The sequence below is a fragment of the Monodelphis domestica genome, chromosome 5, assembly GCF_027887165.1.
Source record: "Monodelphis domestica isolate mMonDom1 chromosome 5, mMonDom1.pri, whole genome shotgun sequence".
Lineage (NCBI taxonomy): Eukaryota > Metazoa > Chordata > Mammalia > Didelphimorphia > Didelphidae > Monodelphis > Monodelphis domestica.
Genome location: NC_077231.1, coordinates 226,809,144 through 226,873,089, shown reverse-complemented (window position 1 = coordinate 226,873,089; position 63,946 = coordinate 226,809,144). Strand labels below are relative to the sequence as shown.

At 39.5% G+C, this 63,946-nt stretch overlaps 1 protein-coding gene across 5 annotated transcripts; it reads left to right on the top strand.

Annotated features, from left to right (window-relative positions):
* Positions 1 to 4,987: 4,987 nt before the first annotated feature.
* On the top strand, positions 4,988 to 53,667 carry LOC100016561 (uncharacterized). 5 transcript variants are annotated; one of them, XM_056799873.1, is made up of 5 exons: positions 4,988 to 5,291; positions 30,707 to 31,290; positions 32,701 to 32,825; positions 34,903 to 36,942; positions 51,475 to 53,667. In XM_056799873.1, the coding sequence occupies exons 3-5, from the start codon at positions 32,732 to 32,734 to the stop codon at positions 52,368 to 52,370; spliced, it is 3,030 nt and encodes a 1,009-aa protein (XP_056655851.1). In that variant the 5' UTR covers positions 4,988 to 5,291; positions 30,707 to 31,290; positions 32,701 to 32,731; the 3' UTR covers positions 52,371 to 53,667. The 5 variants fall into 5 exon arrangements, with proteins under 5 accessions (XP_056655851.1, XP_056655850.1, XP_056655847.1 ...); XM_056799872.1 differs by lacking the exon at positions 30,707 to 31,290; XM_056799869.1 differs by lacking the exons at positions 4,988 to 5,291; positions 30,707 to 31,290 and adding an exon at positions 22,846 to 25,379.
* Positions 53,668 to 63,946: the final 10,279 nt, after the last annotated feature.

The window sequence follows — 63,946 nt, the reverse complement described above, 5'->3', positions numbered from 1 at the left end:
CTTACATTGCTCTTCTCTTGTCACTTTGCTCTCGAGGGGTCTTCCTGTTCCACAAAGTGATGTCTAGAATGGGACAGAGATATCAGGGAGTAAATGGCAGATTTCAGAGAGACGGCAGTCTGTCATCTTAGGGTGTTCTTTCCAGCAGGAATAGCTGGGCTTAAGAGGCATTACCTGGAAGGAGAGTAAGAAGGGCAAGAAGTACAGATGCCCAGAGGTGGAAAAAATCCCACCTCCTGAGCTGGAAAAAAGATTATCCCCACTTTACAAATAAGGAACCTGAGGCAAAGGCAAAATGACTTGCCCAGGGTCTCACAGCTAAAAAGTAACTGAAATTGAATTAAAGTTTTCCTGATTCCAAGTCCAGTGTTCTATCCATTGAGCCACCAGCTGCCTCTCTTCTAGATAGTGGTAAAGATCAGAAGCCAATGTATATTCAAACAAACTGCAACCCTTACCCTTATCAAGAGAAAGTGTGGAACCACCTGCTCTTTTGCTTTTTCCCAGTCCCTCATTCTGATACATTGAGTCTTTTTTTTTGTCCTTCAAGGCCACCCTTGAATCAGATTAGTAGATATGCACAAACACATTGGATTATATGTGACAATCTGCATTTCCCTTCTTCCTGACAGTGTGTATGATCACTCAGGCTTCTTTTTGTTAGAGTTTACAAATGTTTCTTCTTATTTTGACTTTCTCCCATCAAGGGTAACAGACCACCCTCCTTATCCCACTCTCTCCAGACAACCCTCATCACTCCTGGCTTGGCTTTGCCATCACAGAGTGTCTTCAATCACAGTAAAGTGATCTAGTTGGGTTCTAAATGGGAGGGGGAAAAAGGTAAGACATGCTCATCATTGCGACTCTCTAAACTTGATTTGTTTACACTAATCCCTTTCTGACACTCTCCTCCCCTCCATCTGGAACAACACTTTGCATTCAAGAGAGTAATTACCAAGGATGGAGGTGTCTGAGCAACAGCTGTACAATGTCCCCAGATATAAGGGCCGGCCAGGAGCTGGAATCTTCATTTCTGTCTCCAAGGTCATGTTGGCTGGATGTCCTTTCCCTGGCATGGAATCTAGGACAGTTATCAGGGAACTCACTTTCTAGCATGCTCCAACAGAGAAATGCTTCATTCCTTAGTGGCCAAGTTCTCCTGATCTCTGTTAGTAAGAAAACTTCCAGAATGATGGTGACTGTTTGGGGATGGAAAGACACAAAGGAGTCAAACACCATGGAATGTGTGTTCAGTTTAGAGAATCATAGGAAAGAGCTAGGTCAGAGGGTAGAGGCAAACTTAGAGAGTGACCAGAAGGACTAGCCTGACTGTTTGTGGGAAATAAGCATTTATATACCACTGTAAGGTTTGCAAAAAACTTTACAAATATTATCTCATTTGATCCTCACAACAACCCTGGGAAGTAGATGTTCTTATAATTCCCATTTTGCAATTAAGGAAACTGAGGCAAGATATTAGGTGATTTGCCTAGAATCATACTAGGTAGTTGTTAAGGTTGAATTTGAACTCAGGTCTTTGTGACTCTTAGGTCAATCCTCTGTCCTCATGCTCCTGGTATGATAGGATACTATCTGTTTTACAGAGGCTGAGTTAGGTTCCTCTTGGGAGGTCAAGGAGGCTAAGTTAAGGATTTGGCTGATTTAGTGAAATTGGCCTTGAACCCTTGGCCATGGCTTTTGCTTGAGACATCAAGATCCCAGTCTATAGGGACCTGGCAGAGAGAGTAAAAGTATGGCAAGATCAGGTATTCTTTACATCTTAGTAATGGTTTTTGAAAAGCTGACCATCAGCATATAAGGAAAATGAAAATATATTGTGCATTCAGCAATTAAAGACACAAGTAAATGTTCTTTTGGTTGATAAGGATTGTGCCTTTAAGGCACAGGATTACTTAATGATTTAGTAACAACACTGAAGGGTGTTGCTGATGGGCACATGGATCAGTAAGTCTCAGGGGGAGGCCTGGCCTCAGTCTCAGAGGTGCTACTGGACAATGGATTGAATCCAGCAGAGATCAAAGACAGAAGGAAAGAGAATGGCAGAGGAAATGAGGATGCTGACAATTACAGGTGAAAAGAGATCCTCCCCTCTTGTCCTTTTACCACCAACCTAAGAGGTTATTTGCTCCAATGGGAAATCTGAAGGTGAATAGTCTTTCCCCACAACTCCAGACACTGCCTGAGAAGTTTAAACAACATCCTAAAGCTTCAGTCGAACAATAGTTAATGAAGAGGTGTCTAAGGGGCACAGCATGAGCTCTTCTTGCCTGTTGAGTTCTGTTGGCTTGGGAAGCTCACTGATCTACTTTTGCAAAGCCAATTAAACCAGATAGAGGTGCTTATTAAATAGGAACTGTCCTTTCCCCTTTTTAGGTGACTTAAACAGGGAATTCTGCATATCTGGCCTCATAAAGATGAATTCCTTTTATAGTCATTTCCCCAGTGGAAGTCAGCAAGAAAGGGAGGGAGGAATTTTTTTTTAATTTGATAAAATTTACTTAATTAATTTAGAATATTTTCCCATGGTTACATTATTCATGTTCTTTCTCTCCCCTCCTCCTACACCCCCCTCCTATAACCAAGGAGCAGTTCCACTGGGTTTTACATGTGTCTTTGATCAAAACCTATTTCCATATTGTTAATGTTTGCACTAAGGTGATAGTTTAGAGTCTACATCCCCAGTCATATCCCCATCTAACCATGTGATTAAGCAGTTTTTCTTCTGTGTTTCTACTCCCACAGTTCTTCCTCTGAATGTGGATAGTGTTCTTTCTCATAAGTCCCTCCGGGTTGTTCAGGATCTGTAAACCTCAAAATTCCTTAGACTTATAAATGTTGGAAATTTCACCATTGGGAAATCTCATACTTGAAAAATTCCCTATTGATAGTGAGTCTTGGCTATTGGAATGTGAACCCCATTGGCATGGGAGGTTCCTCCTCTTCCCTTCTTAAGATTATTTTAGGACAGAAACCTTTTGCTGAACAATGGAAAGGACTTTGACCTATGCTTAAGCATAGAACAGGAATTTCTTTGAGTCATGATTGATTTTAGAATTGATACAATGGAGATACTTGGAATCAATCTCCACCCTATTCAGTCCTAACAGGATTGAGTAAGGGCTGCAGCCTAGATCAAAATTTAATTATTCCAATCTCTACCCTACTCAGGTTAACAGGATTTAGAAAGGGCTGTAGCAAAGGATCAAAGATTTAATTATTTGAAAATATGACCTTCAACAGACATGTGCAAAAGCCAGAGACCTCTGGGCGGTCCTGGGTTAAGCTAGAGCCTCCATTGGCACAGGGAAATTGATGGACAGGTGATTGGGAGATGTGAGGACTGATGGGAGGGAACTTGGATGGTTTCCTGAAGGAGAGGAGGGTCTGAAGATGGGGGTGGTTGGTAGGAGTTGGTCAGAGTGGTGGCAGTGTGCTCTGAGAAGCTTGCGCTGAAGGAAGCTGAAGGTGGGGGCCCCGGAGACTGTTTCTCCATTTTTGGTCATGTGAGTAATAGGGACTGATCTCTTTTCATTGCCCCAGCTATCTAAGGGCTTGGGCCTTTTGGCCCAGCCTAAACAGAAGGGGTATTTAAGCCCTATTCCCTTCTCTCCCCTTTCTCTCTCCCTCTATCTCTCTATCTCTAATTCCTTTCTTCCTCCTGTTTGTAATTAAAACTCCATAAAAGGTTGATGGCTGACTTGAGTTTTCATTAAGGAATTACATAGCTGAATTCCTTGGCGACCTTAAATTAATATATATCAGTCTTTTAAAAGTGATTTCCTTGTCACAGATCGCTGCATTGACATTAATGGAGAAATCCATTACATTCGATTGTACCACAGTGTATCAGTCTCTGTGTACAATGTTTTCTTGGTTCTGCTTCTCTCACTCTGCATCAATTCCTGGAGGTTGTTCCAGTCCCCATGGAATTCCTCCACTTTATTATTCCTTTGAGAACAATAGTATTCCATCACCAACATATACCACAATTTGTTCAGCCATTCCCCAATTGAAGGGCATCCCCTCATTTTCCAATTTTTGGCCACCACAAAGAGTGCAGCTATGAATATTCTTGTACAAGTCTTTTTCCTTATGATCTCTTTAGGGTACAAACCCAGCAGTGCTATGGCTAGATCAAAGGGCAGACAGTCTTTTATCAGAGGGAAATTCTTAAAAGAGGTAGGTTTGTGACCTGGACCTGTATGACTCATCACTCCCTCCCCTCACTCTCTTCTATCACTGTCTCTGACTGGTCTGGAGCAGGACATTCTGGGTTCAGCCCAGTAGGAATGGATCAAGTGTTAGCTATGGACCTCCTATGATGCTCCACTACATGAACCCTGGTAGACTGACTAGTGTAGTTTGAGCTGAAAATTGGGCCAGTCCCAGAAGTTGTCCAGAAAATTATATTGACTCACAGAGTCATTCTTGGACTGGTGAGTGACACCCTTTCCACTAAGGAGCTTTGGATGTGGCTCTTGAGATGCTGAATTGAAAAGATGGACGAGCAGCAAACTGGGGGCATTAGGAAAACTTCATCTCTATAACAAATATCTTGATATTAGAGATTAAGGCAGCAAGGGTCCTTTTGCCCATCTTGAGTTCAGGTTATTCCCAAGTGATCCCAAACCCCCATTTTTGTTTTACGGTTTGTTTGTTTGTTCCAAACCAAATCTTTGCCTCTAGTCTGGGGAGCCATGATTTCTCAGGTGTCCTTCTAGAATGAAAGCCAAGATCCCCTCAGGCTCAAGCTTAGCCCTGAGAGTTTCAATACACAAGCCAGGGCAGTTTGTGGAGGGGAACAGAGCAATAAATAGATATGGGGTTGGTAAACATCCCAATTAGAACACATGCCTTGGCACCATCACTGTGATCTGATCCCATGTGATTATGAAACTGTTTTGGACTGGCAAATCGATGACCTTGGCCTTCTCCTGTCAGGGCAAGAGATTTGTCCTAACAGCAATTGATTCTTATTCAGAAAATGGGCTGCTGAGGGCAGTGAAAAGTCCAGCTGAGACAGTCACCATCAAAGCCCTGACAACAGAGTCTTCTTTCCTGTAGGTCTTGCTGTAGCATTACAGGCCACTAGTTTGATTACAAAATGGGTTTGAGATTGGGCCTCCTTTCATCATAATCTCTGGGTTCTGCCTCTCCTGTCTTGCTTTGGGCAGCTGGCACTGTTGAATCCTGGGATGAACTCTTAGGAAACATCAACCCCTGCCCCCCAACTAGAATCAAATTGAGTGAGAGACAACAAGAATAAGCCTGTAAGTAATTTTTATTCCTTATTTATTCTAAGCTATTATTCTAGGATATTTATTCTTCTCAGCAGAATGGCATGCACGTGGAGCTTCTTTCCTAAGAGAGAAGCCCAACAGTTGCACAGGCTTGCTAGTTTTTTGTTTGTTTGTTTGTTTGTTTTTGCTCAAAACCATATAGTTGAGGAAGAAAGGTAGGCCGATCAGCTCTACAAATTACCCATGGGTCAGTGATGAAACAGTTCCTAGAATAGGGCTTATGGACTTCCCACAGTAAGCAGAAACAGGCTGCAGTTGGTTATATTGGTAGACCAGTTGCTTCATCTGGAAAGTTCCTACTCTGGGTTCATCTGACAATTGCTGTTCCCAAGTTTAGCTATAGGAGCAAAACAGTGTTGCTCTGTGAAGTGCATAGCATCAGGGACCTCTGGTAGCAAGAGAAGTTCAAGCAAGAGCAAATAGTTAGTGTGGGTATTGTTCATTTCATTTGTTAGATTTCATTTTCTGATATGGGATTATTTAAGAATTCTATTTCTTCTTCTGTTAGTCTAGTCAGTTTGTATTTTTGTATATATTCATCCTTATCACCTAAATTGGTGTATTTATTGCCATATAATTGGGCAAAGTAATTTTTAATGATTGCCTTAATTTCCTCTTCATCGGAAGTGCTGTCCCCCTTTTCATCTTTAATGCTGTGAATTTGCTTTTCTTCCTTCCTTTTTTTAATTAGATTGACCAGTACTTTGTCTATTTTGTTTGTTTTTTCAAAGTACTGAAAGGGAACTAGGCCAACGAACCTGGTGTAGATAAGCACCCTTCCTAGGCCAACGAACCCTGGGGGATATCCACATTGACCCCTCCACCCTGAATGATAGCCACATTGACCACTCCACCCCGTGTGATAACCATATGGACCCTCGGTGAGCTCCAAGGGTATATAAGCCTGCCTTAAAGTTTGCTGGGGGGGGGGAACCCCCTTTGGGCTCCTCCCCACGTGTGTGAAGTGAGTTACAATAAACCACCTCTCTGTGCTGATTGCAGCGTCTGTTCTGTTCCTTTGGCCCCTAAACGGACCCTAACATATGGGGGCTTGTCCCAAGGGAGTCCAGGAACCACAGACGGAGAGCAGGAGACCTACGCTGAGCATGTAAGCCTCCGGGACCCCTATTGGCTTTTTTTGAAACCGAAACTGCGGGGTTCTGGGCTTGAGTGTGTGAGTGAATGAGAGAGCGTGGCATACCTTATGGCTGGAGGGAAACCCCGTGAAACGCATACAGGCAAAGGGTGGCACATTGTGCTCCAGGTCGGGGTTTATACGACACACCTGTCCTAAGCGTCACGGGTCCATCCCATTCCGGGGTGAGGGCTTGCCCGCGACTCGGTCGAACTCCAGACCTGTTTCTGAGTGTGGACTTGGCTGTACCTCGGTTCTGTCTCCCCAGCAGGGGCCCAGCCGGGAAACCAAGGAAGCGAATGCCATCCCATTCACCCCTCCCGCCACCCCCTCCCAACCCTACCCGCTAGTTTCGGTTTCTACCAAATCTAGGTTCGAGTCCTTTCGTTGTGTCCTGAGTTCAAGTCTCAGCTCGACACTACGATAAACAGGGTGTTGGATACGGGAAGAGGCGCCCTTCCCTTCCCCAACGCATACCCCACAAAATCCTGCAGGTACTGGCCCCAGGTTCGAGTCCTGAGGCCATAGTCTTTCAGTGGGTTGAAGTCCCACTTGTTGTTCATGGCCCCAGGTTCGAGTCCTGAGGCCACAGTCTTTTGTTGTTCGGTGGGTTTGAGTCCCGCCCGGCGCATCGACTGAGGGACGCCTCACTCGGCCGCCGGCACATGGGAAGGCCCAAATTTAACCTTAAGTTGTTTGGGCTATCCCCCGTCGAAGGAACACCAACTCGGCTGACGGTCCCCTTGATTTCTTTCTCACCACGGGTGGCCTTATATCTCTTACCTTCCTTTCTCTCCTTATCTGCCTTCCCATTTTTCTTACTACTTTCACTAAACAAGAATAGGAAACTCTCAAAGCCAGCCTACCGACCTGGTCCTCCAGCATTTTGGGGATTTTAAAAAGAGGCAGGCAGGCATGGGATTAGAAGTCACTCACCCTAGACCAACGAGCCCCCGCCACCGCTGGGGGCAAACAGCCGGACCCCTCGGCACCCCCTGTCCTCCCATGCCTCTGCCTGCTAGTACAATGCTGTGCTGAGGCCTAATCTCCGGAGGTTAAGAAACACCTGAGGAGTGGTCTGAGGGGGAGGGGAAGGAAAAAGAAAATTTGACCTAGCAAAACCCTCACTAGGGGCGATTGAGAAATCTCAATCTGAAAAGAAAAAGCAGGAGTTAAGATTTCATCAGGAAAGTGCAAAGTCAAATTTTCCGTCTCCTAAGACAAAAGCTCGGAGAGCCAGGCTGCTATTCATAGGCAAAAACAGTCAGTTTAGCCCTAGTGGGAAAGGCTAACAGACAAGAAGCAAGGAGCAAGCTAATCTTCACAGGCAGATGCCTGGGATGCATTTGAAAGGCTTATCAGGAAGTAATTGCTTTGACTCAAAGCAGGGCACTTATAGGATCAGAATCACTTGAAAAGATGAAAAAAAACAAAAAAACTTTTTCTAATAAACACGTAGGTCTCAGCAAAATTAATGAATCAAGGTAATAATCCTGAATTAGGTTAAATTCAGAACAGCCTAAGTTGTAAAAAGATATATTGCCATTCTGTAACCAAAGGCAGAAGATTTTTTTAAAAAAAGACAAGCCTCTGCACTCGGTTAGCATTTGAAAAAGGTCCTAGGAACTCTTTTGTTTGAGGTCCAGCAAGGTAAAGGCAGGCTTTACCTGGGTGATTGCAAATGATAAGAAGCACAGTGAGATGAGATCTGGGAATTTGAATCGTTTTAATTTAGGTTGGATACAGGCAAAATTATAAAGGAATGTTTGCTTATATTTTTGATAAAGGAAGTTAAAAAAGAGAATTAAAAATCTTTCTCTGACTTTTGTTATATGCCACAGAATATCAGGACTAGAAATGTTTTATCTGTAGAGAAATTTTGGTATATATCTCAAGGTAATTAAAGTGCAAACAGAAAATTTTTAAGGTTTGGGCTTAAATCTGAAGCAGCTTGAAAATTTTTTTCTCTACTGGCCACGTGGTTTGAGCCACGTGGAAGATAGCATCAGAGCAACTGAGGTTGCAAGTTTTATCACTAAGGCTGTAATTGGCTAGAAGAACAATTTAATACTAAGATATAATAAGCATGAATTGGAATATGATTTAAAGGAATTTATAAGGCTTTCTAATTTTAACCATGGAGGAATTATTAACACTTTTCTAAACAGGACATAAAGCAACAGGATGAATCTTGAGCAGAGCTTATTCAAACAGCCTGTATGCAGTTCAGAAACTTTTTACTGGGCATATTACTATACCTGTATCCAGTAAGCAAATGATTTATAACTAGAATAGCTTTTACTATGGAAAATTAAGACACATGCTCAGCAGAGTAAAAGCATGGTTAGAAGGATTCAATATGTTTACCAGTGGTTAATTATTAAAGTTATCAAGGAATCTGTTACTCGGTACAGTGATATATTGAGGATTTGAAAGAGGCAATACTATTATTTATTCAAATTGCAGATATTGAAGCTGATCATGATATTGAAAAGAGACCTATGATAATGATGCAAATTCAAAGGTTACTGGCAAAATTTGATTTATTTCTGCAGGGAAGATTTGCAGAATTAGCAGATGAAAGTAATGATTTTAGTCACAGTATTAAGATCTTTTCAGTTATGAAGTCAATTGCAGTAGTTCAGAAATAACAACTACTATGCAACTGTTTGATAATTCTGTGCATATTTTTCCAGCATAAGACAATGCTATAATTTTAATAACTGCACAAAGTGAAATTTTTCAAAAAGCAAAAATTGTGTGCAGGCAAACAAAGGCTTAAGATCCCAGCACACATGGGTCAAATCATAAGTGATTTATAGTATGATATTTTTATGATTATGGGTTTGAAAAAGCAAATATTTAAGCATCTATATATGCTGCTTTGCAAAGTCTATTGTACATCTATACCCTGAACAAGCAGGTGATATTGCTTATCAATGCAAACTGTTGTGGGTTAATTTCACCTCTGATAGATATCCACTGTATATTTTGGAGCAAAAGGTGCATTTCAGCATGCTCCTGGCACAAAGGTTGAACTGTGAAAAGTAATGGGAGATACTTACTCTCCTGGTTTAGGGTTCAAGCTCAAATGAAGAAGTAAGCAAAGTGATTACAGATAACGGTGCACTACTATCTATTCCACACAGCTTGGAATAGCAGGGCTTTTAACAGCAATGCAAGGGCTAAATTGCATAGCTCATGGCTTACATGCAAGCTATGGTAAATAGAGATCAAAGGAATTCATGAGCCCCAAGGTTCAAAAACTGAAAGTATAGATGTTCTGTCACTTTCTAACTCTCTGAGACCCAATGAGGCTTTCATTTGGGGTCGAGGTTTTCTGTTTACTTTCTCAGATACTTGAAGTCATGGACAGATATTCTGTTCTATGAATATATGGGTATTTGGTAAGAGATCTAAGTATTACATGCCTGAAAATTTTGAATGGTATTGGTACAATATGTAACTTGAAATCATTTTATTGGAATTGTTCCATGTTAGCCAAATTTGATCAAATATCAAAAGGGTATAATTGGGAATGTTATGACAGTATAAGGAATGCTGTCCACCTGCAGCACAAATGGGTATTACTATCCAACATGTAATTATGATTATTGTCTTAAAGGGTACATTATATTTGCAAACAACATGTTTTTATTAGAATCAGACTTATCTAGAAGTCAATTTTGTTTAGCTGTGACTGTTCCACTTTCATAAGGAAAGAGGTGGATATGGTATCACTAATCATCTATCTCTTCTATACCCCAGAAGGAATATAAGTTAAAGCTTTGTAATAATCAATATTGAATGTAATGATAAAGATCACATTGTGTGAGATGCCTGAATTGGGTTGAATATCATCGAGATATTAAGACTATAAGGGACCCAAGGGGATGATAATGTTGGGCCGAGGTCTTGTTTGTATGTTCACAGATGATGAAAACATCTGGTCACCCACGTCATGCTTCATGCCAGCTGATACAGACCAGGAAGAGAAGCAGATGGAAGGTGATGGCATCAGCTATCTGCATGCCAGCCACAATCCAGGCACGCTGGAGGGACACTTCTTTTGGTAACTAATATCACTCCAGAACAATGACATTACACTATTAGAGATGTTTGCTATTAGACCACTGATGGACACTTGTCATGCTGGCATCCATTGAGATGTCATACCCAGAGCAACATCGAGTATGCTAACTCAGAAGGACTGAAAGACACACTCATTTCTGTACAAGACACCAGATGTGTCCCACACTCCAAAGACTTTGCTATGGGATTGAGATGAATTAGCTACAAATTGTCTAGCTACTAATGTATACCCTGTATTTTGTATATGATACTGTCAAAAGGAATGTATATTGTATGCATTGTAAGTCTACCACTTGTATTGTAAGAAATGCTGTTATCCAACAAGGGTATAGACCTTGGTATGACTCTCCAAAGAGTAGAAGATAGAAAACTTTCATTCATAGCATAGATCTGATACTTCTGACAACAAAAATGAGGTGCTAAGCAGAAAATGCTGCACAGACATGGTTAATGGACAGATGGCACTGATGTTACTCTCAAGAAAGGATGAGAGATCAGGGAAAAGACACTAGGAAATCTTTAATCAGGAACCTGAGTTATTGTCACATTGAATATTATACACTAACAACTAGGTATGAAAAAGTTATGTCAAATTCTATAGGTACAAGAAACTGTAGAAATTGTTTCTACATGGAAAACAACTTAAGCTTCTATTTACCCAAACATTGGTTTGGTGGAATGAATTTTGCAAATATTGGTAATGGTATAGGCTTGGTTATCATATTGATGGGTTTATTTATACAAGCAGAGATTTAAATAAGGATGACATAAGGAATATGCAGTCAGAACTTGAAATATTACTTCATTATCACCATCCTGGTTATTCAAGCTACAATTGAGAATGTAAAGTGTATGGGAATATTGGTATTTGTTAAAAATTTGCACTGTGATTGTTGTATTAATGTTTTGCAAAGCCTGTAATGGTGCAAAATTATGTTCATATACAAGGCGAATTTAGATCAGGAATTAGAAATCACTGGGAATATAAGTTCTGATATTTTACATTGGCTCAGTTTCAAAGATACAACATAGACAGTGAGCCAAGAGAATTTTGTATTAATTTTGGGATCGGGTTCCCAGGATCAATTTTCTAAGATCATTTGACATGTGATAACATGATCCTCCAGAATTGTTCAGAGAGGATGTTTTTCTTTGAAGGTATCTCTCCCAACACACAAACAAAAAGAAAAGGGAGAGGAATCATATAGAGATCAGTATGTTCATTTTAGAGAACACTTTTGATTCAACTTTGATTTTTCTGTTGCACAATTATTGCCAGACCTTTTAAGTACAAGAAAGTACTGTTAATGCTCTGATCCAGAATTATGAAGGTGCAAAGATTTCTAGAATTACAGTCACCTGACAGTCGGTGAACATGAGAACATGACAGCAATTGTTAATTTTCAGATAACCATTCTGGAGAGTGATGTCTGATTGCATGTAAGGGGAATCATAATGAAGCTTTCATTATGGACCAGACAGCCTCAGCCACGATTACACACTTTCCATATGAAATGGATGTTTGGGGTTGGGAAATGCAGAGACATGGCGTACTGACACCCTCAGTTGCTGAATGTCCTGGCATCGAGCTACCAACCAGTTTCCTATGTGGCAGGCATTTGGCAGTGAACACAGAAAGATCCCCAAGATGCAGTATCAGTATGAGAGAAAGGAAGGACTTATCCTTCATCTCCAGAGGTAGTATTTTGCTAACTGTTGAAAAGACTGACAACTTCTGATGGTCCAGACTGTGAAAGGTGGCGTGTTTGATTATTGCACCTGTCATGTGAACCATAGAATTCTACCTCATTAGACCAGGATCAGTAGCGTGGAAATTATTTTCTTAACATTTTTATATCTACTAAGACTGTTGCATTGATCCTGAAATGCAGACAGGCAGATAGAAAGATCAGTTGGGGATTTTTAAGATTGATCACTGAATCAGTTTATGCTGAGGTTCACTCTTGATTGGTACATCTAAGTTATACAATCAGGGTGGGTTTTTCATTTCTGTATCAGAATATGATTATGCACCAGAGTGTTTGTATTTATTAATGCTGTGATGTTGCTACACTATTCATTTGTGTGTCAAACAAAAAGGGGAGATGTAGCAGTCCACGCCTAGCTATGGGCAAGGGGAACAGTTGGTATGTGCAGATTGCCTTGGAGGAGAGCATGCTCAGTCTTGAGCATGCTCGGTACTGCTCATGGCTGGGGGGGCCTCTGACCTTTGACCCCAGTCATGATAATCACCCAACAACCACGGACCCCAGGGACTTCAAGCCGCTGAAAAAAAAAAGTGGGGAATGAAAGGGAACTAGGCCAACGAACCTGGTGTAGATAAGCACCCTTCCTAGGCCAACGAACCCTGGGGGATATCCACATTGACCTCTCCACCCTGAATGATAGCCACATTGACCACTCCACCCCGTGTGATAACCATATGGACCCTCGGTGAGCTCCAAGGGTATATAAGCCTGCCTTAAAGTTTGCTGGGGGGGGGAACCCCCTTTGGGCTCCTCCCCACGCGTGTGAAGTGAGTTACAATAAACCACCTCTCTGTGCTGATTGCAGCGTCTGTTCTGTTCCTTTGGCCCCTAAACGGACCCTAACAGTACCAGCTTCTTGTCTTATTTATTAAATCAATAGTTCTATCACTTTCGATTTTATTAATTTCTCCCTTAATTTTTAGGATTTCTAATTTGGTTTTCTGCTGGTGGGTTTTAATTTGATTGCTTTCGAGTTTTTTCATTTGCATTTCCAATTGATTGATCTCTGCTCTCCCTTGTTTGTTAATATAAGCATTCAGGGATATGAATTTACCTCTGATTACTGCTTTGGCTGCATCCCAAAAGGTTTGAAAGGATGTTTCGCCATTGTCATTTTCCTCGATGAAATTATTAATTGTTTCTATGATATCTTCTTTAACTAAAAGGTTTTGGAGTATCATATTGTTTAATTTCCAATTGGTTTTAGATTTGGTTTTCCATGTACCATTACTAATCATTATTTTTATTGCCTTGTGATCTGAGAAGGCTGCATTCATTATTTCTGCTTTTTTGCATTTGTGTGCTATGTTTCTATGACCTAATGTATGGTCAATTTTTGTGAATGTGCCATGTGGTGTTGAGAAGAAGGTGTATTCCTTTTTATCCCTATTTATTTTTCTCCATATGTCTATTAATTCTAATTTTTCTAAGATTTCATTCACTTCTTTTACCTCTTTCTTATTTATTTTTTGATTTGATTTATCTAAATTTGATAATGGTTGGTTTAAGTCTCCCACTAGTATGGTTTTATTGTCTATTTCTTCCTTCAATTCTCCTAGTTTCTCCATTAGAAATTTGGGTACTATGTTATTTGGTGCATACATGTTGATTAATGATATTTCCTCATTGTCTAGAGTCCCTTTTAACAAAATATAATTACCTTCCCTATCCCTTTTGATCAGGTCTATTTTTGCATTGGCTTTATCAGATATCATGATTGCCACTCCTGCCTTCTTTCTATCAGTTGAGGCCCAGAAGGTCTTACTCCATCCTTTAATTCTGACCTTGTGGGTGTCAACCCGCCTCATGTGTGTTTCTTGAAGACAACATATGATAGGGTTTTGGATTCTAATCCATTCTGCTATTCATCTACGTTTTATGGGTGAGTTCATCCCATTCACGTTCAAAGTTATGATTGTCATTTGTGGACTCCCTGGCATTTTGATTGCCTTCCCTAATTCTAACCTTTTCTTCTTCGGCTCTAACTTTTAGTCCAGTGATTTACTTTGAATCAGTCCCCCTTGTCCCCTCCCTTGATGTTTCCCTTTTTTAGTCCCTCCCTTTTTGTTACCTCCCCCTACCCCCTCTCTTTCCCTCCCTTTTTGTTCTCCCTCTCCCCCTCCCCCCCTTGGTTTTCCCTTCTCCTTACCCTTGTTGGGTAAGATAGAATTCAAGATCCCAATGGATCTGGATGTTTTTCCCTCTCAGAGTTGATTTCCCTGAGATTGAGGTTTAAGTAAACCACCCCCCCCTCTCTTCCTCTCCTTCTTATAGGAGTTTTCTTCCCCTCCCCTTCCCATGTGAATCTTTGTGTGAGAATGATTATTCTATTTGGTCTTTCTTTACCCCCTATTTATACATTACATTTTCCCCACATATTAGTATACAAAGATTGATATAAATGTAGTCCTTATAGAAGAGAGTTTGAGTAAAAGAAGAAGATAACATTTTCCCCCTTTCCTTAATATTTACCTTTTCAGGTATTCCTTGCTCTTTGATTTTCGGTATCAAACTTTCCACAGAGCTCTGGTCTTTTCTTTGCAAAAAGTTGGAAGTCTTCTATTTTGTTGAATGCCCATACTTTCCCTTGGAAGTATCTAGTCAGTTTTGCTGGGTAGCTGATTCTTGGTTGGAGACCCAGCTCTCTTGCCTTTCTGAAGATCATGTTCCATGCCTTACGATCATTCAGAGTAGAACTTGCAAGGTCTTGCGTGACCCTGATTGGCATTCCTTTATATCTAAATTGTCTTTTTCTGGCTTCCTGTAGGATTTTTTCTTTTGTTTGATAGCTTTGGAATTTGGCAATTACATTCCTGGGAGTTGTCTTTTGGGGGTTTAGTGTAGAAGGTGTTCTGTGAGCTCTGTCAGTGGTTGTATTGCCCCCTTGTTCTAGAATCCCTGGGCAATTTTCTTTGATTATATCTTGTATCACCATGTCCAGTTTGGTGTTTATTTCTGGCTTTTCTGGGAGTCCAATTATTCTTAAATTCTCTCTTCTCCCTCTATTTTCCAGATCTATCACCTTGTCGCTGAGATATTTTATGTTCTCTTCTAATTTCTTGGTGTTTTGGCTTTGCTTTATTAGTTCTTGCTTTAAAGCCTGGTTTTCTTTTACAGTTTGGTCAAACTGGTTTTGTAGATGCATGAATTTCTTTTGCATTATTTCCCACTTTTCCTCCCAGAAGGCTTCCATCTTTTTGGTCATTTCTGATTCAAATTCTTCATGGGTTTGTGGAGAGTTTCCATTTCCTTTGGAAGATTTTGGAGCATTTTCTTGTATGTCTTCTTCTATCTGCTCTGTATTTTGTATTTTGGCTCCATAGAATGTGTCCAAAGTCGCCCCTTTCTTCTTATTTTTCTTGGTATTTTGGGGCTTCTGTGCTTCTGTGGAGTTTGCCATCTCTGAATGTGGAGGATTAGCTTTTCTTATCTCTGTCTGGTGTTCAGAGGCTTTAGTCCTGGGCAAATTGTCGGTTCTATGAGCTTTCCCTGGGTTAAACTGAATATGCCTCACTGGAACTGGAATGGAAGGGTCGGACCACGTTGCTTTCTGGAAGTTGCCTTCAGAATCGCTGGCCGTGAGGCTGTTTCGTCGGCCTGTGGGGGGGATGGGCTGCAGCTTCCCCAAACTCCGAGGGCAGGGACTTTCACTGAGACTTGGATAGCAGGATCCAGCCAGTGAAGCTGTCTTGCTCCAGGCAGTGACTTTCACTGGGACTCGGATGGAAGGCCCTGAGGGTTGTTGTTCCGAGGACCCTGCTCTCTGAGCCGGGCTGGGCTGCGGCTTCCCGGAGCCTTGGACTCTGCGCTCCTACCCCTTAGGTCCAAGTGATCTTGGGTTCTGGCTTTTGAGGGGAGCCATACCTTTTGATCCGGGTCCAGGTCCAGGAGGAGGGTTCCCAGGGTCTGTGCTGTTGATCGTTTTGAATTTCGGCGCCTTAGGAGCTTATAGTTTGAGATCGGTGGGGAAGGGTTTTCCGGAGATCTGAACTTTAGCTTTCTCTAAGCCGCCATCTTAACCGAAAGTCGGCTAGAAAATTTTAAATGGACTCAATTATGTTTTCAGGGAGTCTTTCTTCATTGGGGACCTAGTTACCCCCAAATCTAGATGATATATTGGCCTTATGCCTCCAAATGCCCCAGAGAGTTCTTTACAGTTTTTTTAAAGGTCATAATCCTTTCAAAGTCTTAACAAAAGGCAAAAGTAGTTAGATGACTTGAGGCCTGGGAGTGCATCAGAAAGTGGCCTGTTTCAGCCTGACCTTGGAAGGCCAAAGGAATTTAGGGAAAATGGAATGATTTCCCATAGAAATATTACTAATAAATAATACAATTCAACATTGATTTTCCTCATATAAAAAGCATCTTATTGCTTATAGATGATGCAGTGAAAAGACAGAGTAGTCTCAAATAATCAAGTTTGCTCGATTTATATAACATTTAAGGAATGATGTGATTATGAATCTGTCTTCTGTTTAAGATGGGCCTTTTGGCCTGAGAGGAAGTACAAGACTGCAAAATGTAAAAGAATTCTTTTTCTACCACTCTGATGTAATGTTGCCCATAAGAAGTCTTGTTAGAGTCCTAATTGAGGTTCAGGTATTCTTTGAGGTCTGGACCTCTGCTTAAACATAATAATAAATCCTGGGTTTTTACCTCTCTAATTTCTGCACTGTGATAAGTCAGCTGTTACCCACTCTGTGACTCCAGACAGGAGATATTTCTCCCAGAATACATCCCAATCCTATTAAAACTTGGGGACTTTTAAAGTACAATTTGCAATGCCCATATTCTGACTTTGGAGTTTGGGAGAGTAAAGTTTTATGAGTGTGCAAAGTTAGGCCGTGTGACTTCATGTTTCCATCTTGCTTGACCTTTGGGTAGGTGCGCAACCTGAGGAAATGGTCTGGAAATTATCCTTGGGCATGCAGACTTAGACCCGAGGAACAGGGAGGCATAAAACCCATTTTCTCATTCGTGTACCCAAGAATCATTTTTTGCCCTTATATGTCAATCATTTACTTCTTTCTCTAAAAGCTGTGGCCCTTTGTCATCTGTGATGCTGGCTGAATTGGGGTGCTAAGAAAACTAGTTTTTTGGATTCTCACAAGTTTGCCTCATTGACCAGAGTGAGGCTAGAACCTGGATTCCGCTTGACAATGAGCCCCAAAATATTGTACTAAAGCCTTACTTGAATGCACACATATCACTTTCTACTTTAGTCATGAATAACTTTGGTGTTCTCACCTGGTACTACTGGTTGGAGGAGGTAGTTCACCTGGGAAAAGAAACAAAAACAACAGTAGCTCGGAGTCAAAAATCTTACATCTCTCCACCCTGGTTATTGACTCCTTAATGTCTTCACTTCTCCATTTAGTTGGGATGGGATAATGGGAAAAAGTAAATACATAAAGGCATCTTTAGATTTTAAACAGGTATCTGGCCATAATGTGGGCATCACTACATGTTACCATTACTACAACTGAATATGCAATCTCTGCAATATGAAACTGTCAACATTTATTTTCATGTCTCTGAAATAAAGTTTGGGGGTGATTTTTAAGAGTCAGATTTTTTTTAGTGTCAAAGTATGTTTCAGTATATACTAAAAATGTTTTCATCAGCCTAAAATCCTTTGACTGGAGGCCAAAGAAACCCAGTTGCTAAGGAGCCATTACATGCAAATTTGAAGTTACAAATCCCTTCTTTCTTTCAATAAAAGGATTATTTCCTTTATTAAGGAAGTAGAAAATCCAATCCTTTTCAACTGGGAGAAAGAGATGATGCAACTTCACCAAGTGCAGCAGCAATACTCTTTGAACTGAATGCAGCCTTCAAGAACCTCTCATCCAGTTTTATGGTGACCAACGGATTACATTCATATGGCATGAATGGCGACACTTGAATGATAACTTTGGACACTTAAAATAGAATATAAACATAACTGTGTATGTTTCCATTAAAATAATGTAGAAGGATTATTAGAAATGAATGACATCTCTGCTAATTTCATCAGCAGAAGCCCAGGACTTCTGATCCAGAAGAACTCATGACCAATCCCAGACAATTCCCAACCAGATATCCCTATTAGATATTCTAATATAAAGTATTCTGAAGTATCTAGGACATTCTCCTTTGAACATTTGGTGTCGATTTGCAAATGAGCCAATCCTACAGTATCTGGTCCAAGGGTCCTGATGTCCAGGCTCAATTCATGTTAAATGTGTTTGGAGATAAAAATCCCAAATTGGCCTTATATAGGAAGAAGTGCTTTGTAACCAGAAGTAGGCTTTGTACCTTTAGTAAGATCTCTTCTTTCTTGCTTATTTTCTTGCTGTATTCTTATCTTAAATAAATTTGGGGTTTCTGTAACATTCCTGGTGAAGGTTCTGGACTTTAACAGTGACTTTCTTGCTCGTTTGGCTTTTGTCCTAAAAATAGAGAGAGCAAGATAGGTTTGATAGTTGGGCTTCCTTTACAAATATAAAGATCCATGCAAAAAAAAAAAGAGAGAGAGATTTAAAGAAGGCAATAGGTTCAGCTTCTAGAAGCCTCTCTACTACCATCCCTTACAAAGGCTAGTTTTGGAGCCAAAGGAAAGAACTAAACAGGAAATGCAACAACTTCACTCAAATGAAAACTAAAACTACTAAAAGGAAATAGATGGATCCCTCATTTTGAGTGCCAGCCATTCAGTTTAACACTTATTGTGCCAAAATGGTAGAAGTGGGAACTAGGAGTTGAAGGAATTGACTTATGTGAAACCAAAGATTGGTCTATTCCAGTACTGGAATGGGAGTCAGAGCAGATGGCCTTAGGCAGAACAGAGTTTCCCCAATTCCAGAGCTCCCATCAGTCTCTGGGGGAAGGGTAGGAACAGGTGATTTAAACTATCTCCTAAATACCTTCAAACCAGAAAGGGTCAGGCCATCCAGGGAGGTTCTCATTCATAAACACAGCAGATTTCTAGCTACATTACATATTAGGATCTAAAAGACACCAAGCACACCTCTTCTCCTAAAATGTCTCCCCAATTCTTCCTGAAATTTTATCCCTAGTGGGTCTTTCTTTTGGGTAAAGCATGGCCTCCTTTAGAGGACAAATATTTTATGAGCAGGATGATAATACATTGAAACAGTAATAATTGTATATGAGTTACCTTTGAGTTTTTCTCTGACAGAAGAAATGAGGCAGCATTAGGACCCTGGAGATGCTTTCCCCTCCAAAGCTGAAAAAAAAAAGAAAGAATGAGGAGGCTGAGGTGATCACAGATAAGTGCTCAGATGTCAGTTTTACTGGGATGGCCACCCTGCTGTGGAGATGACACTGTAGAATCACAGAACTCCAGAGAGAGGACCTAAAAGAACTAAAAAATTTCTCCACTTAAAGAGAGCAAGAAAGGGGAGTAAGAAAGGCCTCCAACTTCAGTGTAAAGAGAAGAGTCAGCTCTGGCTCCCCATTCTTCCTCCCACCTTCCTGTTAGGCGCCCTGCTTTTCCTCCCTACTCCTTCCCCACCCTGACTCCATACACACATTTCTTAGGTTGGAGAAATGTAGATATCCAAACCAGCATAACTGCTTCTGTAGGGCCCTGTAAGCACTATGAGAAACTCTTCCCCTATTATTTAAAATTGTGCTAAATAAAAGTACTCAAAACAATAGATCTCCACAGTGATCAAGTCCAACAATGTATGTATCTTTTTTGTTGTTGTTGTTTTTCTTTTTTTTTTTGTTTGTTTTTTTTTTAAGTTTATTTTTAACATTCATTTAAAGTTTGGATTCAAAATTCTTTCTCCCTCTAGCCCCTACCCTTCCTAGTGAGAAAGCAGGCAATATGATCCTCATTATTCAGTAATGTGCATCTCTTTCTACACCTTTTTGTCATCTCTCTGGCAAGAGGGGGGGAACAGGTTTCTTTGTGGGTCCTCTAAAAACTTGTTGGATGATCATTTTTAACAGAATTCTTAAGTCTTTCAGATTGCTTTTCTTGATGATGTTTTTCTTATATGAATCATTTTCTGCTCACTTTATTCTGCATGCATTAGTTTTGTGGATTCTCTGCAATCATCTTTTGTGATTTTTTATGGCACAATAATATTCAATTACATACACAATGCCAAAATTTGCTCAGTCATTCCCCAATTGATATATTCCTCTTTATATTTTTGTTCTTTTCTTATTTCTCTCCTTTTAATTATCTCTTCAGAATCTCAGAGTCTGCTTTGTTTGGAGATGCAATTCCCTTGCTGGTATTCTTCCTTTTTTTCACCCCTTCTTAAAACCCTTACCTTCTGTCTTAGAATCAATACAAATATCTGTTCCAAGGCAGTGGAGTGGTAAGGGTTAGGCAATGGGGGTTAAGTGACTTCCCCAGGGTCACACAGCCAGAAAGTGTCTGAGGTCCCATTTGAACCCAGGTCCTCCTGGCACTCTATCCCCTAAACCACCTGTTGCCTCTGTCTTTCCTCTTAATGTGCTATTTTCCCAACTCATATCTATTTGAGTTTAACATGTTTCCCTTTTCTACATTAGTGTAGAATTTTTTTTCTTGTTTTCAAATATCTTTATAAATGGCAATTGAACTATGTGGTTTTAATTAGTCAGCATGGTTAATTTTTCCAATCTTTCATTATCTGTTTGAACAATATATCCTCTGGAATCCCATGATGATGGCAGAAGGGAAGGCCAAGCAACCTTAGGTAGAGACTCAATTTGAGCATAGTATAAGTCTATGGCCATTGCATGCAATAAAGCAAGTTACTTGTGATTGGTTGAAAAGGCCAAATTATATTTCTTAGGTAGGGTATAAAAATGTAAGCCCACCAATCCTGGAAGAAATTTTCTTCAATTCTGATTCCTTTTATTTTGCCTCCCCACCCTGCCTTTAAAGCCTCAAACAGAAACAATTCACACCAACGTCCTCTGTTTTTCTTATTTAACTCCCTCTATACCCTTTGAAGATGTTAAGATGCTGGGGGGGACATTAGTTTTTCTGAAACCATCCTGTCTATCATTTCTTATAGCACAATGGTTGATTGGTTACTGTCCTTCCTATTCAAAAGAAGACCAAAATGACATCACTTTGTTAGGGTCAATGTATACTTTGTCCAACTGGCTGATCAGACCTATAAGAACATGGAAGGCTCTGTCACAGGTTGGGCACAAATAACTCATACAGCACAAAAGTATTCCATCAAAGCCATATGCCACAATTTGTTCAGCCATTCCCCAATTGATGGTCAGCCCCCCAATTTCTAAATCTTTGCCATCACAAAAAAGCTGCCATATATATATTTGCATTTATGTCCTTTTCCTTTGATCTCTTTGGAATACAGATTCCGTAGTGGCACTAGGTTAAAGATTATGCCAAATTTTGTAGACTTTTAGGCATAATAGTTCCAAATTGTTCTCCAGAATGGTTGGACTGTCACAACTCCACCAATAGTGGACACATTAGTGTCCCAATTTTTTCCACATCCCCCCAGTATTTTTCTTTTTTTCTGCCATAGTAGCCAGTCTGATAATGTGAGATGGTACCTCAGAGTTGTTTAATTTACATTTCTTTAATCAATCGTGATTTAGAGCATTTTATTACATGGCTATTGATAACTTTGATATCTTCATTTGAAAACTGTTGAGATCTCTTGACTAGCAACTGTACTATGATTCTTATTTTTATATTTTGGTTCAGTTTCCTTTATACTTGAGGAATGAGGCCTTTATCAGAGAAACTTGCTATACATTTCTGTCAGGAATTCTTATATATACATACCTCAAACCATTTTTCTGTTTTCATTCTAATTTTGGCTACATTGGTTTTGTTGGTGCAAAACTTTTCCATTTCATATCATCAAAATTATATTTTCTGCTATCATCTTAATCTCTTGTTTGGTCATACATTCTTCCATTATCCATAGATCTGAGATGTAAATTTTTCCAGACTTCCCTTGCTTATGAAATTAGGAAAGTAAGTGAATGGAAGCTGGGATTCTAATTAGAAGAGTGGCAAAAGTTCAAGTCAGAGATGAAGAAAGCCTGAATGGGGGGGGGGGGGGAAGAGAAGGGGAAGGATTCTGTACGAATAAAAATAAGAGATAAGGGAAGAGACACAGTCCTATTGTAGAGATAGAATTGTCAAGATTTGATTAAGCCAGCAATATGATTTTCCTAAAGCTAGGGTACCACCATGTCACTTCCTTCCTTATTTAAGAATAGTCAATAATCAGGAAAAACTATCTTAAATGTTTTCTATCAACTAGATTGCACTAGGTGCTATCTTTGATGTGCCTACCTTACTTTTGTGTGTTATTTCTGAACTGTTATTTTCTTTTCCCTTATAAATAAATACATATGCTGGCTTAAAACCAATGTAGGTGGAATACAGCAAGGGAAAGAGGATATGGATACTAGAAGAAGAAAAAATCTCTTTGGAATAAGAAAGAAAGAAAGAAAGAAAGAAAGAAAGAAAGAAAGAAAGAAAGAAAGAAAGAAAGAAAGAAAGAAAGAAAGAAAGAAAGAAAGAAAGAAAGAAAGAAAGAAAGAAAGAAAGAAAGAAAGAAAGAAAGAAAGAAAGAAAGAAAGAAAGAAAGAAAGAAAGAAAGAAAGAAAGAAAGAATATTCAACTAACCTTGATTTCACTCTAGAACCAAGGCTTTGAACATTTTTTGTTGGCATCTAAATAATTCCATATCACCTTCCACCAGCTGTTTGTTAAATCAGTGAACCCATTTTCTCACAGGCTGGGTAGTATTAAATTTTGCATAGGCTGGTACTTCAGAGTTGTTTTCGTTTTCATGTGTATTTCTCCCCTTCTTTGGGACTGTAAGAGACTACTAATGAGAAATACCACATGTACCCTCAAACCCAGGTGACATATTAACCTATATGTTCTCTGAGCTGCTTTCTGCGCTTTCATTTCTACTTTTTCTTATAAGGGCTATTCTTCTAAGAAAGAGCAGGGAGAGAGATATTTGGAAGGAAGGGTGAGAAAAACAGCAGATATCAAGTAAAATGGAAGACTTTTAAAAAGCAGAAAGGTACTTGTTCACATCCTAGTCAATTGAGGAATGATTCTTATTCCTATCAAATGGTGTCAGTTCCCTATAGATTGTCATAGTTGTCAAGGCAACAAGCATGAGCTAAGCACTTAACTATGTACCAGACACTAGGCTAAGATCTGGGGGTATCAAGAAAAGCCAGTACAGTCTCTGCCCTCAAGGAGCTCATATTCTAATGGGGGAGACATGCAAACAACTCTAGATCTACAGGGTATGTTCAGGGTAAACTGGAAGACATCTCAGAGAGAGCACCAGTACTGAGGTGGCAGGAGAGAGTTATACCAAGAGAGGCCTCTTACAGAAGGCTGGATTAGAACAGTGTTTTGGAGGAAGCCATGGAAGTTAGTAGGCTGAGAAGAGGAGGAAGAGTATTCTAGGCAAGAGAGATAGCCAATGCACCTGAAATTTTGTCTATTAGGGCCTTAGTTATTCCTTGGAGCTTATGCTGTTTTTTGCTTTTTTCTTGCTTCTAAAAAAGTTTTAATTGATTTCTTTTGTTTCTGCCATCCCCATAGTTTTCCCCAGGATCCTGCCTCCACCTATCTCAAAGAGCCTTCAATTTTTTTAAGACAAAAAAAAAGAAAGAAAAGGAAAGAAATATGTCCTAACTTATTAATACACTAGAAAGCATGTACAATGTACAACACTCATGGGCCTCCTACCTCTGCAAAAGGGTGAGGTGATTGTGTCTAGACTCTATATTCTTTCAAAACAAATTCCACCCCCCACCCCCCAGCTGCCCTATTATATGATTCATGGTGGTTAGTTGGGGAGTGGCCCATGCCCACAGTCCCCTCTTCTTCTGGAGAGGACAGAGGCAGTGAGTCCAGGAGTTCTGAGCTGGTCAGGCGTCACACTAAATTCAGCATTATTAGAGACCCCTGAAAAGTAGAGGGATACCTGAGGACGGACAAATGGGCCCAGATCAGAAGTTAAAGCTTTGGTGCTGATCAGGTGAGCTGCACTTCTAGCCTGGGCGAGATTTAGAGTCCAAATCTCAGAAGAAAAAAAAAAAAGATTCATAGTTAAATTGAACTACAGAAATAATCTCAGCCTGCTGTCAGTGGTTAAAGTCCAAAGAGGAACACATTGCCTCCTTACCTGTGTAAGTCACTTTATTCCAGGGAATACAAGGGAAAATGAGGCTGGCTTCCCTGAATCTGCTTCATGTTTCTGGGAAGTCTAACAGGAAATGTTAAAAATGTGCCTTGCTTGAAATAGGGCCAGGAAAAAAACATCTAAAAGCGAAACTAACTGTTTTGGTTAACACCCTTCTCCTTGTGGGAGAACTTTCTGTCATTGCAAAAAAAAATATTGCCTGTTTAAAGGTTATAGATGATCAGAAGTGCATTGCTTTCATATCAGATAAGATTTTCTTAGAAGAGACCTTCTGGCGGGACAGTCCAGAATATTTCAAGGCTGGAAAGGATCTGAAGGAATTTTTTCCTCCCTAGGAATACCAGTATTCCCTTTCTGCATGGTGAACATTCACAATTGCTTTTTTTTTTTTGCAAAAGTCCATGTTAGAAAGATACAATGGGAATAAGAAGATGCTTGTTGGATTCAAATGCTACTTAACCCTCAAGACTAGTCAAGGAGAGAAAATAGTACAAGAAGAACCAAGCATAGGACCCAGAACACCAGGGTTCAAATCCTGACTCTGGCATTTTCTCCCTAAGTGATCTTGGACAAGTCATTTAACTCTTCTGGAGTTTGGTTTCTTTACTGGTGCACTGAAGAGGCTCAACCAAATGATCTGTAAGGTCCCATTGCCACTTTAAATCTGTTATCTTGTGACCATCAGAACCAGGAAGCTGGAAAGTTCACTTTCTTTTATTGAACAGAGAAATTTCTCTTGAGATCTATCTGGATAAAACTGAAGAAGACAGCTTGGAACAGGGTGAGAGTTGCTTTCAAAGAAGGTGGCTACAATGAAATGCATTTTGTAGGTCTTTCTTCCTCTCTCAGTTTGATGGGGACTTGCTTCTCTGAAGATAAAGCAAAGGTAAGCTGAACTATTTTCTTCCTTAGGAACAAATATAGATTAAATAGATTATTGATTGATAAGCTTACAGAATGATATCTCCCAGAGGTCATGGATTCCAAAGTAGGGGGTCACCAATTGTTGGAAGAAAGGCATTACAGTTAATTGTAGAATTTTCAGAATAGAAAGAATCAATCATAGAATCCGAATGTGGGGTTTTCAATTTGTTACCAGATCTGAGATTTCATGGGTATACCAAACTCCCCATGGGGGGCTCCTGAGCCACCCCGATCAGAACCCTCTCTCTGCAACAACACACAATCTTGGAGGGTCTCCAGGGGCACCAAGCAGTCCAGTGGGTTACCCAGGGTCACAGAGAAAACATGAACTTGAACCTAGGTCTTCCTGACGGCTAGACCATATTTCCACTATGCCATCTTAATTTTTGGATTATAGAGGTAGCTCAGGCTCATGGAGAGGAGAATCTGAGCTTGATCTCATTTAAGACACTTGCTAGCTCTGTAATTTCTTGGCAAGGCAATGAAACTCTGTCAGCCTCAGTTTACTATCTATTAAATGGAAATGGTAATAATAACATCTACCTAACAGTAGTTATGAGGACCAAATGAGATAATATAAATATGTTTTGTGAACCATAAAGTACCATATAAATGCTAGATATTCTGATTATTATTAGCTATGTAGGGAAAAGAGGAGTAAAAGAATTCTGGAACCATTTGTAGCAGACATTGGGGAATTATCTCCATCCATGAAGAAGAATGATATATTTTGGAAGATCCATCAGCGAAGGTCTGATTCCTGTGGGTCAAAGATAGTAAGCCAAAATGAAAGCAAGAGATTTATTATCTTGCAAAGGAAACTACTGATAGCTGCAGATTTTGTTTTTTTTTTTGTTTGTTTGTTTTTATGCTTTAAAAAAGCATTTATTTATTTATTTTAAATTTTTAAACATTATTTTATTTGGTCGGTTTCATACATTATTCACTGGAAACAAAGATCATTTTCTTTCCTCCCCTCCCCCCCTATATGGAGATATATAGAAAAGCTGATGACTTATGTGGGTTTATTTTGTATCCTGCAACTTTGCTAAAGTTGTTGATTATTTCAATTAGCTTTTTGGTTGAATCTCTAGGATTCTTTAAGTAGACCATCATGTCATCTGCAAAGAGTGATAACTTGGTCTCCTCCTTGCCTATTTTAATGCCTTCAATTTCTTTTTCTTCTATAATTGCTACTGCTAGTGTTTCTAATACAATGTCAAATAATAGAGGTGATAATGGGCATCCTTGTTTCACTCCTGATCTTAATGGGAATGGATTTAGTTTATCCCCATTGCAGATGATATTAGTTGATGGTTTTAGATATATACTGTTTATTATTTTTAGGAATGACCCTTCTATTCCTATGCTTTCTAGTGTTTTTAGTAGGAATGGGTGTTGTATTTTATCAAAGGCTTTTTCTGCATCTATTGAGATAATCATGTGGTTCTTGTTGGTTTGCTTGTTGATGTGGTCAATTATGTGGATAGTTTTCTAATGTTGAACCAGCCCTGCATCCCTGGTATAAATCCTACTTGATCATGGTGGATGACCCTTCTAATCACTTGCTGGAGTCTTTTTGCTAGTATCCTACTTAAGATTTTTGCATCTATATTCATTAGGGAGATTGGTCTATAATTTTCTTTCTCTGTTTTTGGCCTGCCTGGCTTTGGAATTAGTACCATGTTTGTGTCATAAAAGGAATTTGGTAGAACTCCCTCTTTGCTTATTATGTCAAATAGTTTGTATAGTATTGGGATTAACTGTTCTCTGAATGTTTGATAGAATTCACTGGTGAATCCATCAGGCCCTGGGGATTTTTTCTTAGGAAGTTCTTTGATGGCCTGTTGGATTTCTTTTTCTGATATAGGATTATTTAAGTGTAGCTCTCTCAGAGGGTAGAGAAGCCTCAAGGTAGGAAGATAGAGACAGGATAGAAGTTTTAGATACCACGAGGGGGATGATGGAGTCAAATTAGAGATATGAGGTGGCCAGAATGAGTCTTTATTAATTATCAATGAGCCACAGCTAAGCTCTGATCAAAGGACCCTTCCGAAGGCTTTTACCAGTCCAGAGATCCACATTTAATACCACACAGGTCAGAGAGATGAAAGAGAAAGATTAAAGATGGAGCTTGGCCAGAGGTCAAGCTCCTGCAAGGACAGCCATCAGCTAGCCTGAAAGAGAGAGAGAGAGAGAGGCAGAGCTTGCTGGGCTACAAATACCCTTTGCTACGCAGTACATAGGGATGATCCTCATTGGTTAATGACAAGGCGTAGGTGTGGTTTCTCTTAACCAGGCGAGAACAAAGAAACTTGTTTTCCCGCCTAACCTGGGGGAAGCTGGGGTCAAGGCTCAGAGGCCTTCCCAGCCATGAGCAATACAGAGCATGCTCAAGACTGAGCATGCTCTCTTTTAAGGCAATCTGCACATACCAGCCATTCCCCTTGCCCATAGCTAGGGGTGGACTGCTACATTAAGAAAACTATTTCTTCTTCTGTTAGTCTAGGCAATTTATATTTTTGTAAATATTCATCCATATCACCTAGGTTGGTATATTTATTGCCATATAGTTGGGCAAAGTAGTTTTTAATGATTGACTTAATTTCCTCTTCATTGGAGGTAAGATCCCCTTTTCATCCTTGATGCTGTTAATTTGCCTTTCTTCTTTCCTTTTTTTAATTAGATTAACCAGTACTTTGTCTTTTTTGTCTGTTTTTTCAAAGTGCCAGCTTCTAGTCTTGTTTATTAGCTTAATAGTTCTGTCACTTTCGATTTTATTAATTTCTCCCTTAATTTTTAGGATCTCTAGTATGGTTTTCTTCTGGGGGTTTTTAATTTGTTCATTCTCAAGTTTTTTGATTTGCATTTCCAATTCCTTGATCTCTGTCCTCCCTAATTTGTTAATATATGCACTCAGGGATATGAATTTTCCTCTAAGTACTGCCTTGGCTGCATCCCATAAGGTTTGAAAGGATGTTTTGCCGTTGTCATTTTCTTCAACGAAATTGTTAATTGTTTCTATGATTTCTTCTCTAACTATCCGATTTTGGAGTATCATGTTATTTAATTTCCAATTAATTTTTGATTTGGGTCTCCATGTACCCTTGCCGATCAATATTTTTATTGCCTTGTGATCTGAAAGGGCTGCAGTTATTATTTCTGCTTTTCTGCATTTGAGTGCCATGTTTCTATGACCTAGTGTATGATCTATTTTTGTGAATGTGCCATGTGGTGCTGAAAAGAAGGTGTATTCTTTTTTGTCCCTATTTATTTTTCTCCATATGTCTATTAACTCTAATTTTTCTAAGATTTCATTCACCTCTTTTACCTCTTTCTGTTTATTTTTTGGTTTGATTTATCTAAATTTGATAGTGGTTGGTTCAAGTCTCCCACTAATATGGTTTCACTGTCTATTTCCTCCTTCAATTCTCCTAGTTTCTCTATTAAAAATTTGGAAGCTATATCATTTGGTGCATACATGTTGATTAGTGATATTTCCTCATTGTCTATACTCCCTTTTAGCAGAAAATATTTACCTTCCCTTATCCCTTTTGATCAGGTCTATTTGTGCTCTGGCTTTGTCAGATATCATGATTGCAACTCCTGCCTTCTTTCTATCAGTTGAGGCCCAGAAGGTCTTACTCCAACCTTTAATTCTAACCTTGTGACTGTCAACCCGTCTCATATGTGTTTCTTGAAGACAACATATGGTAGGGTTTGGGGTTCTAATCCAATCTGCTATTTGTCTACATTTTATGGTTGAGTTCATCCCATTCACGTTCAAAGTTATGATTGTCATTTGTGGATTCGCTGGCATTTAGATATCTTCCCCTAGTTCTGACCTTTCTTCTTTAGCTTTCTCCTTTTGAACCAGTGATTTACTTTAGGTCAGTCCCTCTAGTCCCCTCCCTTGAGATGCTTCCCTTTCTAGCCCCTCCCTTTTTATGCTCCCTTCCCCTCCCCCCCTCTCCTTCCCTCCCTTTTTATACTCCCTCCCCCCTCCCCCTCCTTAATTTTCCTTTCTTTCTTGCCCTAATGGATAAGATAGAATTCAGGATCCCACTGGATCTAGATGTTCTTCCCTCTCAGATTTGCTTTCACTGAGAGTAAGGTTTAAGTAATTCCACTTCATGCTCTCTTCCTCTCCTTCTCATATGAGAGTTCTTCCCCTCCCCTTCCCATGTGTATCTTTATATGGGAAAGATTATTCTATTAAGTCCCCCCCTATTTCTTGAAGTTTATCTTAGTATTATCGACAGTACCCCCCTCCCTTTTCCTTTCTTTGCCCCCACTTTCCCCAAATCTTCTTAATTCCCCAATCTTTCCCTATGCATGTTTCTTCTAACTACTCTTATGATGCTACAATTTATGAGAGTTACACAAAACATTTTCCCCACATATTAATATATATAATTTGATGTAAATGTAGTCCTTATAGAAGAGAGTTTGACTTAAAGAAAAAGATAAGATTTATCTCCTTTTTCCTTTCTTTCATATTTACCTTTTCATGTTTCTCTTGCTTTCTGTGATTGGATATCGAACTTTCCACAGAGCTCTGGTCTTTTCTTAGTAAATGCTTGGAAATCTTCTATTTTGTTGAATGCCCATACTTTCCCCTGGAAGTATATAGTCAGTTTTGCTGGGTAGTTGATTCTTGGTTGGAGACCCAGCTCTCTTGCCTTTCTAAATATCGTGTTCCATGCTTTGCGGTCTCTTAGTGTGTTAGCCGCTAAGTCCTGTGTGATCCTTATGGGAGCCCCCTTATATCTGAAGCTCCTCTTCTTGGCTTCTTGTAGTATTTTCTCCTTTTCTTGGAAGCACTTGAATTTGGCAATTACATTCCTAGGGGTTGTCTTTTGGGGATTTAGTATAGAAGGTGTTCTATGAATCCCTTCTATTTCTATTTTGCCCCCTTGCTCCAGAACATGAGGGCAATTTTCTTTTATAATCTCCTGTAAAATAATATCGAGTTTATTGTTTATCTCTGGTTTTTCTGGGAGACCAATAATTCGGAGGTTTTCTCTTCTCCCTCTGTTTTCGAGATCTGTGACCTTCTCAGTGAGATATTTTATGTTTTCTTCTAATTCATTAATTTTTTGGGTTTGCTTTATTGATTCTTGCTGTTTTATCATCTCACTTTTTTCGAGGTGCTTAATTCTGGTCTTTAGGGACTGGTTTTGCTTTTCAGCCTTGTCTGCCCTTCTATTGGATGCTTCGAGTTCTTTTTCCAATTGAGCATTCTTATCTGTCAGACAGCTGATCTTTTTCTCCCATTTTTCTTTCCAGGTTTCCGTCTTTTGGATAAGTTCCAGTTTGAGATCTTCCAGAGCTTGTTGATAGTTTCCATTTTGGGAGGCATGTTATGATTTTTTTTTGGATTTCCTCCTCATTCTCCTCTTTTCCTTGGGTACTTCCACCATAAAAGTTTTCAATAGTCACTTTTTTCCCTTTCTTCCTGGAGGCTTGATTTTGGGCCATGTGAGCCATCCCTTTGGTGGTTTTATTCCCCTTTCCTTTTTGGTCTGGGGACTGGGTTATATGGGCGGTTTTTCTGTGAATTTAGGTTGCTTCAGACTAGTTCTTCCCAGCCTCCGAGGTTTCTTAGAGCACTGGGTCCCTGATCACAGCCACACTGCCCAGGTGTTCAGCTCCGCCCAGATAATCAACCTGTGATCCGCCCCTGGTGTTTAGCTCCGTGGAGATATTCAGCACAGCCGCCCCAAGTACAGCTCCGCTGACCCCCGTATTCAGCGCCGGATTCTCCAGTGAAACCGCCCTGAGACGTTTTTTCCTGGCAGTCCCCAGATCCCAAGGACCCTGGAGTGCCCCCCCCCCCAGACAGAGATGTTCACCACTCACTCGCTGTCCCGGTGAGCGCTCAGGTAGCTCACTCTGGTTTGGTGGGGGAGGTGTGGTGGGGGAAGGGCGGCTCAGTTCACTTTTCTGTGCAAGCTTTTCCTCCTTATTATAGTGTGGAAATGTTCAAGCCCCACGTACCTTCGCCTCTGTGGAGTACTGGGAGTACTGGGGTGTCCTTCTGTTCCTCCAAAGGTGATTTTTATGCTCCTTTCATGTAGTCTATTTCGTTCGGTGCCGGGGAGAGGAAGCGTGTGGCATCTAGATTGCAGCCATGATTACCCGGAAGTCTGCAGATTTCGTTTTTATAACTTTTTGGACCCTCAGAGTACATAGCCAATTAACAGCATTCTATAGCAACTTAAGAAAGAGAAGCAACGCTTTTCACAGTAGAGAGGAGTAGACAAAGCAAGAATCATTTAAGGAAAAGAATGGGGCTTCTGGAGAAATATTTGCCATGTACCCAGCAGGGTCTGTTAGCAGAATGACAAAGCATGCCCTGTTCCAGGGAAGAAGACAAGGGGATTTGACCAAATACTTTTACCATAGTGAAGACCATTTTGGACAAAACTTGATATAATCTCTCTCTCTGTCTCTGTCTCTGTCTCTGTCTCTGTCTCTGTCTCTGTCTCTGTCTCTGCCTCTGTCTCTCTCTCTCTCTCTGTCTCTCTCTCTCTGTCTCTCTGTCTCTCTCTGTCTCTGTCTCTGTCTCTCTCTCTCTGCCTGTTTCTCTCTCTGTCTCTGTCTCTGTCTCTCTGTCTCTCTCTCTGTCTGTCTCTCTCTCTCTCCTATATATATATATATATACTTTTTCTTGGCATTTCCATCTAACATCCATATCTTCTTTTTCCTTACCCTGTGCCAGCTACCTTGGCTTTAAGAAAAAATATTTATTTAGAAAAGAAAACATCAATTCAGAAATAGGATACAAAAGTATGAGCACATCAAAGCTTCCATGTAACACAATCTGGATGACATTAAAATATCTAGGCTAGTTTGCCTGATTATTGTCTACATCTATTAGCATCCTTTCACCTAGTTTGGATCTCTGGTTCTCTCATTCAATGGTTCTTAACTTGGAACCCATGAATAATTGATTCCCGTTGTAATCATAAATATTTTATTATATGCACTTATATACATTATTCTAAGAAGAGTTCAAAGGCTTCACCAGACAATGCCTAAGGGTCCATGAAACAAAAAAATGATTAATAAACTTTCATCTAAGCAGGGAAACAATTTGATAGGGTCCGGCTCTTTTATTGCCCTCAAAAAGATTGCTGTCATTCTACCCCATGATATACTCAATCTCCCTAAAGGGCTGTTGTTTATGAGAGATTGGGAGAGCCTGGAATGAGGAAATAGGGGATTTCTCTGTGATAACAGCAAGCTAAGCTGACAATTTCCTTAATTTTCTTCCATAGGAAAATTCCATAGAAAGAATATCCACACACGATGGCCTTGGCGAGTACAATGCAGATACCAGCTCTTGGCCGTCCCTTATATCTGGGTACACTCTATGACTGCCGCACAGATACCTTCATCCCTGGTAATTATTCTCCTGAAATCAAAACTTTACTCCAGATATCAAGGGAGGACAATGTCAGAAAAGGGTTTTAGGGAGAGAATGTTGTGTGTAAAAAGGTCAGGTTTAAAGAAAGTGTGATGGAGTACAGCTGGTACCCTGTCCTTTCTCCCAGCCAGAAGCCAACTGTTAGCAATTCTTGGCCCAAGCAGAGGTCCCACTCCAGCTGGCCAATCACTTTCCCCTTTAATCTTGGAGTGAGGCCAGAAGGACAAAACCATTATAGGACAAAGGGAAATGCATCACTGTGTCCAGTTCCACACTGCTCAGGCCTTGTGAGCTTTTTCTGGAAGGGTACTAGTGAGATTTCTTCACTGTGTCACCTCTAGGGTTATTTATGGGAAACATACAGCTAGTAAAAGTCAAAACAGAACCCTAGTTTTTCATATAATTGGGACCTGGCCCCTCCAATCGCTTGTCAAGCAGATTTAGTCTACTGTATCCCTAAACCTCTGCTCCTCTGAAGGGCACCTGATATCCTGTGGAAAGGGGGCTCACCAGGCAGAAGTAATAAAGAGGTTCAACTAAAACAAAACAAAAATCCCCACCAGATTTTTACTCTTGTCCAACTAAAGGAGAGCCCTCGTACTGGTAAATGGCAGGCTCTCAGAGATGTACCGTATGCTGATGCCAGACATCAGAGACGAGAAAAGGCATGGTCAAGGAGGGTGAATTAGGAGGAGACTCATTCATCTTCTAGGGCAGATATAAAAAACAGAGGCAACCTCTTCAAAATCTAACAAAAGCAATCCATCACCCCAATGATCTTCAGTGACTGAAGTTAGTCAGGCACTCTCTGTGCTCTTTTTGCCCTGACACACTCAAGATATCTGAACACAATGTCAAATCCAGGTACGGTGAACCCCAGAGCAGCCTTGAAAGGGAATAGAAGTCCCAATCATGTAGATGGAAAGAGTGGGAGGAGCAGTGCCACCATTTTCCCTGGTGGAGAGTGAGGCTGGGAATGGTTTGTGTCTAGAAGGACTTCTGTGCTAGCAGCATGTGGGAGGATCATCCAAGGCAAGAAGCTAGACAAGGGACCACAGGGAAAGCTGCGCTCAATGGCACAGCACAGACAGGGACAAGATCTTTGATATCATTGGTATTGGGAACTCCTGTGAGGAATCTGCCATTGCCAAAGCAGACCTGCAACTTCTCTGAAACTCAGGCTTAGAGAGTAGCCTGGGGCATTGAAATGGCAAGTGACTTGTCCAGGGACCCACAGTCAGCAGAGTGCCTCAGAGGACATTCTTAAACCTCAGTGTTCCTGACTCTCTATCCACACCCTGTGCCGCTTCTCTTTGTAGCCTAGTTATTACTTTTCATGCTCTAGAGCAAATTTCAAAGACTGTCTCCCCAGCTACCCCTGGGAAAACTGCTCTGCACACACCTGCCCCTTAAACCCCTACCAGACCCTGTCCTTACTCTGGCTCACATCCAGCTTTCTCTCTAGGGCAGGATGTGTGGTGAGCTACCTTTGGAGTAAGATGACTAAGGTTCGGTGTTGACATTTACTAGCTTTATGTTTCCCACAAAGTTAACCATCATCTCTCCAAGTCTCAGCTCATTTGTTTATAAAATGGGGCTAATGGCTTTAGCACTCGTTAACCAATAGAATTGTTGGGATGTAAACACTTTTGTAAATCTATACCAATATAGACGTGGTTTTTTTTTTTTTTTGGATATGATCCCTAAGTTAGGAAGAAGAGACTTCCTTACTTGTGGAAGTAGGAGCTTAGAGTAGAAAGGTATATGCTGGAGACCAGGGGTTATGCAAGGTTTCAGAATAAGGAGGGGCATTATAAGGGCCCCTTATTTAGTCATGTGGGGCTCAGTGGAGCAAGAAAGTTGCAATGGCCTAGAGTAGGTTTTTTTTTTTCCAGGTAAGGAGGTGGGATCTTCTCCACTCCTGAAATCTGTGCCTCTTGCCCAGCTTACCTTCTTCCTAGATGCTGCCTCCCTGACAGAAAGGACCCTCAAAAATGCAGAGGGCCCCTCTGCAATTTGTTACTTACTCCCTGATATCTCTGTCCCATTCTAGGCATCACTTTGTGGGACAGGGAGACCCTCGAGAGCAATGTAACAAGAGAAGAGCAATACAAGACTGAATTTGATATCCTCACCTCTGACTCTCTTGGTGCAAAGACTAATGCCATGAACATCCATGGAGATCTGAAAGCAAGTGTCCTCGGGGGGATGGTTGATATAGGAGGCTCTGCCAAATATTTACATGACACCAAGACATCTAAAAAGCTAGTCCGAATGACTCTCAAGTACAGTATGACCACACAGTACTGTCATTTAACAATGAACCACCTGGGATATCAGAATATCTCTTATCCTGATGTGTTTGATAAAGGGACAGCCACCCACGTGGTCATTGCAGTGCTCTATGGGGCTCAGGCTTTCTTTGTGTTTGATCAAAAAGTTTCCACTAATGAAAGGGACAAGGACATAGAAGGATCATTGAAGGCTGAAGTAGAGAAGATTCCCAAAGTAGCAATAAATTTAGGAGGAGAAATTAAAAAGGAGAATAATGAGAAAATATCAAGTCAGGAATTCAAGTGTACCTTTTATGGGGATTTTGTTCTTGAGAACAATCCAGTGACTTATGAAGATGCAGTAAAAATCTATTCCTCCCTTCCAAAGTTGCTTAGGGGCCATGGAGTGCCACTTCAAGTCTGGTTGTACCCTCTGGAGAAGCTGAACTCCAAGGCAGCCAAGCTAGCTCGAGGGATCAGCATTAGCTTGATATGTGAGGCCCAGGACACTCTCGAGGAGTTATGTGAGTATAACAAGAAGTGTAATGACATGTTGAAGGCATCAGAGCTCTTCGTTTTTTGTGCAACCAAGGAAAAACTCAGGCTATTCCAAGAGCTAAATAAGCAGCACAGACAGATTTTACAAAAGGAAATAGCCATGGTGTTACCCCTGATCCGGATGGGCAGAACAGAGGAAGATAAGCTAGCCAACACTTTAACAAGGGAAAGCCAGTCCCCATTCAGCTCTAGGAGGCTCTCAGAATTCCTAGATCAGATGTCCCTTGAGATAAAGGTGGTAAATTTCTACCTCACCCTTCTGAAGGAGGTGAGAGTCATAGCTGACCAGAATGAGTTAGAGGATATGGTACTAGGCTCTCCCCACCAATTTGTCTTAGTGTTTGCATTCACTTTTTTGCATGAGGAACCCTTCTTAGCAGATTGGAAACAGTGGCTTAGGAATCCAGATTCATCCAGTCCTAGATGTGAGCAAAAGGCATATTCCTCTTGGGTGAAGGACAATGAGACAAGGAAAAAAGTAAATCAATTGGCAGAATCCTTTTCCAAATTTGCCAAGGCAAATCATTCCAGTGAAAAGACTCAGCTCCTTGTGGCATCTGTCGCAGACCAAGAGACCAAGGGGGTCTCCATTCACCTCTATGAAAAGGGACTTCTGGTCAGCACCAGCTTTGAGCTACCAGTCAAACCTCCCCCTCCCCAGATTGGTGGAGTCACACATGATTGTGTAGAGCTCATATTGACCTCAGCATCTGGGAAGAATAAGATCACTGGTTATCAAGTTGAGTACCAAGTTGTAGGAGAAGATGACTGGACCACCATCCCTGTGTCTGGAAAGCCAGAGGAGTTCAAAGTGAGGGGGCTACAGCCTAGCACAGAGTATGTGTTCCAGTGTGCTAATGTGTGTGAAGTAGGACGGGGTGAAAGCAGTGATGTGAGCTGTGCTGTGAGAACACTTCCTCCTACCAGCCCTCCTGGGAAGCCAAAAGCTGTTGCGGTGGGGCCACAGTGTGTAAGCCTCCAGTGGCAGGGTCCACGTGTTGTTGGAGCAGGAGTCAAGATCAAAGAATACAGAATAGAGTATAGAGAGAAGACTGAGGCTGTGAGTGAGGAGGGGGAAGGTGAATGGTGTGAACACAGAACCGGAAATGATAAGATGGATTGTGTCATTGATGGACTGACACCTCAGACTGTGTACTGGTTCCGAGTTTCAGCTGTGTATGACAGCAGCTGGAGAAGTGAGAGCAGTGAGAAGAGTGACCCAGTGATGACCCTCTCTACCACAGAGGAAGCTACAGACTCTGGTAAGAGGCATTTAACAAATAGGGAATTGCATTAAATTTAGAAGAGCCATTCCCCAATTGATAAATAGTCAATGGATATGAATAGACACTTTCAGAGAAAGAAATTCAAGTTATCACTAGCCACATGAAAAAATGTCCTCAATTAATAATAATTACACCAGAGGTGGCCCAGTGGATAGAATTCCAGGTCTGGAGTCAGGAAGACCTGAGTTATAATTTGGCCTCAGATACTTATTGGTTTTATGACCCTAGGCAAGTGATTTAACCCTGCTTGCCTCCATTCTTCAATTGTAAAATAAACTGGATAAGGAAATGGCAAACCACTCCAGTATCTTTGTCAAGCATCTCAAATGGGGTCACAATGAATGGAACACAACTGAAATGACTGAACAACAACAATGAAAACTAATAATTAGGGAAATGTAAATTAAAACAACTCAGAGTATAACCTCTCATTCTCATCTTTCTCCAAATTTCTCTGTTTCTATTGAGATCACATCACGGGATGTATTTGCAGCCTCATCCTAAATGACTAATCAAGTAGCCAAAATGTGTCAGAGGCAGTACTTGAACCCATTTCTTTCTGACTCCATATCTGGCTCTCTCTCCCTATATCACACTCCCTCTCAACACAATAATGTAGCAGACAAAAAAAAAGGAATATGATATTCCATTAATAGAATTTAGATTTTTTCATGCTCAAAACACTGAGAGGTAATCCTCTTTCTGTCTTCAGCATCTGGAATACTATGTTCATTTCTGGGTACCATATTTTAAAAGGTGTGTTGGAAATCTAAAACAAATACAGAGGATGGCAACCAGAGTTCTTCCAGGACTCTACACTTTCACAAACCTCTTCCTCCTCATACATAATCAGTCACTAAGTCTTGTTGGGTCTACCTCTATAGATTCTCTTTCAGTTTTTCCCTTTTCTCTATTCACATAACTACTACCCTAATTTAGACTTTTATTATCTTGAATTTGATTATAATATCATCTTTTATGTCTATATCTTGTGTCCATTTTCAGCTTGTTTATGCTATACTGTGTGAGATGTTGATTTCTATCTAGCTTCTGTCAGACTACTTTCCAGTTTTCCAATAGAATTTTTGTTTAATAATGAATTCTTGTCCCAATAGTTGGGATCTTTGCGTTTATTAAATACTAGATTACTATACTCATTTATTTCTGCATGTTGTGTGCCTGATATGTACCAATGATTCATTTCTCCATTTATTACCCAGTACCAAATTACTTTGTTGTTACCACTTTTTTAGTATAGTTTGAAATCTAGTATTCTTAGGCCCTCTTCTTCCTCAATTTTTTCCTTGATTCCCTCAAAATTCTTGATGAATTGCTATTAATTTTTCAAGCTCTATGAAAGAATTATTTGATAGTTTGATTGATAAGGCACTGAATAAGTAAATTAATTTATGGAGCATTATCAAAATGTGTCAGGGAGAACTAGATTCTATTGCTTCCTTTCACTCTTTCATCTTGTCTCCATCCTCATGTCTTTTCTAATAGACCTTAAATAGGATCACATAGTAAACCATTTCCCAACTTGGGTTCCCTCATCAGCTGAGTAGACAAAAGTGTTATCAGGTTTCTAACCTGAGTACTAGACTTTTGCATAGGAAGCTTAATCAATGTTGAAATTTTGTGACCTCAGAAAAGATTCCTGTTCTTCACCAAAACAAACAAACAAAAAAAAAAACACTAAAAAAAAATCAGCTTCCCTAATCTGAGTGCTACCATCTTAAAAAGTAAGCATTTAGAAACTCATTCTCTTTCAGCCTTATTCTCAGTCCCCCCCACCCCGCCCCATTGGTAACGGACTAAGCCATATTAGTCATTTACACCTTGGTGTCACCATTTTTATTAGACTCTTTCCTGAGTTCAATTATTTGAGAGAGGGACCCTTCACTTAGTCAAGATTCTCCAGCTCCTTGATTTTCATTTCCTCCTTCCTCTAGACTAGTGTTGGCGAACCTTTTAGAGATAACATGCCCAAACTGCACCCTCAAACTGCCGCATTACCCCAGACAGGTGAGGGAGGAAGTACTCACACTGAACTACTAGGCAGAGGAATGGGGCATGAGAAACATGTCCTCAGGTGCAGTGGAGAGGGGGAGGGGAGCAGCCCCCTCTGGCACACATGGGCACATATGCCATGAGTTTGCCAACATAGCTCTAGACTCTAGAATTGTAGAATGGTAGAGCTGAAAGGGCCTTAGATATTATTGAGCTCACTAAAGTCCAGGCCTTTTAAATTATCATAATTTTAAAGGCAGTATTCTTTTTTTACTGTTCTTTATAAGACATCCTGATAAAATCTTTTTTTTTTACTTGACTTCAGAAAATAATAAATGTTTTATCTAGGACCTCTCTCAGCCCATCTTACCCTCAGATGTATGTGTGACCCTTGGCAAGTCACTTAACTTATCTGCCTCAGTTTCCCTAAATATAAAATGGGTATAATAATAATATGGGTATAATAGCCCCTATCGTCAGTTGTTTTCAGGATCAAATGAGGCAACACTTGTGAAGTAATTAGCACAATGCCAGATACAAAGTAGGCACTTAAATACTTCCTTCCTTCAGAATTCTCTCATTAAAAATTTACTATAGTTAAGACAACAAATTAATCATGACTCATTCTCCAAACCTTTTCACATGAATTTGCTCTCTTACCCTATTAGATAATAACACTCTCAGAAACCGAAAGTAGTAAGATTGAATGCAAAATGAGAGATATTAGTCATGTGCAGAAGTAATCCATTTTTGAGATGATTCACAGATGAGCTGCTGGTAAATTGCTAGGGTTTTTCTGAAATTTCATCAAGGGCATTTTGGGAACCTTCCTTAAAAGAAGCCCTTTATAACTGTAATAATAATAACTAGGATCAAAAATCCACCGCACAAGTACAAGATATGGGAAGCTTGGTTATATGCTAGTCGATGTGAACAAGACCCAGGAATTTCAGGAGACTATAACCTTCCTATGAGGTAACTGGATGACTGGATATTAACAATGATAGTAGAGTTCTGCCCCCATATCCACTGATTCAATTATCCACAGTTAACCATCCAAAAAATTAGAAAAATTGGAAAATTCCAGAAAATAAAAAAATAAGTGGTTCATAAGTTTTAAACGACCTACCAAACAAGTACAGGCTATTATAACATGGTGAAACCCACCAGCCCAAGATATGGTCCATCTCCCTTTGTCCCCATCCCTAGGCTCCTGGGTGAATCTTTTCTCCAGGTTGTCTCTACTGTTCTCACTGATCTAATTCATTAGAGTATCATCACAGTGCATTTGTTTAACAAAGTCTTTATTTACTGTAATAATGACTCCAAAGTATAAGAGTAGTGGCAGCATAGTCATGCCCCCCCCCATTCATTTGATTTGGTAATCCACTGCTTCAGTTACCCACAATTAACAAGCAGATGTTCCTTATAGTCTTGGTTTGAGTCATCCATGGTAGGTCTTAGAAGGTATCCCCTGTAGATACAGGGACAACACTGTAATAATAATAATTAGTATGCATATCGCATGTTAAGGTTTCCAAAGCATGTTACATGTTCTCTCATTTGATCCTTATAACCGCCCTAAGAGGTAGGTGCTATTTTGATCCCCATTTTTTTTCAGATGAGGAAATAACCTGAGAAAAGTTAAGTGGCTTGCCACAGAGTTAATAAATATCTAAGCCAGATTTGACTTTAGTTCTTCCTGAATCTAAGTCCAGGACTCTATCCACATTTACACCTAGTGAGCAAGAGTCATTGTCAACTGGATTCAAAGAGGACTAGTGCCTATAAGGAAGGAAGGAGATAAAAGGCCCATTTGGCACTTTCCAACTGAGACCACATCAGGAAAGTCTAGTTCTGGTCACATCTTAGGAAAGGCATTTATTTCCTGGTACATAAGCAGAGAAAGGTGACTAGGATGGGGAGAACTAGATTTGGGTTGGGATCAGCATTGTGCCAGGAAGTGTTTAAGACCTGGCTGACCCAAATACAAGACATATTTTTAAATGTATTCTGCATTATTAACATTTTCCATTACTTTTTAGAGTCTAGACCCTCCAACAAAATAATAAATCAAGCCCTGATTTGTAGCTTTGGATTATCTCTGAGACATAAATATTTGGTCAAGCTTAAAATGTCATAATCAGCTCTTGGGAGTCTGTAGGAGCTGACTCTGGTACATCCCTGACTGGGAACAGGGTTGATAGTAAAATGGAGAATAGTCCAGCTCTAGGTATAGGTAGATCATCTGGGGGTTGAGAGACCTACCCTTCTGTCCCCACCTTTTTGGTGATAATAGGAGGAAGAAGTCAGGGAAGTGGATGGGAAAGGAAGCTTGAAACCCTGGGACTGTATGGAACCTTGGGAAATAAATTTGTTCCTCTCCCCATTGCTGGTGCCCTTAGGCAAGGTCCTAGTCACCTGGTTCCAGGTAGGCTTCTTGAGTCACATTGCTGTTGGAATGGTTCACTGTGAAGTAGGGCATAATAACAGCAGAAATGGGCAGGAGAAAGAAGCAGGTCCAGAATTAGGTAAAAGAGGGGACAGCTGTTTTAGGGGCTTTTGCTCACAGAAAGTACTGAAGTAAAGAACATATTGGTAAGATGTGCTGATTTTCTTTTTTTTTTCCCTTAAAAATATTGTTCTATAGGATAGTATTCTAGGAAGGAAAAGAAAAAGGGAAGAGATTCAAGAAGAAATTGTAGTGATTTTTTTAAACCCAGAAGATATCAATAAAAATGTACTTAGAAAAAAAGAAAGAAAATGTCACAAGTCCCAAAGGCTGGATCCTTGAGAGGTAGAAGGTAATAAAGTTAAGCTAAGGACCCATACTTTGGTACTAACCTGAAAAGAAAATAACGCTTTTAATTATTAACCCCATTTCTAACTTCAATTCAATCTGTGAAAGGGGGTTACAGGTGTTTGCGCATGAACGCCGACACCAGGCCTTAACCACACCTCCTGTAACAACTGGCGTCCCGTGCCCCATGTGCCACAAACTGTGCCTCAGCCTTTGGAATCCAAAGCCACATGAGGGTACACCGTAGATGAAACTGCACAAAGACAATAGTCATATTCAGACTTCTACAACAAATATTCTCCTGATAGACAAGCTTTAGCTTTCCTTTTCCAATCATTCAGGGGAGAAGGTTATTAGAAAGGGTCTCCACCAATTTCACTTTAACTGGAGCTGTAGGACCATATTGAGAAGTAGCTTGCTTTAAATGTTTAAAAGTTTTCAATGACACAGGCTGATGTATCCGTAGAAGATTTCTCTGTGTATCCGACTGCTCTACTTCTAGGAAGGAGAAATACTGTAGCATTTCATCATTTGTGTCCTGATTTTTTCTCTATGGTTACTTGTAACATGGACATCATAAAGATTTTATCGGGGGAGGGGCAGCAGTTTTCCACTAGGTGTAGACTTAGCCTGGATAGTCCTAGACAAATGTATCGTTTTGGACGTGGCTACTTAGTTCAGGGATTCGGTATTAGGGCTGAAGAAACACGAAGTATCTCTTCCCGCCTGAAGAGTATATTCAGCTCCGGAAGGGATGGATGGCATTAGGGAACCCCATAGCTGCCTCCTGAAGAATACTCTCACAGAGAAAGGAAAGAGCTCATCGTGTTTGGGTCTAAGAAAGGGTGAAGATGCCAGCTCTCTGTGGGCCATTCCAGCTGGAGAAACTGGATGACTGCTACAGGGAAAGCCTCATTGCAAGTAAATGCTTACATGTAGTCAGAAGGCTCATTGAATCCATCAGATCGTATTGAAGTGATTTATGGGTGGACTTCAAGTTAAGATACTTACATTTAATTTATAATATTCAAAAGGGGATATTGAGAACACTTTGACAAAGTCCCAATAGCTCTGCCCCCATTACACTGGGAAAATACCTAGGTGAGGTCAGACCCAGGTCTTAAGTGCTAAAGTGTTAGAAAGTGATTTGAATCAATTCAGACAAATGCAATCAAAAGCAAGGAAGATTTCTTGGGGATCCTGAGACATCTTTCTTTTCTCCATATATAGAGATAGTTTTGTGAAAGCAATGGAAATACTCCTGTTGGAATGTTGCCTCCTTCAATAGGGTGCAAGGCACTGTGCAAATAGAAAACTTCCCACACCTGAATTACATTTACCCAGCATCCTTTTAAGTTATGTGCTTAAGTTTGGGAGATGAATCTGGCTGAGACCCAGCTGCAGGCTCTTTTTGAGCTTGTGCTTTGGTAAAGTGTGGCAGGTGTAGGACTTTAGACTTGTGCTCTGCTCACTTGGCTGAATTAACCCTTTTCTTACTCACTTTATTATTATTATTAAATTCTACATATTTAAAAATACTGGGATTTATTCATTCTTACTTCCATAGCACCCCCAGACAAACTTTCCCTAAAAGTAGCAAGGTGTTACAACAGGAAAAAAGATGGGCCTAGAGTCGAAAAGAAAAAGTTCAAATTCAGCTTCAGGTTTTTACTGGGTGTGGGACTCTGGGCAAGTTTCTTAGCCTCTGCCTGCTTCCTCTCCTTCATTGGTGAAATGGAGCTCATTTTAATAGCTGTCTTAAGCAGCCATTGTGAGGGTTCAGGAGATAATATTTGTAAAGCCCTTTACAGATTTGAAGGCCTTCCAACTTCCCAGCAATCCCTCTCTGTCACTAAAATAGGTAGTCAGGGTTCCTTCAGACAGAAATAAGGTCCATTCCTAAGGTTATAACTGCTGGTAGTTGCATTTTAAATAGAGACCTTACTAGAACCCATTATTTCCCATTCAATTTCAATGTGTTTCCAAAATCTCAAAACAACTTCATCAACCCCTGGGTAAAGACACCTGTAATTTAGGCAGTTGGTGGAAGGACACTAGGAGCTTAAGAAGACTTTGGGCATCATCAAATACAACTTGAACAACCTAGGTCTTCCTGACTCCAAGGTCAAGCTGCTAGCCACTAGCCTCCTCTGTCTCCCTCAAACTGATAGCCAGTTTTAAAGCACCAAGTCTTGTTTAACATATAATGACTACTAGTGGTGTTGTAAGGCACAGAACTGGCATATTAGGTAAGAAAACCAGGATAAAGTGATTCTAATTAAGTAACCCAAGATCCCTTGAGAGTTTCCAGCCGCCATGTCACCTTGATGCCTCATTCAGACACAGGTTGGGCAGCCCACTAAAAGTAGGTTATGGAGGTTTCCTAGCCTTCACTGCCTTCTCCTGTATTTGCATCTGGTAGGATGCTCTCCAGCACAGAGACTTTCGATCTGATCTTTCTGTTCCCCTTTAGCCTGATTCTTGATCTATTTCCTGGAACTGAATATTTCAGACCTCCCCTCCCTCCCCCATCAGAGAAGCTTAAATAGAAAAACAATAACAACAACCTTTGCAATTGAGTGACCAGAATTCTTGAGGTTTGCCTCTTACTAAGATTATGGAAAAACACTGGTTTTCTCAGCAGTACATCAGAAGACCTTCTCTATGGGTGGGCACTTTCCCAAATGGCTGACCTCACCCATGTGTGTTCATTCTTGGTACTTTCAGCTTTGAATGGCTCCATTTTCTGAATTCCCATAGACTCCTAAAAACCTGTAGTAGATTGGACCTTAGAGGTTATCTAGTTCAACACTCTCACAGAAACTGAGGCCAAGAGACACCCAAAGTGGTGACAGAGATGACAAGTGTTAGGAGCAGGACTTGCACCCAGGTTTTCTGACTTCTAGTCCAGGGCTTTTTCAAATCCAGGAGATATTTATGACTGGGACTTAATGTCCTCTATTCACTGACTGACAAAATGGACAAGATATGTTTTGTAGCAAGTCAGGTTGTGCTGGTCCTATCCCTTAATACTTCCCCAAACCCAATTCCAATCCCAATTTACACTCTTTGTTTCAAATTCTAGCCCAAGCATTGTGCACGTAACAGGAAAAAGAGAGCCGGGGCATGAGCAGTGTAAGATTTAAATTAATATCAATAACTCCAAGTATTTTGTTTTATAAGATTTATTAGTAATCACTTGAAGTAGAAGAAAAAATAGAAGTACAAAGCTTAAGTATGACCAGGTGAGTAAACTTTCCTGCCAAGCTTTCCCTCCCCAGCCCCAAAACCTACACAGTCATGTCCTTGGAAGAAGAGAGAGAGAGGGAGGAGCTACACCCACAACTTTATCTTCAAAGCATAAGCATGTAGGATGAGAACAAAAATGGAAAGAGAGTTCTGGGGAGCAGATTCTAATTACACAGAAGGAAGGTGGTAAAAAAAGAACTAGACACTCAGATTTGAGAAATACATGAAAGATCATCTCTGTGGACTGAATGATAGTTCTTGGTCAGAACTCTGGGAACAAACAGGATGAGAGGGATCCATGGACTTGTCAGTGTGCTCCTCAGGCTTCACTGGCTCCACTTCCACCTCCTTGCTTGTGCCCATTCCCCACTGACCCTATGGGAAATCATAAGACTTCAGAGAAATAAAAAGTATTTCTTCATTAGAAAAAGATCATTGACCTTTGGTATTAGAGCAGGATAAGCTTGCTTACACCCCACAAGACCCATTGCTGAGAGCTAAGAGCTTATCTCTTGCTAGAGAAGAAAACCTGCCAACAATCATTGAAACCTTCCAAGCATTTTCCTGGTGGCTAAGTATGCCTTCCCTGTAGTGGGTCCGGGAGGGAATGAGAGAAGAGAGAAGAGACCAGTCTAGTAATATGGACTTGGAGGTAGTAGTACTGATTTTCCAGCATCCAAAGGCCTGATCTAATGTGGTTGTCTGCCTAAGTTCCCTGTCAATAAATTGTCCCCAACGTCTGACTGCAGTTTTAAGTTTTAGTAAGTGAGATCTGCACTAAGACTTCAGGACATTCGGTATGTATTCTGTCCAATGGAGTCCTACTTCTGTCCCTGCTCACACTCCCACTCCTCCAACACCACCCTGGGTACTCTGACTTGGCCCAAGGCTCTTTGGCTAGTGCCTGGACATTGACCAGAGCAATATGAGGAGAGCTGTCTGGAAAGAGGGTTCCATGGGACCAGGAGATAGTCAGATACTGCCAACTACATCCAGTCATTTTCACAGAAAGAAACCCACCTCTGTTCCTGCATGTTAATACTTCTGATTCCACCTCCATCAATCCCTGGGCAATGCTCCTCCTGCCCCACACTACCCTATAGCATGGTGATGACACTGAATACAGGCCACTCACTGTAGAGGCATAACTTAAAGCTCTGAGTTCAAGGAATTTAGAAATGGGGAGCTTTGGTCACTTCCCTCAACCATTATCATCCTTAGTCCTGGAGGCAGAGGCCTCTCCAAATCAGTGATCATAAAGCATTCATGCTAGGAAGGGAAAAGAAGACAAACCCATAGAAGACTTAGATGTCCAAAAGAGGTAAATGAAAGGCTCTTCTTTACTGCTGGCTAGAGGAGGCAGGAAGATGCTGAAGTTAATTAACTCAATGAAACAGGAAGTATTCACTAAGTAATCATTAAATATCTAACTGTGCCAGGTGCTGGGTGATACAAATACAAAGGATGAAACAGTTCTTGCTTGCAATGAGCTTACATTTTAATAAAGGAATTGTCTCCCAGACTGGGGTTGGGTTACAGGAGTTCCTCTGAGATGATTTTCTAGCCTTCCCCCCTTTGTATATCAAAATTTCAGTTCTGAGGTATGCTAGGCATGTGCTCTCCTTTTGAGATGGGGGTAGGGGAGACGCTAACAGGATGGTGATGAATGGCAGAAAAGGTGGTTTCTGCCACTTTTGCTTCCAAATCTATATTCTAGGATCTTTGAACACTGTCAAAGGATGAGGGAGATGAAAATCATGGGATTGGAATGTCTCTCCAGCTGCTTGAGGTCAGCCAAAGCAAAGGATGTTGAATATTGCATAAGGGCTCTCAAGTCCTCGGAAGTTGTTTGGACCTAGATGGGCACATGTATAAAATAACTAGGAAAATATAGGGAGACCTCAGTAAAGTCTTCACACTGGCAATGAGTAGAATGAGGACTTTCCGAGTGGAAGCATTTTATTTTTTAATGAAGGGAGAATTTGGAGAGGTGCCCTATCTGTTTCATTTTCATTATTTGGTGGTAAATACCCCCTCTCAGTGAGAGGTTATGTGGTAACCCAAGTGTTTAAACTAGGAAGGGGGAAAAATCCAATCAAAAGACTTATCTGTTAAAGAAATAATTTATTAAAAATTTCTTTCATATTGCCAACCAAGACCTTGGAGGGCTCTAGATAGGAGTGGGTTCTTGTAATGTTCCAAATCTGCATCTAAAATGGAGAAATGCAGTGGCTTCAAAGATGACTTCTCAGTTTCCTCTTTTGGTATAATAAAATTCTCTTCTCTGACTTGGGCTAAAGACACCCATTTTTTTGTGGGATTCCAGAATGGTGATATATAAGTATCAAAGCATTATTTGTTCCTTCAGTTTCCAGATCTGTTTCTGGGAATTTATGAGTTCAAGAATGGTTGAAGGGATGAGAAAATGAACTGAAAGATTTCTTCATTTATTCAACATTAGCTAACAAGAGATCTATCTATAGGGGAATTTATCTGTGATTGCAGGGGGGAGGAACATGGGCCATCTAGGCCAAAATGAGCTCGTCTATGAAGTTAATTTGGCAATATAAAGAGTCTTTTTTAACTGGTTTTAGGAATGATAACAAAAGCTCATAGACAATCCTTAAGGGATACTTGCTAATTATCTGTCAAGTGATAGAAGAATGACTTTGTGTTGTTCTCATCATGGAGAAATCAAAAATTCATAAATTCCTCACATTTGTTTGTACTTTTTTTCTGGGATTCCAAATGTGAAACTCTAACTTGGAATCTAGAGGGAATGGCAAATAAATTTTATTTTTTGTGCTTTATTGTATTTTTAATCTCTTTTGTTAAGTATTTCCTAATTCCATTTTACCTTTCTTTTTAGAAAAATCACTTTAAAATTTTGAGTTCCAGCTTTTTTCCCTTCCTCCTCCAACTTCACCCACTGAAATGGCAAGCAATATGACAAATATTATATGTTTGAAATCATGAAAATCCTATATCCATAGCAGCCAGATTGCCCCAAAGCAAAAAGCATGAAAAATAAAAGGAAAATAACATTTGCTTCTTTTTGTAATCAAAGTTCATTAGTTCTCTCTCTGGAGGTGGTTAACACCTTTCATCATGAGTCCTTTGGAATTGCTATGAACCAGTATTTTGATCAGAATAGTCAAGTATCTCACAACTGAATATCATTACAATATTGTTGTTATTATGTATGGTATTCTCATGATTCTGTTCACTTTACTAGGCACTGGTTCAGATAAGTCTTCCTAGGTTTTTTCTGAAACCATCTCCTTAGTCATTCTTTATTGTACAATAGTATTCCATCATACTTGGGCAGTCATCTCCCAGTTGGTGGATATCCTATCAATTTCCAATTCTTTGCCAGTAAAAGAGAGCTAATATAAATGATCTTTTATACAGAAGTCCTTTCCTTTTTCTTTGATCTCTTTAGGATATAAATGTGGCAATTGGATTATTATGTCAAAAATTGGCACAGTTTTATAACCTTTTCAGCATTTTTCCAAATTGTTCTATAGAATGGTTGGACAAAATCAGAGCTCCATCACTAGTGTCCCTGCTTTTCCACATCCCCTCCAGCATTTGACAGTTAATCTAATAGGCATGCAATAGCATCTCAGTGTTGTTTTAATTTGCATTTCTCTGATTATTAGTCACTTAAAACATTTTCTCATATGATTATTGATCATTTTTATTCCTTCTTCTGAAAAAATGCCTGTTCTCCTTTGACCATTTGTCAAATGAAGAATGTTGCTTAGTTTCATACATATGACTTGGATTCCTTTATATTTGAGAAATGAAACCTTCAGAGAACCTTGTTATTTTAAAAAAAGGTTTTCCCAATTTCCTTCATTCCAATTTTTGATGCATTTGTTTAGTTGGTGGAAGATCTTTTTAATTTAATAAATCAAAATTATTCATTTTTATCCCCATGATTTTTTGTATCTTTTCTTTGCTCATCAACTCTTCCCTTATCTGTAGATATGGTAAGTCATTCTTTGCTAGACTCCCTGAATTTGCTTATGGTATTACCCTTAAGTTTCAATCATATACCCATATTAGCCTTATCTTGGTATATACTTTGAGATATTGGTTCTTTTCCTAGTTTCTGCCAGCCTGTCTTCCAGTTTTCCCAGTAGTTTTTGTCAAATAGTGAGTTTTTGCCAAAAAACCAAAACAAAAACAACCTTAGATCTCCAAACTTATCAAACTAGAGTACCCTAATCAATTATTTCTGTATGCTGTGTACCTAATCTGGGAATCTACTTTCAATACATAAAGATCCTAATAAAAGTATAAGCATATTACTTATTAAAATAACCACACATAAGTGTGTATATCCAGGTTCATGTTCACCAACAATCAATACTGAATCATTTACATTCCTGAGGGAGGAAAAATAGCACTTGCAGGTTCAAATTTCTAGGAAGCCAACATCATAATCACATAGTAAGAAGAGATTTCATGCTCTGGAGAGCAGGTAGAATGAAATCATCAACTAAAATTGTGTTCACCTGCCAAGTGTTTTCAATTGATTTTTTTTATCTTTATTTTATTTTATTTTAAAAATTTATTTAATCAATATAGAACATTATTCCTTGGTTACAAGAATCATATTCTTTCCCTTCCTCCCTCCCCCACCCCTTCCTGTAGCCAACATGCAATTCCACTGAGTATTACATGTGTCCTTAATTAGAACCTATTTCCATATTATCGATGTTTGCACTAGGGTGTTCATTCAGAGTCTACATCCCCAATCGTATCTCCCATGACCCATGAAATCAAGCAGTTGTTTTCCTTCTGTGTTTCTACTTCCTCAGTTTCTCCTCTAAATGTGGATAATTCTCAATTGATTTTAAGGATGAAAGGAAAAGGAATCAAGACATTGAAAACCATCTAGGCAAAAAGAATAGTAGCCAGTTATGGGCATGAGTCTTCCTTGACAATATTGTCAGAACAGCTTCATTTTCTTTGTGGTTTGGTGTTTGGTTTTTTGTTTGTTTGTTTGTTTGTTTTTAAAATATATTTTATTTGATCATTTCCAAGCATTATTCATTAAAGACATAGATCATTTTCTTTTCCTCCCCCCCCCACCCCCCATAGCCGACACGTAAATCCACTGGGCATTACATGTTTTCTTGATTTGAACCCATTGCTATGTTGATAATATTTGCATTAGAGTATTCATTCAGAGTCTCTCCTCTGTCATGTCCCCTCAACCACTGTATTCAGGCAGTTACTTTTCCTCAGTGTTTCCAGTCCCACAGTCTATCCTTTGCTTATGAATGGTGTTCTTTTATCCTGTGTTTGTTTGTTTTTTAAGGAAAAGTCAAAGGCCTTCTGATGTAGGTGATTATAAATTTTCCCTTTGGGGATTCTACAAGGGTCAACCAGGGACCATTGCATAAAGGATCTCCTTAGAGGGTAATAACTTGAGGAGGAGAAAGGGATAATAAATCGAGAGACACAGACAAATTAATTGAGATAAGGAGCTACAGGTGCCCCTGTAATATCTTACTTTTTAGGGTATTCTATGAAGGAAGATATGAACAAGAAAGAAAGCATGAAATAGAGGTTTCCTAGATAGGAATAGAATTCAAGGGTGGGGATAGAAATCAGAGTTGCAGAGAAGAGTCTTCCAAGAAGGAAGAGAAAAGAAGGGAAGGGGCTAGGCAAGCCACTCCTTTGCATTTATTTAGGTGTGTATTGGGAGGTATCTAATGAATACATAACAAAGCATAGTTGAATATTATTGGTTGAAATGTTAATTATGACAAGTTCCAGGCTTGGATAACTTTAGCCCCAAAGCCAAAGAAGCCTGGATTCCTGCCAGAATGTTAAGAATGCCCAGAACAAAGGCCTCATGGCCAAGTCAGACCTTTACTGCTCATGCTTGGGTCTGACCATGCCTTTGTTAATACAATCCCCATACATCAAACATATTTCTTAGATGTACACATGTGTGGACTGTTATAGATTCTCTCTATGAAATGTTAATTCAAAATATTAGAGGAAGGAGAAATAAACTTCCATAGCACACAAAAATCATAGCATCGAGGAAAGGGCCTCAATTATTAATAAAGCTGCATATAATGAGGTGTACGTGCACTCAGATGGAAGTAGTAGTTGTTCATTCATGTTTTTCTCCAGAGGAATGTTGGGATGTGCAGCTCTATTAGTCTAAGAAACTCTATCTTCTATCCCCCTCCCCCCCCAAACAGTCACAATGTTCTGTGAATTTCACTAGGATGACAAGAGAAGTGTCCTATAGTCAAAGCTTGTCCAGGTGGTTCAGACTTGTCTCAGCTTGGGCTGTTGGCATAGCCTTCAAGGACCCAAAGGTCCCCTTTGTGTCAGGCTGGGATTTCTGAGCAGATCTTTGCTGTAATCATTTACAAAGGCTGTTCATTCATTCATTCTTGCTTGTTTATTTCCTACAGACCCAGACACCAGCAGAGGAGACTCAAGGGAGCAAGAACTCAGAATTGTCCTCGTGGGGAAAACGGGAGCTGGGAAAAGTGCCACAGGGAATACCATCCTGGGCAGGAAAGAGTTTGAATCCACAATCTCAGGAGGGTCAGTCACTAAGAGGTGCAAGAAAGTCCAGACCAATTGGAAAGGAAGGCAGGTTTCTGTAGTTGATACTCCAGGCATTTTTGACACGAACACCCCAGAGCGAGACAATTTAAATGAAATAGCCGGTTTCATGACATTCTCCTCTCCAGGCCCACATGCTCTCCTCCTAGTGTTGAGAGTGGGTCGTTTCACAGCTGAGGAGAAGGCAGCCATTGAGAGGCTTTATTCTCTTCTAGGAGCTGATGCAGTCAGGTTTTTGATCATTGTATTCACTGGGAAAGATCAGCTAGAAGGACTAAGTATAAGGGATTATGTAGAATCCATTCCAGACCCCTATTTCAATGAATTGAGGAAGAAGTGTGGAAACCGATATTGCTCACTTGACAATAGGGCAAGAGGAGCTCAGAGGGATGCCCAGGTTTCAGAGCTGATGGCCATGATTGTTAGCATGGTGCAAGAGAATGGAAACACCCACTACACCAACAATGTATATCAATCGGTGGAAGACTATCTCCAGAAGAAGACACAGGAAAGTGTGGAATACATCAAGATGCAGCATCAGAGGGAAATGGCAGAAATTAGGCAAAGGTATTCGGGTGAGGAACAGAGGAAAAAAACCCAGGAAGCCAAAGAAAAGTACCAGAAAAGGAAGCAGGAAGCTAGGAAGAATGCTGAGAGTAATTACAGGGTCATTCACCTAGTGGTTGAGATTATTCTGGTCATTGTTGCAGCATGGGTTAGGATGAAGATGTTCAGGTAGACCTACTAACACCCAGAATTCTTTTCATATGTAGTTCCACTCTGGCCTGCATTCATAGAGACAAACTTTTCCAGGGAGAAGAGTAGTAAGAGCTAGGCAACTAGAGTTAAGCAACTTGCCCAGGGTCACCCAGCTAAGAAATATCTGAGGCTAGATTTGAACCCAGAATCTCCAACTTTGCCCCCGAGATATACTGTCCTAAAACGATGCACAACCCAGCAGCGGGAAGGCTTCACAAACCATTTATTTCTGAGCCTCTTTTTTCTCATCAGATCCCAAGACTCTTATAGGATTATTCAATCTTTAATCAACCCCAAAGGAAAGTCTGAGTGGGGGGAAAAAGAAATAAAGCATAAGGACTGAAAATTTAAAGTTAATTAGAAGGAACAGAAAGATGAATAATAAAATATGCAGAGATTGGGGTTTTTAATAGAGTTGTGAAAAAGTTTCTATATAAATCATTCTTTATTTTAAAAGCATCCTTTACAGACCTGGAGACTCTGTTAGTCTAGAAAACTAAGAATCAATTTTATTCTAATTACTATATTCCCCAAACTAATTTTTTTAGATTTTTGGAAATATGAAGTACTGAAAAAAATTTTTAATTAGGAGAAAAAATAACTTGCCTTGGCTCTATAAGAAAAAAAAAATCATTCTCTTTTTTAGGGTTGTTTAAGATTTTTCTCTGGTTTTCTGACTAACTTCTTTTATGGCATTCTATGTTTTTATGGTTTGTCTTATTCTTGTTCCTGTTTATTCAGTATTGATAAACTATAACTTGTCATGGTTCAGGTTATTCTTTTTTACTTATTCTGATTTTGCTAGGATTTTGCCTTACTAATTTGCTATTTTATTGATTTGTCTCTCTGCTCTTTTCTTTTTTAAAAATCAGATTTGCTGTGTTTAATTTTGTTGATCTTTTAAAAGAGCCAATTTTTAGTTTTATCAATTACATGAGTTTTCTGTTGCCATTTTAGCTACTTCTCATCTAATTTCAAAGACTGTTTTTGTACTCATTTTAACTTTGTTTTATAATCTTTCAAAATGCATATTCACTTTTTAATCCTCTCTTTTCTGTTTTGATTACATATGATTATGAAGATATGATTTTTCTCCTAAGGAATGCTTTAAAGGCATCCTTTATACAGAAATTTTTGTATGTGTTTCATGAATATATTTTCCTTTACATTGTTTTTCAGTGTTTCTGTTCTATTTCATATGTTTTTGACCCAACCTCTATTTTAAATTTCATAATATATCAATATAAAATATCAATAAATCAAAATTTAATGTGAAATTTTCATTTAAGTCTATATTTTCTTATTGTAGTCTCTGAATCAATTCTTATTTTTATTGTATTATTATGTATAAATAATGTATTAAGTATTATGGTGGAGGTGGAATGCATGCAAGACAGAAAGCTGAGGATGGATCATCTGTCAGTCAAATGAAGATTCCATTTGGAATGTGACTGGGAAAAGCAGTTTGGAGCCAAGCCAAGGGTGACTGGGCTGAAGGGCTTTTGGCTTTTGACTAATGGTGATGACTGAAGCTGAGGCTTTTGCTGGCTGGCTGAGGTGAAAGAAGAAGAAGAAAGACAGTTGTCCTCAAATCTTTCTGACTGACTGTGTGACAGAATTGTGACAGAATTGCCAATACTCTCAATATCCTAACCCTCATTGTAGAGAACAGGGATATCCTACCCCTCATACCTTATCCTCTACCCTTGTCCTGTTTTCCCCAATAAACCCTTACTTGGGAAAAGAAGAGAAAAGAGTATTTCCTCTGAAATCTCATAGCTCACAGAAGAAAAGGGGTTGGGGAAGCTGAAAGGCTTCTGAAGAGAGGGAGGAAAACTGGGAGGTATAGAGAGGTATAGGGAGATATAGGGAGGATTGTAAACAAACTTGATCCATTAGTTATCTAATATACCATCAAATAGACACCCTAAAATACCATCTATTACAGTATTTATGGATTTTGACATTTGTTTCCAGTATTTCTGTGCCCCAGTTTAAGAAAGTTCCATGTAGTACAAAGAAATATATATATATATTTTTTTCATTTTCCATGTTGAAGTTGCCCTAAGTCTTCCAACTATGTAGTTTATCCAAAACTTTGTTCAGTTCTGTATTTTGCCCTGTATTTCTCTTTCTGTTAGATTTATCCAAAATGGATACAGGGATATTCAAGTCTCCTATCACCTATATGTCACAGGCTATAGATTCTTGTAGATCAGTAATGCTTCTTTAATAAATTTGGATGCTAAAACATTTGGGAAATATTGGTTTGTCATCTATGGTTACTTTTGGCATAATTTAGTTTCGTTATCTCTCCCTATTTTATCTCTATATTTGTTTTTCCTTTGGCTGATAGGATTTTGGCAATTATTGATTTTCTGGATTCACTTGATGCAAAGTAAGTTTTCTCTCCATCTTCAGGTTGATTTTTTATGTATATATATATATTTTTAAATATTTTATTTGATCATTGCCAAGCATTATTCTTTAAAGACATAGATCATTTTCTTTTCCTCCCCCCCACACACCCATACCCAACGTGTAAATCCACTGGGAATTACATGTTTTCTTGATTTGAACCCATTGCTATGTTGATAATATTTGCATTAGAGGGTTCATTTAGAGTCTCTCCTCTATCATGTCCCCTCAACCGCTGTATTCAGGCAGTTGCTTTTCCTCGGTGTTTCTACTCCCACAGTTTATCCTCTGCTTATGAATGGTGTTTTTTTCTCCTAGATCTCTGCAAATTGTTCAGGGACATTACACCGCCACTAATGGAGAAGTCTATTACGTTCGATTATACCACAGTGTATTAGTCTTTGTGTACAATGTTCTGGTTCTGCTCCTCTCGCTCTGCATCACTTCCTGGAGGTTGTTCCAGTCTCCATGGAACTCCATTTTATTATTCCTTTTAGCACAATAGTATTCCATCACCAACATATACCACAATTTGCTCAGCCATTCCCCAATTGACGGGCATCCCCTCGTTTTCCAGTTTTTGGCCACCACAAAGAGCGCAGCTATGAATATTTTTGTACAAGTCTTTTTGTCCACTATCTCTTTGGGGTACAGACCCAGCAGTGCTATGGCTGGATCAAAGTGTAGATATTCTTTTGTCGCCCTTTTGGCATGGTTCCAAATTGCCCTCCAGAATGGTTGGATCAGTTCACAACTCCACCAGGATTGAATTAATGTCCCCACTTTGCCACATCCCCTCCAGCATTCATTACTTTCCTTTGCTATCATATTAGCCAATCTGCTTGGTGTGAGGTGATACCTCAGAGTTGTTTTGATTTGCATCTCTCTGATTATAAGGGATTTAGAACACTTCTTCATATGCTTATTAATAGTTTTGATTTCTTTATCTGAGAACTGCCTATCCATGTCCTTTGCCCATTTATCAATTGGAGAATGGCTTGATTTTTTGTACAATTGATTTAGCTCTTTATAAATTTGAGTAATTAAACCTTTGTCAGAGGTTTCTATGAAGATTTTTTCCCAGTTGTTGTTTCCCTTCTGATTTTAGTTACATTGGTTTTGTTTGTGCAAAAGCTTTTTAATTTGATGTAGTCAAAATTATTTATTTTACATTTTGTGATTCTTTCTATGTCTTGCTTGGTTTTAAAATCTTTCCCTTCCCAAAGGTCTGACATGTATACTATTCTGTGTTTACCCAATTTACTTATGGTTTCCTTCTTTTTGTTTAAGTCGCTCACCCATTTTGAATTTATCTTGGTGTAGCGTGTGAGGTATTGATCTATTCCTAGTCTCTCCCACACTCTCTTCCAATTTTCCCAGCAGTTTTTATCGAATAGTGGATTTTTGTCCAAAAAGCTGGGATCATTGGGTTTATCGTATACTGTCTTGCTGAGGTCGCTTTCCCCCAGTCTATTCCACTGATCTTCCTTTCTGTTTCTTAGCCAGTACCAAATTGTTTTGATGACTGCTGCTTTGTAATATAGTTTAAGGTCAGGGACTGCAAGGCCCCCATCATATGTGGTTTTTTTTCATTATTTCCCTGGATATCCTTGATCTTTTGTTGTTCCAAATGAATTTTGTTATGTTTTTTTCTAAATCAGTGAAGAAGTATTTTGGTAGTTCAATGGGTATGGCACTAAATAGATAAATAAGTTTGGGTAGGATTGTCATTTTTATTATATTGGCTCGTCCTATCCATGAGCAGTTAATGTTTTTCCAATTGCTCAAGTCTACTTTTAGTTGTGTGGAGAGTGTTTTGTAGTTGTGTTCATATAGTTCCTGTGTTTGTCTCGGGAGGGAGATTCCTAGGTATTTTGTTTTGTCTAAGGTGATTTTGAATGGGATTTCTCTTTCCAGTTTTTGCTGCTGAGCTGTGTTGGAGATATATAGAAATGCTGATGATTTATGTGGGTTTATTTTGTATCCTGCAACTTTGCTAAAGTTGTTGTTGATTATTTCAATTAGCTTTTTGGTTGAATCTCTAGGATTCTTTAAGTAGACCATCATGTCATCTGCAAAGAATGATAACTTGGTCTCCTCCTTACCTATTTTGATGCCTTCAATTTCTTTTTCTTCTCTAATTGCTACTGCTAGTGTTTCTAGTACAATATCAAATAGTAGAGGTGATAATGGGCATCCTTGTTTCACTCCTGATCTTATTGGGAATGCATCTAGTTTATCCCCATTGCAGATGATATTAGCTGATGGTTTTAGATATATACTGTTTATTATTTTTAGGAACGACCCTTCTATTCCTATGCTTTCTAGTGTTTTTAATAGGAATGGGTGTTGTATTTTATCAAAGGCTTTTTCTGCATCTATTGAGATAATCATGTGATTTTTGTTGGGTTGCTTGTTGATGGGGTCAATTATGTGGATGGTTTTCCTAATATTGAACCAGCCCTGCATCCCTGGTATAAATCCTACTTGATCATGGTGGATGATCTTTCTGATCACTTGCTGGAGTCTTTTTGCTAGTATCTTATTTAAGATTTTTGCATCTATATTCATTAGGGAGATTGGTCTATAATTTTCTTTCTCTGTTTTTGACCTGCCTGGTTTTGGAATCAGTATCATGTTTGTGTCATAAAAGGAGTTTGGTAGAACTCCCTCTTTATTTATTATGTCAAATAGTTTGTATAGTATTGGGATTAACTGTTTTCTGAATGTTTGATAGAATTCACTGGTGAATCCATCAGGCACTGGGGATTTTTTCTTAGGAAGTTCTTTGATGGCTTGCTGGATTTCATTTTCTGATATGGGATTATTTAAGAATTCTATTTCTTCTTCTGTTAGTCTAGGCAGTTTGCATTTTTTTATCTATTCATCCATATCACCTAAATTGGTGTATTTATTGCCATATAATTGGGCAAAGTAATTTTTAATGATTGCCTTAATTTCCTCTTCATCAGAGGTGCTGTCCCCCTTTTCATCTTTGATGCTGTTAATTTGCTTTTCTTCCTTCCTTTTTTTAATTAGATTGACAAGTACTTCGTCTATTTTGTTTGTTTTTTCAAAGTACCAGCTTCTTGTCTTATTTATTAAATCAACATTACATCACTTTCGATTTTATTAATTTGTCCCTTAATTTTTAGGATTTCTAGTTTGGTTTTCTGCTGGGGGTTTTTAATTTGATTACTTTCGAGTTTTTTCATTTGCATTTCCAATTGATTGATCTCTGATCTCCCTAGTTTGTTAATATAAGCATTCAGGGATATGAATTTTCCTCTAAGTACTGCCTTGGCTGCATCCCAAAAGGTTTGAAAGGATGTCTCGCCATTGTCATTTTCCTCGATGAAATTATTGTTTCTATGATTTCTTCTCTAACTAAATGATTTTGGAGTATCATATTGTTTAATTTCCAATTAGTTTTTGATTTGGTTTTCCATGTACAATTACTAATCATTATTTTCATTGCCTTGTGATCTGAGAAGGCTGCATTCATTATTTCTGCTTTTCTGCATTTGTGTGCTATGTTTCTGTGACCTAATGTATGGCCAATGTTTGTGAATGTGCCATGTGGTGCTGAGAAGAAGGTGTATTCCTTTTTATCCCTGTTTATTTTTCTCTATATGTCTATTAATTCTAATTTTTCTAAGATTTTATTCACTTCTTTTACCTCTTTCTTATTTATTTTTTGATTTGATTTATCTAAATTTGATAATGGTTGGTTTAAGTCTCCCACTAATATGGTTTTACTGTCTATTTCTTCCTTCAATTCTCCTAGTTTCTCCATTAGAAATTTGGGTGCTATATTATTTGGTGCATATTAATGATATTTCCTCATTGTCTAAAGTCCCTTTTAACAAAATATAATTACCTTCCCTGTCCCTTTTGATCAGGTCTATTTTTGCTTTGGCTTTATCAGATATCATGATTATCACTCCTGCCTTCTTTCTGTCAGTTGAGACCCAGAAGGTCTTACTCCATCCTTTAATTCTGACCTTGTGGGTGTCAACCCACCTCATGTGTGTTTCTTGAAGACAACATATGGTAGGGTTTTGGATTCTAATTTATTCTGCTATTCGTCTATGTTTTATGGGTGAGTTCATCCCATTCACATTTAAAGTTATGATTGTCATTTGTGGACTCCCTGGCATTTTGATATCCTTCCCTAATTCTAACCTTTTCTTCTTCGGCTCTACCTTTTAGTCCAGTGATTTACTTTGAATCAGTCCCCCTTGTCCCCTCCCTTGATGTTTCCCTTTTTAGTCCCTCCCTTTTTGTTCCCTCTCCCTCCCCCCTCTCTTTCCCTCCGTTTTTGTTTTCCCTCTCCCCCTTCCCCCCTTGGTTTTCCCTTCTCCCTACCCTTGTTGGGTAAGATAGAATTCAAGATCCTAATGGAACTGGATGTTTTTCCCTCTCAGAGTTGATTTCCCTGAGATTAAGGTTTAAGTAAAAAACCCTCCCTTCCTCTCCTTCTTATAGGAGTTTTCTTCCCCTCCCCTTCTCATGTGAATCTTTGTGTGAGAAAGATTATTCTATCTGGTCTTTCTTTACCCCCTATTTATACATTACATTTTCTCCACATGTTAGTATACATAGATTGATAGAAATGTAGTCCTTATAGAAGAGAGTTTGAATAAAGGAAGAAGATAACATTTTTCTCCTTTCCCCTTTCCTTAATATTTACCTTTTCAGGTATTCCTTGCTCTTTGTTTTTCGGTATCAAACTTTCCACAGAGCTCTAGTCTTTTTTTTTGCAAAAAGTTGGAAATCTTCTATTTTGTTGAATGCCCATACTTTCCCTCGAAAGTATATAGTCAGTTTTGCTGGGTAGCTGATTCTTGGTTGGAGACCCAGCTCTCTTGCCTTTCTGAAGATCATGTTCCATGCCTTACGATCATCCAGAGTAGAACTTGCAAGGTCTTGTGTGACCCTGATTGGCATTCCTTTATATCTAAATTGTCTTTTTCTGGCTTCCTGTACGATTTTTTCTTTTGTTTGAGATCTTTGGAATTTGGCAATTACATTCCTGGGAGTTGTCTTTTGGGGGTTTAGTGTAGAAGGTGTTCTGTGAGCTCTGTCAGTGGCTGTATTACCCCCTTGTTCTAGAATCTCTGGGCAATTTTCTTTGATTATATCTTGTATCACGATGTCGAGTTTGGTGTTTATTTCTGGCTTTTCTGGAAGTCTAATTATTCTTAAATTATCTCTTCTCCCTCTATTTTCCAGATTTGTCACCTTGTTGGTGAGATATTTTATGTTCTCTTCTAATTTCTTGGTATTTTGGCTTTGCTTTATTAATTCTTACTCTTTTACACAATCGTTGTCTTCCAGCTGCCTGATTCTGACCTTTAAAGCCTGGTTTTCCTTTTCAGTTTGGTCACACCAGTTTTGTAGATGCGTGAAATTCTTTTTCATTATTTCCCACTTTTCCTCCCAGAAGGCTTCCATCTTTTTGGTCATTTCTGATTCAAATTCTTCATGGGTTTGTGGAGAGTTTCCATTTCCTTTGGAAGGTTTTGGAGCATTTTCTTGTGTATCGTGTTCTATCTCCTCTGTATTTTGTATTTTTGCTCCATAGAATGTGTCCAAAGTCACCCCTTTCTTCTTATTTTTCTTGTGATTTTGGGGCTTCTGTGCTTCTGTGGAGTTTGCCATCTCTGAATGGGGAGGATTAGCTTTTCTTTCCTCTGTCTGGTGTTCAGAAGTTTTAGTCCTGGGCAGATTGTCCGTTCTATGAGCTTTCCCTTGGTTGAACTGAGTATGCCTTAAGGCAGTGACTTTCACTGGAACTGGAATGGAAGGATCCGGCCAGGGGGTTACACTCTCCCCCGGCTCTCTCTGTTTCCCTGCTGTTTGGGTTCCCCCTCGACTGGGACAGTTTGCTTTCTGGAAGTTGCCTTCAGAATAGCTGGCCGTGAGGCTGTCTTGTCGGCCCTGAGGGTTGTTGTTGTTTCAGACGACCCTGCTCTCTGAGGGGGGTGGGGCCACAGATTCCCGGAGCTCCGAGGGCAATGACTTTCACTGGGACTCGGATGGACGGATCCGGCCAGGGGGTTACAATCTCGGCTCAAAGTTTCCCTCTGTAGCCTTGGACTCGGGGCTCCTACCCCTTAGGTCTGAGTGATCTCGGGTTCTGGCTTTTGAGGGGGGCTGTACCTTTTGATCCAGGTCCAGGTCCAGGAGGAGGATTCCCAGGGTCTATGCTGTTGATCGTTTTGAATTTAGGCACCCTAGGAGCATATAGTTTGAGATTGGTAGGGAAGGGTTTCCAGAGATCTGAACTTTAGCTTTCTCTAAGCCACCATCTTGACTGGATGTCCCCCTGATTTTTTATATATTATTGGTTTTAAATATATTTATTATATTGACAGATTGTAGGTTTATGTTTCCTTAGCCAATCTATCTTTTAGATTTTTAAATCTATTCATATTTACAATTGTGAATTTAGTTTATATTTTTCTCCATCTGTCTCTAAAATTGTTTTATTCCTTTCAAGTTATGATTTCTTTTGCTGTTGCCTTTGGCTTTTATTTGGAGGGTGTGATCTATAAATTCTTCTAATTGGAATTTCATTTTCTTGTTCAGAAATTCTAGGCAGGTCTCTTCTATTATTTACTTTACTATGCTGTCAGTGATTTTTGTTCTGTCATTATCTAATTGGAGACTTTTAATACTTAGGTTATCTTCTGTGTGTGTGTGTGTGTGTGTGTGTGTGTGTGTGTATCTTTATATATTCCTTACCTTCTATTTTACACTCAACACTATTTCTTGTTCTAAGGCAAAAACGTTAGCTAATGAGTAATAGTTAGGCAATGGGAGTTTATTGACTTGTCCACGATCACATAGCTAAGAAGTATCTGAGGCCAGATTTGAACCCAGAGTCTCCCATCTCCAGTAGCCCCCTCAACCCCAGAATATTTTGCTTGTACTGTAAAATGGCATATTTTCTTTGAATATTCTTGCTTTTTGTTTCTCTTCTTCTAGATTATCCTTTACTTCTGTGTAATTCTGTAGAAACATACAACCAATCTCTTGTTATTTTATTTCTTTAGTAAGGCATGCCATGGCAGATTCAAATTTTTCTGATATATGCACTGAATTCTCTAAGAGTATGGTGCCTGGAATTTTTCTATGGATGAAAACTGAAATTATGGAGAGATGTCTGGGAACTTAAAGTCTAGTCTGCCATGGAGAAGTCTTTCTCTCTTCAGTTACCAAACTCCCTCAATCTATGATAATCAAGAGTAATTCACTGCAATTGAAGATGTTCTGGGGTGGAATGATATCATTCTTTTTGACGGTCAGCAGATGCTGTGGGATTGTTTTTCAGACTAGATTAAGACACTATTTTTGTTTGTTGCATGTACACCTTTGACAATCTGATAAAGTCTTTAGACCTCAACTCAGAATCAAATTTTTAAGTGCATCATACAAAATACATAGAATTACAGAGGAAATCAGATATTCATAGACCCCAGGACACTCTCTTATTCTTTTAAATAATGAGAAAATCATGGAATTAAATTAGCTCAGAGGGTGCTAGTACAAGGAGACAGTAATGACAAAAACTCTTTTGGATGTTCTAGTATCATCCAGGCTGCACTACATAGAACCATTGATATACATATCTACCACACTTTATTATTTAGGAATTTCTTTTCCTTTGGACATAAATATTCTTGTATAGACCTGAAGTGATTGGACTAGTAAGAGACAAAGAATAGAGTGATAGATTCAAGTACCAAGACAAGGTCAAATTTTCAAAGAAAAAAAAAAGGCTGATCTTTCTCTAACCCAAGGAATGTAGTAAGCTCAGGAACCAAGAAAGTCAGGAGGCTTGTAGTTTTCTTTGAGTTGGGATTTGGAGATCAGTAAAGTTCTAATATTTAAGAATGAAAAAATGTTCTGGGCCAAAGGCAAGTTCTCCTGGTTGAAATCGAATATATATATATTTGGCTTTTAAAACCCTTTAATACCTGGAAAAGTTTAATCTCTTACATTCTGTCTCTTCCCATCTACATTAAAATCTAGTAAATAATCACAGCTAGCAATTACACATTGAATGAAGACTGACAAAGTATTTGACAATTATCATCTGTTTTTATCCTTACAAGGACCCCAGGGTATTGGTGCTATTATTATCCTCATTTTTAAAATGAGGAAATTGATAGATAGACATGATGTGTCCATAGTTGTTACGTGTCTAAAGCTGCTTTTAAAGTGAGGCTCTTGCAACTCAAGGCACAACACTCTTATCCTTTATGTCACTTAGCTTCTGTGACTCTGAACATCCTGTTTTGGGATCAAGAAATGATTTTCCTGAAAGTTCCCCATGCCTGGAACATTGTTGCTCCTCATTTCTGCATTTGGCTGCCCTGGTACCTTCCAAGTCTTAGCCAAAATGTCTCTTTCAGCAAGAATCTCTTCCCTAGGCCCCTCAATTGTAGGGTCTTCCCTTTGGAATTGTATTCAAGATCCTTAAGTGAAATATTCCTGAAACTAACAGTTCTGTTTTCCATGTGCTACTTTACTCTTCAGATTCACTGCACAGAAAATAAGTCTGCAGAAAAGAGCCAACCAGGACTCACTCCCAAAGGCCTTCAAGGCATTTTTGCAGGTTGACCTTGCTGAGTTGTCCATCATATGCTTGACCTGAAGCTGCTTAAGCCAGCTTAAATCCTCCTCATGGTCAGCCATTGCTTGAAGCATCCCCTTTCTTTGTTCATCTGTTCCTGAGAGCACTGTCCGTTCTCCATCCTCAATTTTTCCCTAAATCACTCCCCCTGTGATCTGTGAACTCAAATTGCTTTTGTCCCCCTCTTAAGCCCTGAGCTCCATCATCCTCAGTCCTTTGGCTGCTCCAACATACATGTCAATAATTTTGGCTTATTCTAAATGGAATTCTTCTATATTTGAGGGAAGGAGTTTTCATGTTTCACACACACATACATACACATATGTGTGTACATTTTATATGTGTGCCCACAAATATAAATATATATACATAATTTGTTCATAATTGTTTCATTTTGTCTTTACTAAATTACCCAATAAATGGAAAATGCTAGTGTTCCAAAAAATAGAATAAAGTCAACAACTTCTCATATTCTTTCCAGCCTTGAAATCTTC

Coding starts and splice junctions, on each gene's coding strand:
- LOC100016561 (XM_056799872.1), top strand. CDS start 32,732: ATGGCCTTGGCGAGTACAATGCAGATACCAGCTCTTGGCCGTCCCTTA. Junction 32,826..34,902: donor CACAGATACCTTCATCCCTG/GTAATTATTCTC, acceptor GTCCCATTCTAG/GCATCACTTTGTGGGACAGG. Junction 36,943..51,474: donor AGAGGAAGCTACAGACTCTG/GTAAGAGGCATT, acceptor TATTTCCTACAG/ACCCAGACACCAGCAGAGGA.